Here is a 72,089-nt window from a genome sequence, read left to right as displayed (position 1 = left end):
GGAAATACCAATGAATCTGAAACTGTGACAATAACACATCAGTGTCCAAGGCAGTGACTCATAATTATTTGTTGTTATATGACAAAAGAGATATTTCAGTTGTTTTAATGACTATTTTGTTTTATTTTTTGGTAATATGAAAATATTGATTCTTATGAAGGGTAAGCTTATTGGAAATTCAACACTGGTTTATATTAAAATAGATATAAATATTTTTGTGCCTTGAATGTTGGAGAGAGAAATCTGTGAAGTACCAATATAAAAAGAATTTAAAAACATAAACAGAATATCTGTAATCATTCTTAATCAGCTATTAAAGTTCTATCAAGTAAAAAGCTCTTATATGATGTTTTGAATTATCACACTGCCGTAAGTCTTGGGGATAAATTGTTGCAGAGTTTCAGGCTTTTAAGACAGAGTCAAGTAACTGTTTTGGTCTCTATCACAAGATCTCTTTGGTTCTACAGTGGAGATGGATTATAGAAATGCAAGAAGGAAAGAAAGAAAATCAGTTCCTCAGTTTTCCTAAGAGTCCACCAATAAGATATCGGTCAATATGGGCTAGGATAGTGGTCTTTAATGAGTGGTCCAAGAGCTTTTGAGCAAGATGAGACACTTCAGTGGATCTGCTAGATCAAAACATTTTTCATAATAATGGCAGGATAGGATTTACCTTTTTCACTTTCATTATCTCACAAGTGTGCAGTAGAGTCTGCCAGAGGCTACATAACATGTGAGAGTCTAAAGGATTAAATGTAGAAGCTGAAACAAGAATGTAGTTATTTTCTGTTAAATCAGACCAAGAGACAGAGAAATATTTGAAACAGTACCATTCTTCTCACCTAGTTTTTTGTTTTGGTAAGAGGCATTATTTTCCATAAAATATACTAACTAGAAATGGGTTTATGGTTGATACTTGTATTTATTTATATATAGTTGTATAGTCCAATACAGTAAATGTCGATAGATATAACCAAATAACAAAAGCTACTTGGAGGTCCTCAATAATTTTTAAAAGTGTATAGGGGTCTTGTGACCAGAGTGTTTGAGAAGCACTGGACTAGGATTCTGGTAGCTGCTAGCATTACCCTCATAATTTTAACCTGTTAGGTTATTAGACTTTGTCTTATTTCCTGAGCTCAGCCTCTACATACAATTGCTCCATAATTCCTATTGATTCTAGTTCTAACTTCTTTTCATAAATATGTATTTTTTACTATTTCCACTCCCAGAGAATGGTTAGATCAGATACTTGGTTTTGACACTCTCAAATTTCATTTCCATCCTCCTCAATGGGAACATTGGGAGGCTAAATTCTAAATTTCCCACAATGGTGGAGATTAATTTGCCCAGCCAAATCCATTTTTCCTTTTATTACAGAAAGACGAGCTTACTTAAGGCGATGAGTGACCATGGGGTTCTCACCGGTTTAGTATGATAGTAACTGACCACTGTTTCATATGGTTATAGGATACTTGTTCTATATTCTCACACTTCACCTTTTCTTCACGCCAGTTGTAAATGGGAACAATCAACATTGGCAGCCAGATCTTGTAAGTAGCAGAACAGTCTATGATGTTGACCAGAGACCAAAAGCTCATCAGGGATTACTACATGTCATGGAAATAATGCTCTTTAGCAATTGCATTTTTGGGTTGTATTGTTTCAGTAACTCTATCTGTATCCTATTATAATAAATGTGCTTGAAGAATAAAGATACTTCAAATAGTTACTTAAAGTAGGTCTCAAAGTATAAATAGAAGTTATACCAAAACTGTTCAAACATGATGAAACCAAAAGGACTTTTCAAACTTATGTTAATGCAAAAAAGGAAAGTGAATAGAGCCAAGTCCAGTATTCAGGGTGTACCAAATGGCATATTAGCAGATTCAGTTGGAATGGAACTCTTATTCAGGATTAAGTCTGAACTATAAAAAGAAAGCTATAGATGCTTATAGAGCACATGGCCCCTTTTTTTCAAAAAGATTCTCTGACAACCTGACTCCCTAGCTGTCTTACTCTGCCTGTTGTTTTCTATATCACTTACCAACATCTGTGTATTATATGTTTATTGTCTCATTTGTTAAGTGTCTCTCCTTCACTAGAATAGAAACTCCAAGAGGGCAGAAAATTTAAGTCTATTGCTGGCTGATAATTCTTAGTGATTAACATAAGTGTCATACAAAGGTGCTCAATGAATATTTTATTGCATGAATAAATATTTTAATTTCTCATAGTACAGTATGCCTTTCTTTTTGTGTCACTGCCACGCTTCTGTTTGTCATTTTAGCACACGTGTGTTAGTGTGATTAGTTTAACAAGGCATATCACAGTCAATATATGGGAAAGCTTTAAAGGGCATGAACAACTCTTATTTTGTTCAACATTATACATATGCCCAGCACCTTATACAATAACCGGTATATATCAGAGGCTTAATTTGGATTTGTTGAGTGAATGAAAGGACTCTCTGGACTATCTGAGGGGAGAATAAGTAGATGATTTCCTTTCCACAGGTTCTGAAGGAATGTGACTTGTTAGATATTAGGTTTAAAGGCAGCCTTATTAATACAACAAAGACTTTGAAATAGGGAGAAGCTGAAAATATCAAATTATATTTTTTGTTCATTTAATTTCCCCTTTTAAAATATAAGTTGCTGAGTGGATCATTTATACACCAACTACGATTGGTGTAAACTGAGACATAGGCAGTTGTCTATTGTGAAGTGTATTCAGTGACTGATTTTTGACTGACAAAGTTTGATGTCAATTATTAACTGAACTATAATGGGGAAAATTGAAAATCCTTGAAATACCATTATTTTGTTATTTGTGTTGATAGATTTTTTTTTAAAGATTTTATTTATTTATTTATTTGAGAGAGAGAGAGAGAGAGAAACAGCATGAGAGGGGATAGGGTTAGAGGGAGAAGCAGGCTCCCTGCTGAGCCGGGAGCCCAATGTGGGACTCGATCCCAGGACTCCGGGATCATGACCTGAGCCAAAGGCAGTCACTTAACCAACTGAGCCACCCAGGCTCCCTGTGTTGATAGATTTAAAATTTCTTATTATATAGTTTCTTGAGATTATAAGAACAATAGACACTTCCATTTCTATTGCTTTAGATAAAAATTGGAGGGAAGTAGGATGTGTTGACAGAAAGTTGTGAAATAAAATTGAGTGATGGTAGATAACATGTTTTTCTTGTGTTGTATTGGCAGTTAGATGCTGTTGTTTATCAGCTGGAAGGTTTGACTCTAAATTGTAGTAATCCTGCTGACATCCTGATGTCCTGCCAAACCAAGATTAAGTTGGAAATGATTTAATTACCTTTACGTTTCCTGAATTCTTATTTGGTATGTTCATTATGGAGAAAGCATGTGAATATATTTCCAAGATGGCATATGCACTAGAAAGAATATAAATTTGTTGATCAGTTACTCCAACTGATCTTTAAATTTTTTACCATAAGTGGAATGAAAAGAACAGTTACAGTTTTATTAGGGATTGTTAATAAACATGACAGGCAAAAATTATAGAAATTTTGTTTCTCTTTTTTTTTTTAAGATTTTATTTATTTATTTGACAGAGAAAGAGATAGCAGGAGCAGGACCACAAGCAGGGGGAGTGGGAGAAGCAGGCTTCCTGCTGAGCGGGGAGCCTGATGCGGGGCTCGATCCCAGGACCCTGGGATCATGACCTGAGCCGAAGGCAGACGCTCAACGACTGAGCCACCAAGGCGCCCCTAGAAATTTTGTTTCTGAGTATAAATATGAAGGGCATTTTTATAGAATCTTGTACAATGTACAAGATAATACATGTATGTGGGAGATATGAGATATACTTCTTAGATCCTCCTTCAAGAACATTTTGTTCAAATGCAGTGGGTTGGCAGAGACTTAGATCTACATCATGATCTGAAGCTACCTTAACCCCACTCTATACAAAGAGAGTTCATCAGTTCACCATCATGACTTGATAATTACCTCTCTTTATCCTTTTTCTTTCACAGGTATTATAATCCCAACCAAACCACAGTCCTAGACTCTTAAGTGTGTACCTCTTGGACAATCCAACACATTTACTATAACTCTGATTTATTTTCTAATAAATAAACTTTATTTTTAAAGTAGTTTTAGGTTCATGGGGAAAAAAAGCAGAAGGTATAGTAATTTCCCATATATCCACTAACCTCACACTTACATAGCCTTTTCCATTGTCAGCATTCCTTACCAGAATGATATATTTGTTACAACTGATGAACCATTATTACCCAGAGTCCATAATTAGGATTTACTGTTGGTGTTGTACATTCTATGGGTTTGTGTAAATGGGTAATGACATGTATTCATCATTGTAGTACGTTTCATGGTAATTTCACTATCTGAAAAAACATTTGTACTCTGCTTTTTCATCCCTCCCTCCCCCTAACTCCTGGCAACTACTGATTTTTTTATGGTCTCCATGGTTTGCCTTTTATCATGAATGAACGTTGGATTTTGTCAAATGCTTTTTCTGCATCTGTTGATATCATGCTTTTTAATTTTTTAGTATGTTGATATGATGCATTACTTAAATTGGTTTTCAAATGTTGAAGCATTCTTACATACCTGGGATAAAGTCTGCTCGGTCATGGTGTGTAATTCTTTTTATACATTTCTGGGTTTGACATGCTAATACTTACTTTACTGAGGATTTCTACGTTCATGTTCATGAAAGATACTGGTTTGGAATTTTTTTTTTCCTTGTGATGTTTTTGTCTGGTTTTGATGTTAGGGTAATTCTGGTCTCATAGAATGAGTTAGGAAGATTTTCCTGTGCTCTATCTTCCAAATAAGATTGTAGAAATTGGTATAATTTCTTTCTTAAATGTTCGGCTAAATTCATCCGTGATCCCATCTGGGCCTGGTGCTTCAAATTATATATGTTTCTTATTAAATAGTGTCTTCTGTTTTTTTGTGTTTCTTTTTCTGTTCTCTTTGTTTTTCAGTTTTGGAGGTTTCTATTGAGATGTCATCAAATTCAGAAATTATTTTTTGGGGGGCGCCTGGGTGGCTCAGTCTTTAAGTGCCTGCCTTTGGCTCAGGTCATGATCCCGGGGTCCTGGGTTTGAGCCCCGCATTGGGCTTCTTGCTCAGCTGGGAGTCTGCTTCTCTTTCTCCCTTGGCTACCCTGTCTCTCTCTCTCTGTCAAATAAATAAATAAAATCTTTAAAAAAAAATAAAGAAATTATTTTTTCAGCCATGTTAAGTCTGCTTATAAGACCATCAAAAGCATTCTTCATTTATGTTACAGTGTTTTACAAATTCTAGTATTCATTTTATATTCTTTCTTAGGTTCCATCTGTCTGCTTATATTGCCTATCTGTTCTTGCATGTGGTCTACTTTATCCATTAAAACCCTTAGCATATAAATCATAGTTGTTTTAAACTTCCAGTCTGATAATTCCAGTATCTTTGCCTTATCAGAATTTGCTCTGTCTCTTCAAACTGTGTTTTTGCCTTTTAGTTTACCATGTAGTATTTTTCTTCATAGCCATGTATATTAGGTAAAAGGAACTGTTTGGAAATAGGCCTCTGATAATGTGTTCATAAAGTATAGGGGGGAAAGAAGCATTCTATAGTCCTATAATTAGGTCTCAAGCTTTTAATGACTTTTTGCCTCTGGTCTGTGAGCTTTACACATGCTAGTCAGTTTTTCTTGTTGTTGTTGTTTTCCTCCTCTTAGATGAGACAGTATAGCTAGATCGGACCAGAGTTGGATATTTCCCACTTCCATATGGAAGGCTAGATTTGAGTGCAGTTGGGCGTTTCCTTTTCCCCAGGTTTGTTGGGCTCTGAAAAGAAACAAACAAACAAAAAAACAGGTTAGATTGTGCTCCTGAGGACATACATTGTTATGAAGAACAGAATGCTCTGATATATTTCAAAATGTTTTTTTTTTTCCCCCACCCCCTGCCAGAAGTATGAGGGAATTTTGCTCCAATATTCACTGTGAGAACATGGTAGAGCTCCAGGAAGATAAAGTCATAAATGCATTGGTGCCCCTGATAACTGTGTGCCCTGGAGTTTTTATATCTCAGACATAACCATACTGCCCATTAGCAATTTGTCAATTACAATTCAAGTTCCTTACCTGGCACTGGTTCCTGGGCAGGTTTCACCTCTTGGGTTTGTGCTCCAGTAAGTTGTCATTCTTCAGGGGCACCTGGGTGGCTCAGTCAGTTAAGCAGCTGCCTTCAGCTCAGGTCACGATCCCAGGGTCCTGGGATCGAGTCCCGCATGAGGCTCCTTGCTCAGCAGGGAGCCTGCTTCTCTCCTGCCTGCCCCTCCTCCTGCTTGTGCTTGCTCTCTGCGTCAAATAAATAAAATCTTAAAAAAAAAAAAAAAAAGTTTTAATTCTCTATATTTGCGTGTAAGTCTCTCAAATTTGGGAGGAAACAATTTGTCCTGTAACCTTACTTCTCTTGCGGATCTTTGATAAGTTGTTAATCTTTTAATTTGGGTAGCTTTTTCCTTGTTAGGACAGAATGGTGACTCCCAGGTTTCTTGTATGAGGGACCAGAACTCAGAAGTCACGTAACTTGTTTTTTTCATTTTAAAATCTTTATTAGTGCTTAGTCATCTTTTTAAAAGTGTGGTTTCATTTCACTTAAGTGCAACTTTTGTTTTATTTTCATATTTACACATTTGTTTAACAGACCATTTTGATCTCCTTATATATCTGGGAATGGTACCAAATACTGTATTAAATTGCTAGGAACACATATACTTGTGTGGGAACTACTTACAAAAATTACAATACAAAGTAATAAGTGTATAAAATAGGTCAGCAGCATGCTGCTGAAACAAATGAGAGAAGGAATTAATCCTACGTGTAGTAGTCAGTTTCATATGAAGAAGGTATGTTGGGTAAAGGGTAGAAATTTGGGGTTCAGGGTGCCTGGGTGGCTCAGTTGGTTAAGCGACTGCCTTCGGCTCAGGTCATGATCCTGGAGTCCCAGGATCGAGTCCCGCATTGGGCTCCCTGCTGTCAACAGGGAGTCTGCTTCTACCTCTGACCCTCCCCCCTCTCATGTGCTCTCTCTCTCCTCTCATCCTCTCTGTCAAATAAATAAATAAAATCTTAAAAAAAAAAAAAAATTGGGGGTTCAAGTCAGAGGTTCTGGGAGCTATTCTTGGTTCTGCCATTGGCATAAAGGCAGTTAACTTCTACGGCATTCACTCTTTTTTTTTTTTTTTTTTTTTATGGCATTCACTCTTAAACTTTAAGGATGATGGATCCATTTGAACATTTGATGAAACTACCCTCAGAAAAATTATATGACCATACATATATGTTCAGTCGAAGGAATACTGCTATATAAAAATGTTTCTGCATCCACAAAGAGCAAATATTATAAGAGACAATAAATTTGCCCATTTAAAAAAAAATAAAATAAATAAATTTGCCCATTTAAAAATCACAGATAGGGCGCCTGGGTGGCTCAGTTGGTTGAGCGACTGCCTTCGGCTCAGGTCATGATCCTGGAGTCCCAGGATCGAGTCCCGCATCGGGCTCCCTGCTCCCTGGGGAGTCTGCTTCTCCCTCTGACCCTCCTCCCTCTCATGCTCTCTGTCTCTCATTCTCTCTCTCTCAAATAAATAAATAAAATCTTAAAAAAAAAATAAAAATCACAGATATTTTCCCACTATTACTCATTTTCATTTGTACTTAAAAATTTTTAAATGGACCCTGAAAAATTTATTCAGTCAATACACTATGGAGCATGCACTATATATCATCCATTGTACTACAAGCTGGAATAAAGTAATTAGCAAGCTGACATAAATACTTCCCTTCATGGAGAAGTAAAAAATGATAAATGATGGTAAGTATTTACCTTTTTGCACTATATTTTGCACCTTATGCAGTAAATTATCAACATATTGAACCCTGAAAAAGTATGTAGTTGGAGAAAATATGGGTACCATATATTATTTTTTGGAAAAAAACAAAACAAAACAAAACTTATTTAATATCATTTAGAATTTGGCCTAATATATCAGTCAGGAAAACAAAACAAAACAAAGCAAAACACACACCACTTATATTGGCAAAGATTATTTATTATGGAGGATTGTTTTAATAGATTTCAAATAACTGAAAATTTAAAAAGGCCAAACTGAGGTAACAGAACAAGAAGCAGCTACCATCTTCCTTTATGTGGCATTTTTGCCAGTCAGATCTGTGAATTCAACGTGTTTCTTTGAAATAAAGCAACATTACTAGGACACATCCTAGTATTACACATTTTCTTTTTACATTTCCAAGTATAAGACATGAAATTTCAATAGGGAGAGTCAAAACTTTTTAGTTTAGAATTGGGGTTTGAAATATGTCTTTTCTTCATTGGAAATTTCAAAAATGAATATGTTGGCTTTCCTTTGCCTATTTTCCATGCTACCATTAGATCTCTTTATCTCTTGTTTATGTCCATGCTACTTTTCTCATGTGTCACAATCCTGTCCTCTATATCTTTCACTTCCCTATGACCTCTTTAAATGTCATCCAAAAAGGTGCTAGAAAAGAAAACACTCCATGAGAACAAACTAAAGGACCATGGAAGAAGATGAATCAGGCAAGAGATTTGATGATAATTCCTCACCCTAAGGTAGAGAACATTCTCAATGTCTTTCTAGCAAGATTTCAGAATTTTCTTAGACTAGTGTCAGATGAGGAACTCCCATTCTTCCTCATCCCACGTTGAGGTATTTATTGTCACTATTTCATCCCACTCCACGAACACAGTGTTGGAGATCAGGGAGCAGTTCCTATCTTCTTACTTCAGAGTTATCTAGAACAAGAGGATACATCTTTATACCTGACATAGGAATGACCATGAGATCCTAGTCTTAGAGCATGTTGTCTTGATTGGACAGGTCTTTGGTTCGTCTCACTGAGGGGTATAATTGAGCATATTTCAAACAGAAAAAAAAAAAAAAAAGTAGTGAAAGGTCATGTGTAAGTAGAAGAGATTATACTGTATATTTATTACTTGTGACCTAATTCCTGTTCATTTCTATGGAAAGATTACATTTCCCCTCCTCATTGACATTAGGATAATCCTTGAACATTTTAGCAAATGGATTATGAGTGGAAGGGGCATTTTACTTCTAAGCAGAAGTTTTAATAGCCAACATGTAACCTGCCAATGTTCCCTTTCTCTTTGTTATGAAATTGATAATGATTACTACCCTGAGGTTGGCTATATATAATATAGTGAGAGCAAAATTGAAATTATACTTTTTGTTTTTGTTGTTGAAAGCCAATGAGATTTGGGGGTCATTTATTTTAACAACGCATCCGTCATTTTCTAACTGATATACTTCTCATATACTTTATATCTACTGCTTCTTTTGGTGCCAAACTATATCCAGGCAAACCATTGTCCTCAGCCCATGTACCCTATTTCTGTGGTCTCAATTTTTTGAGGTTTATAGTGTTCCTGCTATTTTGAAGAACTATCTATTGCTGGCTTTGTCTTAGATCTGACAAATAATACTTTATCATTTTCCTGAATGGTAGATTTCTAAGAAAAGTGTGGAAGGATGAATCTACTTCACTATTTTTGTTACCATTCTTTACTTCAGGGCAATGGCTTAGAGTTTGATGTGTATATTGAATATCCAAGATTCTTACCTATTAAAAACTAAAATAATGATCCTTTATCTGTAATTTAGAGATCCAGCTTTTTTTTTTTTTTAAAGATTTTATTTATTTATTTGACAGAGAGAGACACAGCAAGAGAGGGAACATAAGCAGGGGGAGTGGGAAAGGGAGAAGCAGACTTCCCGCTGGGTGGAGAGCCTGATGCGGGGCTCGATCCCAGGACCCTGGGATCATGACCTGAGCCGAAGGCAGACGCTTAACAACTGAGCCACCCAGGCGCCCCTGTTTTGTTTTGTTTTTGTGGAATAACTTAGAAGCCTATGAAACAGTCTGACTAAAAACTCCAGGTTTTTTTTTTTGGAACTTTGAAAATCTTTTGCAATGTCTCATGAACCATTGACTCAGTTTTCAAAGTGAACTGTTTATCTAATAACTCCAAAGCTTTTACATTTATTTCCATGTAAAAAACAAACAAACAATAGTTTGCATTGATATTAATTATGCTTTATTGATATTAATATTGCTTTATAAAATACTTCAACAAAATAAATTTGATGATATGATAGCACTAATAATTGAGAGGAACAAAACTGATTTTGGTATGCATACTGTTCAATTAATGGTAGTAGAAGAATGCTAGATACAGAAAAAATAGTCTATTATTCATAACAATTTATCTTTCCATACACATCAGTTTGTATCTTTTATGAAGAAAACAGAAAACCACAATTAAATTTGTTTAGGGGATGGACATGTGAAAGAGCTTTGAACAAGGCATGGAAGTATATATGTCACAATATTAAGAAGGCTTATCTCTGAGTGAAGCAGTTTTATGACCAAATTTTCCATTCTGCTTTTTCCTTTTTTCTGTTTCTGTTTTTCTGTGTTTCTGTGTTTTTCTACAAGTAGTATGTTATTCTTTGCCATCAGATTTTAATCATAACGGAATACTACAGTTGATCACTTTTGTATTTATGATCAAAGGAGGATTTTAATCTTACACCTGGATTTTTAGTCTAGGTGTACCTAGATTCTTTAGTCTAAGAAATTTTAAATTAAGGATGTTAAACCATCTCTAAATGCTTCTTTATTTGAGTTATCTTACAATAAAAACAAATGACTCCTTTCATTAAACATTTCAATTCATTCCATATCTGAAGTATTTCAGAGGTTAGTGACATAATAGACACATATAAATATTTTTAAAATAATTATAGTAATGTCTCTTGATGTTAAATGTCGATAAAAAGCTTGTTGAACAGTAAAGAGTTATTATGACATTGTTTAAGAAAGACAGAAGTATCAGGAATATTAGTAGATTTCATATATCAGCTAAAATATTCCTTTTAACATATGGTAGCTGTGGATTATTTTCACAGTCCACAGATCTGTGAATATGACAATAAACATATGCTTGAGATCTAAGCATCTCAAATAGAAATAGTCTTAATTTGAAATAAATAATTTCCAGCACTGATCAAAAATTGTTTTCCTTATCTATTCACAGGCCGTCTGTTACTAATATAATTACACTGTATATTTATAATGATTCTTGGCACTTATATTGAGGCAGGGGGGAGGGAATTTGGAAGGAGACTGTTAAACTAATAAAGGAAATGAGGAAAAGGCACACACCAAAAATGCCAAAATGCACACTGGAAAGGGAAACAAAAATTTCCATAACCATCATGTCTAAATTTATCAGCTTTATTAATTTCTGTTACTTCAAAATCTTTATTTCATGCATATAACTTATTAAAATTTATAGTTTTCCTTAAGTGTGTGTTTCTTCCATTGGACTATAAACTCCATGAGGATATTGCCTCTGGCTCTGTGTTATATTTTTGCCATTTAACTGATTGGTCCAAAATAGGTACTCTAATATTTGTCACATAGTTGGAAGAATACGTAAGTGAGTGAGTGGCTCTACTTGAGGGATGCTGGAAAATCTTCAAGAAGAAATTTGAGCTAGATCTAGAGAGTGAATGTGAAAGAGGACATTGCAATATATGAGCTACAACTGTATTGGAATGCCAGGAACACTAATATTTAAAAGGGACTAAGGTATAATATAAAATATTAGTGGCAGCAAAAACAAGACATGGGCAGGGCCACTGAGTGAAAAGATTGTATACTGTTAAGAGAAACAGAGAAAGAGCAGAGCAGCATAATTTCTTACTTCCATCTTCTTTGTAGAGTGGGTAAAAGAGAAGAAATCTTAAGATAAGGTATTCATAATAAAAATATAACAGCAATATCAGTTTCAACTTAGGTTATCTAAAAATACTTTTATTTGTGCCTGAATAGAGAATTTCTTGCTTCTCTTGGGAAGACACAAATGGTTACCTACCTTTATCCTTTATCCTCTGTTTTCTTTCTTTTTTCTTTTTTTAAAATTTGAGTATAGTTGACATACAGTGTTACATTAGTTTCAGGTATATAACATAGTCATTCAACAAGTTTATACATTATGTTATATTTACCACAAGTGTAGTTACCATCTGTCCCCACACAACACTATTACAATATCATTGATTATATTTCCTATGCTGTGCCTTTTATTCCCTGACTTATTCATTCCATAACTAGAAGCCTATATCTCCCACTCCCTTCACCCATGTTTCCCAAGTCCCCAAGCCCTTCTCCTCCCCTCAGTTTATTCTCTGCATTTATAGGTCTGATTCTGCATTTTCATTTGTTCATTCAGATTTTTTTTAAGATTCCACATATGAGTGAAATCATATGGCATTTGTCTTTCTCATTATGACTCATTTCACTTAGCCTAATACCTTCTGAGTCCATCCATGTTGTCTTCAACATCATGATATCATCCTTCTTTATGGCTGTATGATATTCCTCTGTGTGTGTGTGTGTGTGTGTGTGTGTGTGTGTGTGCATGCATTACCATGCATACCACATCTTCCTTATCAATTTGTCTACAGATAAACACTTTGGTTGCTTTCATATCTTGGCTATTGTGAATAATGCTGTAATAAACATAGAAGTGCATATATCTTTTTAAAGTAGTGTTTTTGTCTTCTTTGGGTAAATACCCAATAGTGGAATACTGGATCACAAAACAAGAATAAATAATACTAGATTTTGTATGTAACCAGAAAAGACCCCTAAGACTCAAAGCAATCTTGAGAAAGAAAAACAAAACTGGAAGTATCACAATTCCGCATTTTTAGTATATACTACAAAGTTGTAGTAATCAAAACAGTATGGTACTGGCAACAAAAGCAGATCAATAGAATAGAATAGAGCCCAGAAATAAATCCACATTTGATCTATGACAAAGGAGGCAAGAATATATAATGGGGGAAAGACAGTCTCTTTAAGAAATGTTTCTAGGGGGTGCCTGGGTGGCTCAGTTGGTTAAGTGACTGTCTTCGGCTCAGGTCATGTTCCCGGAATCCTGGGATCGAGTCCCCCATCGGGCTCCCAGCTCAGCAGGGAGCCTGCTTCTCCCTCTGGCCCTCTCCCCTTTCATGCTGTCTCTCTCTCTCTCTCTCTCTCTCTCTCTCTGTCTCTCAAATAAATAAATAAATAAATAAAATCTTTAAAAAAAAATGGTGCTGGGAAAATTGGGCAGCTACATGTAAAGGAATGAAATTAGACCATTTTTTAACACCACACACAAAAATATACACAAAATAGAATAAAGACCTAAACATGAGACATGAAACCATAAAAATCCTAGAAGAGTATGCAGGCAGTGCTTTCTTCCGCTCTCTTACTAACCTAGAATTTGTTTAGAGCACTAAAGTACTTGGTGGAAACTCATAGATAGTGGCAGAGATTTCCAAATACAGAAAAATGGCAAATGATTTAATGTACTTATTTTGATTTGAAGGAAAACACTGCTTTCAAAAACCATTAACTCCAGTGGTTGATAATATCTGGCAATTTCTAACAACATTATTTACCACTGTTAACATTAATGTTAACATTTAACCATATTTAACACCATTATTTAGTTTGAAAGCATATGGAGTTAATTATTTCTGGGATTCCTAAATGGTTCATTAAGAACAAGTTATTTAATGCAATTTATTATGTATGTATTTGCAAGGCAATGAGCAAGATGCTGAAGATTGTATAAAGATCCCAGCATCTCTTATTCAATATGGCCCAAACAATTCCCATTTCTCCCATTTTATGCCCACAACACTCCAGTATTAAATTAAAGCTTTATATTTCTACATTCTCAACAAATGGCACCAGAATTTATCCAGTTCAAGTCAGAATCCTGGGATTCATTCTTTATTTCTTTCTCTCTCTCTTTCTCTTCCTCTCCTCCCTTCTTTTAATGTTCTCATCTGTCAATCTCAATTATCAGTATTTCTTCACTGGGAAGCAATATATTTCGTATTATTCCTTTACTGTTAAATCAATAATTTAACAAATATTTATAACAAAATTTTTCATTGATTAAAGCTATGTTGAACCATAGTGAAACAGTGGTGAGGGATAACATCTAGTGCTTCTGGACTTTTACATTCTACAAAAAAATACACATCATCTGGACTTTTACATTCTACAAAAGAATACACATCATGAAATGAGTAAAGGAAAAGTTGTAAGTGCTATGCTAAATCTTATCTCAGCGATAGACATATCTGTCTTTATTTGTATTTATGATTTTAAAAATTCTTTTCAGTTCTCTACACTGAGAAAGTATGCATTTTATAATATATGATTTTACCTTGATGATAAATATAATACATAATTATACACATCTCAAATAAAGACACATAACTAAGAATTTGAAAGTAATCAGAAAAAATTAAGTATAACTTAGAAAATTACTAATTGTTACCTTCCCACTAAAAGTCTTATACTGATTTGAGATTTTATTTATGATCGGTTGACATTAATAGAGCCACAAAAAAACATAAACTCATGATTTGCAAGAAAGTTGTTAGCCTTGAAAGAGGAAGAGAGATGGCTTTCTGAAGTAATTTCATTAGGCACTTTTGTAATGACTCTAAAACCACACAATTAAAGCAAAACAAATATAATTTTTTTATGAAAGTTGTCTATTTGCTGGAAGGCACTCAATTTAAGGCCACAAGAGTTAAAGGAAATCTAAGAGGTTAGAGATTTTATTTTTCATATCAGTGTATAATCATTTCTATCTTGAAAGTTTATGCAATATTTATGTTTCACCTTTTTATCTTTTGCAAATAAAAACGCTCTAACTTATATATTTTCTATAAAACAAGCAACAAAAATTTATGCTGCATAAAGTGTGATATCATTTGATGTCATCTGAGATTGAAATTAAAATAAATTTAAGTGAATTAAATAGATCCAGTTTCTTTCACCTTGTAATATATACCCAAAAGCAATGTGTTGTTGATTACATCCCTGGGAAATTGGTTGGGAGATCAAGATTTGCCTCCAAGTGAATTATTCAGGAAAAACGTCCTTCAGTGAGTGAGCAAAGCAGGATTCGGCAGAAGCAGAAGTTCAACTGCAATGCAATTGCAACAAAATCTTCCAAACCTGTAAGGAGACCTGAAGCTAGACTGACCTTTCTAAGGTATCTGAGATGAAAAGAAGAAAGCCAAGTCTTTACATTCCCATGTTGACCAATCATTGAATGTGGGCTGTTTTCAGGAGGGAGAATAATACTTGGAGTGTTAGCTCTCTTCAGCGGAGCACATTGATTAGGAGGAGGACTCAGCAGTGAGCGATCAGCAGATGACACTCTCAACAGCAAGGAGAATGAAAGGTTTGTACCTGCTGGGGCCCTGGGTGACATATCACAGTATCCACTTCAAGGTAAAATGAGTAAGTGGTAAAAGTAACACTTCCGTGTTTACTGATTGCAATATGTCTCATTCAGTTTATCTGACCACGTTCATTAAAAGCAAATGTTAAAATAAATATTTTCTCAACATGATAAAACTTTTGAGCTTGACTTTTAACAAAAATGGTGAATTTTAATATTGTGAAATCTTGCTCTCAAGTCATCCTTTTGCAAAGTTTGTTTTTTGTTTTTTTAGGCATTTGGTTAAAATTCAATCAATCCTTGAAGAATTATATTGAGGATGATTGTAACCTCTTTACACATTTTTAAATTGCTAAATTTAAACCCAGTTGTTCCTTAATATACTGTCATGTACTGTGACATCTCTCATACTGGATACCCAGTCCTGGTTGGAGCTAATAAGCAGGTGGCCAACACCATGAAAGGGGCTACTGGACCCATCACTTAGGTATTTACTCATATCAGCCAAAAGAAGTGAAAGCCAAATGATGGAATCCTAACATTCTCCTCAGAGAACACTGAATGTTACCACTGTAGATAAAAGGGGGAAAAAATCAATTGTTCAAAGCCAGGAGTACAGCAGTGGCCTGAGATACAAGACAAACGCAATGATCTAGGGTACTCAGACATGACAAAAATATTATAGTGAAAGCAAATTAGGGATTGCCAAGAAAATTGGAGCAAATAGGATTGAAGTGACTACTGGTAATTTTCACTGATTTCACATTGATTATTATTCATTCTTATCTCTTGGCATATGCTCAAGATAAACACAAAGGTAAGATATATGGCAGTGGCTGTATTTAGGGAAATAAAAAATAATCTTAAGCTAGCTTTGATACAACATATGTGATAATGCCTGCCTACCAGATTTTGAGATTTTGATTTGTTCAGTTACCACCCCATGCCTTCTCACACATCTGGATAAACTTTGAAAAGAAAATAACCAGATAGAACAAGCTTCTCAAAATCTGTCTGAAGGTAAATATAGTGGGGGTAGGGAAAAACTATTTTGAGTTAGGAAACTACTGATAATAATAAGAAAACTGAAATATTTTGAAGGCAGAATTTTGGTCATGAAATATGAAACAAATAAAATCCAGTCTTCACCAAGGTATATCTCTTACGGACAAAATATTTGAGAAACCTAGATGTGGGTAATTAAGTCCCAGAATAAATGTCACTGGTTCAAAGCCAAGCCAAATAGCATCAATGACCTAATATTAACTAAAATATTTCACGTTACTGCTTTTTGTAGTACTGATGACAAATTTCTATATAAATGAAAGAAGATTATTACAAATGCTTTAGATTTAATATATAACTTTTAGAGTAGTTCATAAACAATATTTTACTTTTCTTAAAGATTTTATTTAAATAAATTTGTTTGACAGAGAGAGTCAGTGAGAGAGGGAACACAAGCACGGGGAGCTGGAGAGGGAGAAACAGGCTCCCCGATGAACAGAGAAGCCCATGTGGAGCTCCATCCCAGGACGCTGGGATCATGACCTGCGCTGAAGGCAGATGCTTAACGACTGAGCCACCCAAGCACCCCAGCAATATTTTACTTTTTGATAAACCTTCTATTGAAATACAGAGACAAGTATGTCCCTCCATTTGTCTCTCTTATAGACAATACATTAAGATTTCCTTACAGAGATTAATTCTATATTCTGGATAATTGGTATGCATTAATTTTGTTCCATATGTTCATCTTTAAAGGGAAGTCATATAGAGGCAGAGATTATGGCTATTTTTTGTGGGCATATGTTTCTTGTTTTATTTGCTTCTCAGCTCATATGTTTTATATGATCCTGACTTAAATCATCACAGGACTTAAGTTTACCCAATGAAAACACTTTGTTGTTTGGCTAGAGTGATTGGGCTGAGGTTGGGCATTTGATCCACACCAATGATGAGGTTCATATCAGGAGTTCTATAAGCATTAACAGGAGAAAGGTCCATTCTATTACTGGGAATGTTAAACTGTGAGTGTGTAAGCCTCGTGCATCAGAAGAAACTGCTTTAGGAAAATCGTATTGAGAGCTTCTTAGTAATGTTTCACAAGATGAGCCTAAAATTCCTTATGGTATTCTCCGTTGCTGAGCCAACATGCTCCTTTTTGATTTGGTTGGGTTATTTGAACTTGAAAAATTCCATAAAATTAATACTTTTCTATCCGATGATATACTACGGACAATAGAGAGAAAACAAGAAACAGATATAACTTAAAAAAAAAAAAAAAACTGTTTATATATGACTTAGAATCCATTTGTGCACAGAGCAGATAGTGATGAATCCTGGTAATCATATAAAATCACACACAGATAATTGAGTATTGATTTTACTTTGATTAATTTCTGTTTTCAGAGCTCATAGGGCCTGTTCAGCAAATATGATAGTCATACATTTTGCATTTTCTTTGGAGTGTCTTAAAGTCCTACAGGTCTTTAATTTTATGATGAAATTATACTACCTTTAAAATTACCACCAAAAAATATATTACTTTATGCCTAGAACTAAGTGGTAATTAACACTGAAAATTGGTTGGAAACAACACTTTATTTAATAAGATGTGTTGTAAAAGTTGTAAGATATTAACATTTCTGAACATATTAGCATTTGTATTTTTTAACTGAAGTAGAGTTGACACACTGATCATATGAGTTATATTAGTTTCAGGTGTACCGCCTAGTGAATCGAGAATTCTATATATTACACAGTTTTCATCACACAGCATGGTTACCATCTTTCACCATATAACATTATTACAACATTATTGACTATATTCCCTTTGCTATCTATACTTTTTATCCCCATGATTTATTTATTTTATAACTGGAAGTTTGTACTTCATAATCAATCCCCTTCACCTAGTTCACCCATTCCCCCACCTTCTCTGGCAACAACCAGTTTGTTCTCTGTATTTACAATTCTGTTTCTATTTTCTTGGTGGGTTTCTTTGGATTTTTAACATCATTTGCCCACATTATACATTCTAATCTGACTATATATACTCAAATAGGAAAATGATCGGAAATGCCTGCGTTATTCAAAGGGATGTGTAAAAAGGTAAATAAAAATGTTTTATTATTGTTGTTTCTGTTCAACACAGGAATATCATTTTCATCTTTGAATTCTAAAAAAAAAAACTTTTCGGAGAAAAAAACGCATCTTCCAGGATAACTTTACTGTCTGGAGTAAATCTTGTAAAATTATTTCAAACAATATTCTTATATATATGAACATATCTTTGTTTAATTTTTACACAGTAATTATATTTTGGCTGCCTATTGGAATGTATATTTTAAATTAGTTTCCTCATGGTTATTGTTGCACTGTATTCTGAAACTTCATCCAGTGTTGTAATAATATAGATAACATAGATAGATAAATAAATGTTAACATATATATATAGATAGATCACTTTTATCATTGTCTCTCCATAGACATAGACATATACTCCTGCCCTCTGTGAAAATATAAGATTTCCTCTTTTTCTAAATTTTAAATATGATCAGTAAAATATTTAGGAGTCTATTTCTTTCCTTGTCTTCTGGACCATTGTCATCTCATTGTCTTTGGTATTGATTTCACACCCTTCTCTTTCTGTTGTATATTTTCCTATCAGGCAAATGCTGCATCTCTTGGGAGTTTTTCATAAATTCCATCTCCATATGCCTTTGTGATATGCTCTCAGAATACTCCTCAGCTTTCTCTTCAAGCTCACAATGTGTTCCTTAACTGTGTCCATTATATAGTCAGCCTATCTATTGAGTTATTTCCCCATGATCATTTTGTACTTTTATGGTATTTTAATGCCTGCAGTATACTTTTGAATCACTCTGTTGATATTAGTTATACTTGCTGTAACATCCTGTGCAGCTTTTCTATTAACTCTATTTCCTGAAACTTCTCTATTTTTACTCTATTATGATGCTGGCTTTCTTCCAATATCTGGCAATTCTTGGTTTTATGCGTATTATGTAATTGAGTTTCCCCAGTTAATTTTTCTATTGGAGATGCACAGCTAGTCTGAGGTTGTGCTGGATGCATGTAACTGTTAGCTGCTTGCTGTGTAAATGGGGGAGAGTCATGGCATATAGCTGGGTGGAATACTTCAGTCTGTGTATAAGCATTGCCAGCAGCCCAGCCAGTTTTGGCACTCTAACTTAAGGTTCCATATCTTCTGTCCCAGTGGGAAGCAACCTCCCATTCCATCCTATTCCTGCTGCCTGGCTCCAGGAGCATGAGGAAGGGTATGCATAAATCAACTACTCTAAGCTTCTCATGCTATAATAATTCTCAAGTCAATGTGTGATTATGTGCTATGTAGCAGGTCCAGAAATATAGAAATGGCTGAAAGTAGGAATAAAACTAGAAGTCAAAGACATATAAATTAAGGGATTAGAATTTCACAAAGGAAGAAGGGTTACTACTGTCAACATTTTGGAGAAATCATCAAAAAAATAAAGTCCAGAAACCACTCGCTGGATTCCAATCTGGAGATATCATAGTGACTACTTCCACATTATATTAATTGGTGTGATGAGAGAAGTTGGATTAGAGTGGGTCAAGAAGATAATTATAAAGATTACTGAGGCTACCAAGTAAGTAAGTTTTGATGGTGTTTTCAAGAGTTTGGATAGGAATGAATGATTTAAGCATGGGGCTAGAGATTATGGCAAATATTTGTGTTCCTTATCTAGTATCCATTCTCACCTCCTTTCTTATAACAAAGCCCTGATTTTGTTCAAGGCAACTATGTTACACAAAATTTTAAGAATGACCTCACACCCTCAAATTGTATCATTTCCTTCCCTTTCAATGTGGATGGAACCTGTGAATATGATGAGATATCTCCCCCTTGATTATAATTATGTTACATGGAATAGTCAGCCTTCAAAAAGAGATTATCCAGATGGGTCTAAAATAATCATATGAGACCTATAGTAGTAAAGAATAATCTCAAGCTGGTAGCAGTAAAGTAAAAGAGCTTCCAAGCATTAAAAGAACTTGGTAGTCCATTGCTGGTTTTAAGATGGAGGGAGGCTTGTGAGAAGGAATGTGGGTTACCTTATGGAACTGAGTGACATTACCCATGGATAGCTAAAAAGAAATGGGGACCCAGACTTACAGTTGCAAGGACCTGGATTTTGCTGACAATCTGAATGAACTAGGAAGTGAATCTTCCACAGAACCTCCAGATACAAACCCAGCTTGCCCAATACACTGGGATGGCCTTGTGACCTCCTAAACAGAGAACCCAGAATTTTGACCTATAGAACTATGAGCTAATAAATGGATATTGTTTTAAGCTGCTAAATTTATAGTAATCTGTTATTCAGTATTAGAAACTAGTATATTAGTAATGTTGCCAGCTAAAATTTCTATCCTTCCCAGAATGTTTCAATTAGAAGTGGTTATGGGAAAATATTCTGATCATTTTTTGTGTATAAAAAGGTCTTGAAAAGTTTTTGCTTAATTAACATAGGCTCCATCACTTTCCTCATGCCTTTTCGTCATTGGCACATAAAAGATAGAGATGGGTTATATGGGAACCAATGCTATGACCATGAGGCAACAAACATGAGGGTAAAATCCAACATAATAGGGATAGTGACATTTTAAAAATATCATGGTAGATTAATAAAACATATTGCCAATCTTGGAATGACTACCTCTAGTCTCCTGATTATGTAAGAAATTCTACTCCTCTGCATTTAAGCTACTAAAAGTTGATATTTCAATGACTAGCATCAAACATAATCATCACTAATATAAGAGTAAAAAGGCATTTAAAAATTATATATTGTTAGTTTACTGGGGCCAGTAGAGGAGGGACATAAGCATCTTTATAGGCTAACATTAGAAAAAATTATATGACTGTATATAAAGAATGGAGCTAGAAAAGTTAATTTAAAAAGGAATATGTAGGTGAAATAAGTCAATCAGAGAAAGACAAATATCATATGATCTCACTGATATGTGGAATTTAAGAAACAAGGCAGAGGATCATAAGGAAAGAGATGAAAAAATGAAACAAGACGACACCAGAGAGGGAGACGAACCATAAGAGACTCTTAATCATAGGAAACAAACTGAGGGTTCCTGGAGGGGAGGGGGCTAGAGGGATGCGGTAACTGGGTGATGGACATTGGGGAGGGTATGTGTTGTAATGAGCACTGTGTATATTTTATAAGACTGATGAATCACAGACATGTACCGCTGAAACAAATAATACATTATATGTTAATTGAATTTTTAAAAAAAATTAAAAAGGGATATGTAGGAAAATACAATACAGGTTAAATCAAAAACAGAAGATGGAAGATTCATGCCCTGAGATTGAACAAAAATGGCATAACTAAGTTTTTAGTTAAATTTGTAGGTGTGAGATAAGGCTGGAGGTGGGAAGTGGGTGCCTAATCACTTCAATTATCAGATTAGGCATTTTGCTGAAAGTGATGAAGATTAGAATTCTATCATTACTTGATGAAATATGAAACAAGGATATTTAAGGAAAAGCAAAAATGATGTTAAATTACCTAAGGCTCATAAATGTTTGAGGGAATTTTTTTTTTTTTTTTTTAATATGGCAGTCTGTAGTAAAGTTGGGCTTTTTTGCCAGCAATACTGTATGGTCAAGAAATAGAAACAAAGATTGAGAATTGGAAGATTGCTCCACTATTGGGATTTTTTGGGAAAAACTCCACCAATAACGGACAAAGATCTGTGTGTTCTGGGTGAGTGACAGTTAAGTGCATTTCTTTCCAGTGCAGGAGAAATGTATCTAAGGCCAAGACAAGCAAAAGAAAATAGAGCAATCAAAGAATGTGTGTCTACAAACACCTGCATGTGTCTTATAAAAGGTGACTCATTTCCTCTTTTTTAAAAAACAGAGTTGGGGAAGGAAGAGGGACAGAGAAAGAGAATTCTTTTTGTAAGAGTGCTAATTCCATCATAAGGGTCCCACCCTCATTACCTAATCTAAACTTAATTACTTCCCAAAGGTTCCTCTTCTAAATACCATCACATTGGGGGCTAAAGCTTCAACATGTAAATTTTGGGGAGCCATAAACATTCAGCCCAAAACATAGTCCCTGTCAGTAATGGGGCATGCATACTTCCTGTGTGGTGTGACTTCACTGCTAAGCGAACTGCATGAACACCTACAGAAATTTACTCTTCAGAGTTCATCCTTCTGACACGTAATCAAGGGACAGAATGAGGGGGTAGAAAATTATGCCATTAGAGATCCCTCCTCATGGAAAGAATAATCAGGAGTGGAGAGAATCACCAATATTCCAGAGATTTAGATTTCTTAAATCATTGCTGTAATTATTAATCTTGTATGAATCAAGATTGTGGGCAACATTTTTAGGTAAGATGTTAACAGCTTAGTCAAGACAATTCCTCTTTGATTTATAGATATTTAAGGTTATCTCTTCAATACCAAGTACTGTTCCTTTGGGTATCCAACAGAGATGGCTTGAGGGCAATATATTTTGCTTAAAATATTATTCAGAACACTACCACATTTAAATTAACTACAAAATCCCTTTCTACCTGTAGTAAGTAGGCTGATGGCTCCCCAAAGATGTCCATGTCTCAATGCCACAAATTTGTGAATATGTATGTATGTGGCTCTGGTAGCGAAACCCCATAGAGATTTAAAACAACAGAAATTCTTTCTCTCACAGTTTTGGAGGCTAGAAGTCGAAAATCAAGGTATCAGTCTTGCTGCCTCAAAGACTCTGGGTAGAATTCTGCCTTGTCTCTTCCAAAGTCTAGTTGTGGCAGGAAATAAAAATCATGCATTTTCCCAGACATATTTCATATTTTATGCTGATATTTTATATTCAACATTATGATTTGCTAATTTTCCATATCACAAGTACCAAAACAAAAGAAACCAGGAAAATATTTTGTTACATAACATATTAATAAAAACAGGGGTTCCTGGGTAGCTCAGTTGGTTAAGTATCTGACTCTTGATTTTGGCCCAGGTCATGATCTCAGGGTTGTGAGATTGAGCCCCACTTCAGGCTCCCCCCTCAGTGGGCAGTCTGTGTAGGATGCTCTCTTTCCCTCTCCCTATGCCCCTACCCACCTCTCTCTCTCCCTTTCTTAAAAAAAAAAAAAAAAAAAAAAAAATATATATAATGACAAAGATTAATATTTTTCATTTGTCCTTTTTTGCTTAGAATGACACCAATAAATGATACTTCTCTGCCTGAGCTAAGCCCAGTTAAATTTTTATTACATAAAATGAAGTCATTATTAATTATGTCTTTTATACAAAGAGTATTCACACAGAAGACTTTTATCACATATTGATACATGAAGCTGGTGTCCTAGATGTAAATACACTACATATTTACACATAAACACACTCATACACACGTCATGGATACCATTATCAACAAAATAAAAATGTCAGAAATTATTAATACAGATGATTTTTGTCTTTATATATATATTTATTACATTTTTCAAACTGAACATAAATTACTATGGCCAGAAATTAAAAGTTACATTATCTTGCTTTACTTTCATTTTTATGTGAAAAGAATTTTATGGCAAAATTTACAAATAGATATAAATATTATTCAAAATATTTTTCCTTTTGTGCTTGCAGAAATTCCTTCATTATAGAGAATAACATTAAAAAGATACTTTTCTGTTTTTTTAAACAAATATCCATTTTTTATAATGTGTCACTGAAATAAAATTCAAATGTGTATGAAAAAAATAAGTCTGACAGGAACATTAAGTCTTTTTAATTTTTAAATTTTATTATGTCATGGGATATGGCTATATTTGTACTTAAAAAAAGCAATAAGAAAATACATGGGCTTTTGTTTTCTAAGTGAAGTTTTGATTTCATCAAAATGAAAAAATGGCAATACTTTTATTGCTGAATATCTTCGAAGTATGTTTATGTGATATATTATGCTTAGCTTTATTACTAAGATCCTAAAAATTTCCTACTTGTGTTTCCCAGATACATACTTTCATATCTAATCTATCTTTATCTACCACCTATTTATATCAATCTATGTACCATATGTCATCTACATGCACACACACACACACATTGAATATTTAATGCTGACCTACGAGTGAGAGATCAGTTCTCATGCACTGAACTGCTCACCTACAGTGAGGAAGTCAAATTCTCTTTTTGAATTTCAGCTGCAGTATTTGAAAAAGAAAGTGAGATGAGGATACTCATTTCTACAACAGTCAAATGAAGATATTACTATTCATTGTAAGAATTACAATTAAATGATGAATGTGAAGTAGCAAAATGCTTGACAAATAAAAAGTGTCCCAGTTTGACCTAAGATCATTTCCAGTTCTAAAATTCTACCGTTCAGTAACCAAGTTTCTTTTTATTTTTTTCTGTCTGTGTTTAATGGGAATACAGTGCAACACTTCTACAAATCATTCATTTGCGCTATTTCCCACCCCCTTTCAGGTCACTGAAGGTACAGCACTTAATCTAGCTGTTAACCATTTTAACCTGAGGGGTTGTTGAAAATAAATCCTCTTTAGAAGGCTTTCTCAGGTCCACTGATGATTTCAAAATAGCTTGAGTATCAATCTGATTAACTAAAACATTTTCTACTCAGACACCTATTACAAAACTGATGTCTGTATAATGCTTCTTTGACATTGTGAACCTCTGTCCCAACTCTACAAAATGAGTATTAAAAATTAATACATAAAGGCAGACTTTTCCCAAGGTTTTTTATTTTTCCTAAAAATTCTCGTTTCTAATTAGCATTAGGTTAACAAGAGTGTGACTTTTTTTTTTTGGAAATTACTACTTCAACTTTTTTAGGCCAGTGTGTGTGTGTGTAGCCCTTTCATATCTATCTATATCTATATATAATATTCTTAAACCAAAAAAAAAAAAAAAACCCTCAAAGAAAAAACTTTATGTCAGTCCTTTATCTTCAGCAATTGCAGAAGAAGTGAATCAAAATTGGAAATTTAAAATATAAAGTTATGGCACATTCAATTAGAAGACTCGAGTCTTAGATCATTCTGATAGTAATTAACTTATTCACTTTGAAAAGCCATTCAGTCTCTCTGGACTGCTCTTTCTTTATCAAATAATCAGTGATTTGGAGTGTGCTAGCTCTAAAACACTGTAAAATACATTTCTGATATATGTGACTATTTGTATAACCAATGAGGTGGACCTTTCTAAAGCAAGCAGTATGTTTATCTCTTCCATGCCCATATCAACCAATACTTAGAAATGACTCATCACAAGTAGATTTCTAATAAATATTAATACAGAAATGATGTATTGATGATTGTATTAATACACAATTTTCTTTTATTAGTTTGATGTAGTTTTGAATAGACATTTTCAACAATAGGAGACACAGCAATATATTCCAAATAATACACAAAGCACATGCAACCAAATTCTATTGTAAGATACTTTTAAAAATTAAATTTTTGAAGTTTATTTATTTATTTTTGTTTTTTTTTTTAAGATTTATTTATTTGTTTTTAGAGAGAGTGTGGGAGAAAGGGGCAGAGGAAGAGAGGGAGAGAGAATCTCGAGCAGACTCCCCGCTGAAAGCAGAGCCCAATGCAGGGCTCAGTCTCACCATCCTGAGATCATGACCTGAGCTGAAATCAAGAGTTAGATGCTCAACCGATTGAGCCAACCAGGCACCCCTAAAATTTTAGAAATTTAATACAATTAACTTTCCATTAGCTTATTCTCATCATGTAGGAATACATTCTCATATATAAGCCAAGACAGAACTTAGTTGCCAAAACAAAATGTGAGCTTGAAATCTCTATAGTATTCATCAATATCCACTCCAAATAATGTGTTTTTACTTATAATAGACCGCTAATAAAAATCCATTCCTTTAAAGCAAAAATAAAATGTGAATCTCCAAAGTTAAGTACCACAGATCTTCCATATGTCATTTTCTGAAGGCCCTTGGCATTGCATACTTTGGAAAACATATAAGGGGATAATTCTACTGAACAATTTGAAGCTAATGGCATCTCTTGTCACTGGTGGCAATGTGAGAGTACAGCTGACTTCATTTCAAAAGGTACTACACTGCTTTGAAGTAGTCCTTATTATAGAAAATCGAGAACATCCTTGAAATGGCTTCAAAATAGAAATTTTAGGGGAAATTACCACCTGATTCATTCCAAGATAAAAGAACGTGCCAATAATACAAATGTCAAATGCCAATTCATAAAATATGCCCCGAATCCTAATTGGCACTGAGTAATATAATTACTAACACATATGATTTATCTTATATTCGTATATAACATATTATATGTATTATATAAACTTAATATTACAATTGTCTTATGATGCTAACATTAGTCTTTTTATTTCTTTCATTAAAAAAAAAAAAAAAAAATGGACCTGAGTTGGAAAGTTGAATTGTCTGATCAAGATTTAAGTACTGCTGTTAAATTACATTGTCAGCCTTGTAATAAATTCTGATTAAGAATTTACACCTTTGTGAACAGATTAGCAGACCTAATTGATTTTGATCCGTTAACTTCAATTTGCAGCTTTAAAAAGGTGTAACCTCACCCTTTTATGGTTTGAAGATTTATGGTTTGAAGCTCTTGTGTTTGAATTAATGAATTTTACAACTGATCTCATTAAGAAGAATTTTGGTTAAGTACATATATTTCTCCAAGTGGAAACTCATTGCCTTAACTCCTGGGCATTGCATATATTTTCATAAATGTCCCCATTTATTAATCTCCAAACATATGAAGCCATAATTTTACATCTCATTTATTATCTGTCGACCATCAGTTCCTACTTCCATGTAATTATGAGGGGAACTTATCCTGTATTTTTATCTTCTTACCATCCTCCTGGACTTTGCCTGCAGTGATAGACATATGGTCAGGATGTTCTAACTCTGTTGTTAACATGCCATATTGCAGATAACAATCATTTATCATGGAAGCAGTTAGAGACTCTGAGAAAAGCCAGGCACAATAATTATAAATTATCACTTGTAATTATATTTTAAGGTTTGAAAAAACATGTTTTATAGAAATTCATTATGTGAAGATGATTTCCTGTTCAAAATAAATATGGAACCTGAGTGTAGGTTCTATTTCTTGGTTCTTATTCCATACATTTTATTAAATTTGGCATCAAATCCATCAAAAATATTTTAACCAGTTAATTAACAATGCAATCCTACATTATATAGTACTTAAACTCACTCAAAATATTTTTATATCATACAAGTAAACATTTTTTTTTGCTTACATAGACATCAATAAAATTTAATGGGGCAGCTAATTAGTTTCACATTCAATTGGTAGCAATGTTTTTAAGTGAGATTTTCTATTTTAATTGGCATTATGCAGGTTTTTTTAAATCACTTTATCATTGCCAATACCAACTTCACCTCCTCCAAAACCTTGACTTCAAGGAACCCAAACTGTAGTCAACACTTCTCAATCTTCCAGTTCTCTTTTCGCTTCCTCTTCTCCAAACATGTATTTCACTTCATCAGGATCTCTAGTTTTGACTGTCATTCCTTTTATGTGCTTATTTTCCTTCTTAACCAACTTTGATTACATGGTTCATCCTATTATCATCCTTTTGCATATACCCTCAAATCCCTGTCCTCTTTCCTCCCCCACATGTATGGGACAAGAGAAGGATTTTATGTTATTTGCCTTGGACACAAATGTAAAGATAACCAAAATCTTGTAATCACAATAAACAGTATTTTAAAGCAATATTTTAAAAGTAAAATTTACTATAAAACATCCACCATGAGCAAAACACCAAATTATAAATAAAGGCAGGATCAGTGTTTTTCTTTTTATCTCAGCTAGACACTATTTCTGATCCTGCCTGCCAAAGTCATGTATTTTCTCATAGTTAAGAAATTCCATACCTATAGAGTCTTTCTCTTTTCTATATGAGATGCTGGGTATAGTATTGGAAAGAAGAGAAACTGGAGTTTATATAACTCCAATATAAATAAATATAAATATTTAATATAATATAAATATATAAATATAAATAAATATAAATAAACTCCAATATTTCAAGGACTTTCTTTGCTGTTTCAAGGACTTTCTTTGCTGTATATTATTATCCCTGCCCCACCCCACCCCCCGCCCCCAGCTTTGGTAAATTTACATAAGTACTTTAGGATCTTAGTTAACTTGTCTGTAAAATGGGGATATCAATAAGGAATAATCAGTTTTAATGGAATAAGTGTAGAGTATGGCAAACTGCTTTCCAAAATTCATCCTTTCCATTCCTAGTTAGAATATGTTTTTTGAAGAGGCTTAAATATGACATGCTTCTTTTGAACTTTGTACATGCTGTACCAAAGTGATACTCCTTCCCTTCTTTCTCATGCCTCATCTCTTCAAAACTCAGCCAGGTTGTCACTTCCTGAGAAAATTGTTTTCAAACCCCTAAGTTAGATCACATTCCACATTGTAAGTATTCATATCAGCATGCACCCTGTAGCATTTGTCAAAGTTGAAATGATTCATTTAGGCAATCAATTGCTTAATGCCTGTCTCTTATACTAAATTGTATACTAAGTTGTTTCTTCCCCCCCCCCCCACCTCCTGTAGGTGTCTTATTCCCAACATAGAGCACAGTGTCTGGTAGCTGGTAGGCACTCGAAGCAAACAAACAAAAAAATCAATTTTTAAATGAGTAATATTTGAAGGAATGGTATCAGCCTTGTTATTAATTGATTTTCTTTCCTTCAACATTCTAAGAAAAAATCTAGGAAGACAAAGACAAAAAAAATTCTAATCAAGTAATTTATTCTAATATTTTACAGGATATATAGCAGGGTAAGATTCATGCTAGGAATTTCAGGATATTTTACAATTACAGAGCTTATTATTATATTAGGTTAATACGTCAGCAATAAATTCTTACGGTAATCTGTTACACTTAAAATAGATTCTATATAATTCAGGATTGATTTCTGTAATCTTAAAACACTCTAAATGGAAAGCTACATTCTTAAAATTACAAAAAGAAACTTTCTAAAAAAATGCCAACAAAACATATAATAGCGAATCATTAAACTTATTTGCATATTATGTGAAATATTACAGTTACACAGAAATAAAAATATAACTACTAGGAACCAGGATACAAATTATTGTTGTTTGTCTAGAAAATCACTCAACTATGTGACTTTGGAGAGATTCAGAGTTCTTACCTGTATAGTTTTACAAAACACATGGTTTATGGAAAAAATAAATTAAAAAGCTCATGTGATAAGTGACATTTTTAAACTGCAAAACATAATACAAATATGTATGCTTACTTACAAAGTTATTACGTACAAGGTGATTTTCTAATCTAAAGGAGTATTTGGAATTTATCAAATACACTTTATTTGTTTGTTTTTTATAAAATACCCTTTTGATGCTGTACTAAATAATGTGCCTAATACTGCGATTAGGCAATTTTTGTTATCACTGAACTCACTTAATAACTCATGACATTTTTAGCATGTCTTTTAGGAAATTACTCTTCTTTCTCTTTAAAGCATCAACTGGTCCTTTAGTAAATCAGGGGGCATGGTTTGCTGTCCCCAGAGATTACAACATGCTACAGAAAGTCTATCAATATTCAGCTCAGGTGTTTGCAATACAGTATATGCTTCTCATCTTTAGTCATGATGTCATGCTTCAGAGGACAGCATGATAAGAATGTAATTACTCTATGACAGCCAACAGTCCTGCTAAGAAAATCTTAGCCCTAGAAAAACATAAAAATCTTAACTCAAAGATGTGATCAAGTTAAGCATTCTTCATACCCACCTGAAACATAAAACATAAATGCTGAGGTTACTCAGCTGTGAAGTAACAGTGCTGTTGCAAAGTGATCACTGAGCTATCTTCCTGTGTCCCTGTGAAATGCATTTTGCCAAATCTAGTGGATTCGATAACAAAGCAAAGATATGGTATCTTGGACAAAGTGTTTACATATGAAACCAACTATATCGATATGGGTTTGATGGAAGCAACAATAACTATTTTGTATAAGCTTAGCCTTAATAAAGTCATCATAAGAAGTGTTAATATAAAGTAAAAACTCCTAAAATGCATTTTAAAGTATTTGTGAATATGGAAACAGTTATAAATCATCTATAAAAATATTTTATAGAGATTAGACAATACTATAATTATCACATAAAAAATCTTTCAAAAGTTTTCAGTGGATGCATTTAACTATTATGGATTTTACTCTATATAAATGAACACTTTCCTAGAATAATCTTTCTATATAGCGTAATTCATAAAAACACTGCAAACATTTTGTAAATTTGCATCATCATTAATTTTGTGTACTATATTTGCTTTTTTAATTTTCTAATTTTGTGTACTCATGGAAAGAGCAGAGCTCAGGTTCTTTGCAGTGTTCTTTAAGAGCCTAGTTGACATTCTTATTTATATCCAAAATTATATTTGTGAAAATAGTAAAATCAACTGAATTTTCATTCTATATGTACAGACAACTGAGTTATTTAAAATCAAAGAGATTTAGAGGGGCACCTGGGTTGCTCAGTTGTTAAGCCTTTGCCTTTGGCTCAGGTCATGATCCCAGGGTCCTGGGGTCGAGCCCCACATCAAGCCCTGCATCCAGCCACGCATCGGGCTCCCTGCTTGGCGGGAAGCCTGCTTCTCTCTCACTCTCCCTGCTTGTGTTCCCTCTCTTGCTGTGTCTCTCTCTGTCAAATAAATAAATAAAATCTTCAAAAGAAAAAGAGAGAGAGATTTAGAGCCAGAATTTACCATAAAGAGTACTTAGTTAACCACCTTTTCTACAGATGATATACTGAGGAATAGAGCAGTTTGAGTTTCTACAAGGGGTCACCCTACTGGTTATTGATAGACCAATATCTAAAGGCCATTGTCCTGAAAGCTGATACCCTCCACAAAGATGAATTTAATGAAAAAGTTATCTTGAAACCTTCCTAAACCTAAGCCAATAGATTTAATCTACATGATTATTTTAAATTTTGGAAAGAATAATTATTATTAGGAAGATATTTTATCACTATAAACTTATATTTAGTCATCTGTTAATGTATGGTAGTCATTCCTTTAGACTAGAATGGGGGAAATTTCTTCTTATGACAGGAAAAGGAAACCTTCAATAGTAATCCAAAAGAATCTATTTAGGTATTTAGGTAAAGCAATTCCAGGGAGACACTTTTTTCTATACAACATACAATTCATGACATACATTTCATATACAGTGGTATATAACATATTCAATTCCATATTTTTTAATTAACTTACCATTCAATTATAATCACATTGCGTAAATACAAATAGGAATATGTTTATAGCAAAAGGAAAGAAAAAACATAAGACTCATGGGCTTACAATGCAATTTTAACTTGTTAAACCAGTCAAGCTTACTATAAAATGTAAAGTCAAGCCTTAGAAAAGCTGTAGTAATAAAAATAGAAGTTACATTCTGAACATAAATTTAAAAGTACAGGTAATAATTAATATCTCCATATCCTGAACTTCATTTGCTCATTTTTGACCCCAAATATCAACCTGCCAAAATTTGTCCCTCTGGCTGGCTGATTTTTGTCAGGGATTGGGTGAAATAATAAAAAATGTATATTGGATGAAATAATAAAAAATGTATACTGAATACTAGTTATAGTTGTCATGTAGCTTTGCTGATCTTGAGCATTCACATGGAAAGGATCAGCTTTCCTAGCAGACTGACTGAATAAAATGTGATTCTTTACTTTTTTATGAATTATTCAAATTATTTTTAATTAAAGAATGAAATGAACAAAATGCATATTTTCTAAGTGCATACAAGAATTAGGCAAGATAGAAGTAACATTAAATTACAGTTTTAATATTCAAGATCATTTTAATAGTTTAAAAATTTTCAACCATCGAAATGAAATTTAACATGTTTAAAATTCTATAATCATGATTTTACTCAATTCCTAGTATAGTATACTTAATAGTTGGCTTTTTTACAGTTCTACCTATCAGCCATTTAGTTGAAAATGAATGGAAATATCCTGCTATCAAAATTTGCTAACTTCGGAGTGCCTGGTGGCTCAGTCGGTTAAGTGTCTGCTTTCAGCTCAGGTCAGGATACCGGGATTGAGCCCCGGTTGGGCTACGGGCTCAGCAAGGAGCCTGCTTTTCTCACCCTCTGCCTGTTCCTCCCACTCCTGATCTTTCTCATGCACTCTCTCTCACAAATAAATAAAATCTTTTTTTTAAAAATTGCTAACTTCTTTTTTATTTTAACTTTTATTTTATTTTTTAAAAGACTTTATTTATTCATTTAGAGAGAGTGCAAGTGGGGGGAGGGGCAGAGGAAGAGGGAGAGAAAGAATCTCAAGCAGACTCCCAGCTGAGCTCAGAGCCTGTTACGGGACTTGATCTCATGACCTTGAGATCATTACCTGAGCCAAAATCAAGAGTTAGACACTTAACAGACTGAGCCACCCAAGTGGCTCAGCACCCCAAAAGTTGCTAACTTCTTGAATGTTACATTATAAGAGTAACAGAATTTTTCTGGAATAATTTATTTCACCTTTGGAATATTAGGTTGAGTCTAGGATAGCAAATTTTAAGAATAAGCACTAACCATAAAACATTCAATGATGAATGAGAAATCCAATTGCTAACATTATGTTTCTTATTGTTCATATAAGATGATAAAATTAAATATTTATAGTAATTCAGTTGTTTTGGAAATGTATTTTTCTATGTGACTTCAAAGAGCAAAATAAAAACTTTTATTTAAGATAAAACGAATCATCTGACAGACAAGGATGTTTTGGTACACATGCCACATGACTTTGTAACAACTTATGCTGTCCAACTTTAAATAAATGGCCCATTGTAATATGGCATCCCACTTACAGATATCAGCATTAAGAGACTGAGTGACAGTGTGTCCAGTGATGATGGAGAAGGAATTCATACATTGTGTTAATGTGATTGTATGATCATGTGGAAGTTTACTACAGAATTTCAGTTTTGATATTTATTACATTTATTATAATGTTGATATAAGTTGTATATCAACAAAATATATTATGTTAAACAGCAATTATCTTTGAAAATTATGACACATAATAATAAACACCTATGAATAAACTACACAGGTTATAGAATAGAACATTATCAATTGCTATAGATTAAATGTTTTTACCTCCAAAGTGCATATGTTGAAATTTAATCCCCAGTGTGATGGTATCTGGAGGTGGGGTATTTGGGACTTGCTTAGATCATAAGGAGGGAATCCTCGTGAATGGGAAGAGTGCCCTTGTTATAAAAGAGATTCTAGAGAGTTCATGTGCCCCCTTCTGTCATGAGAGGTTATGGTGTGAAGACAGCAATACAGATGAAGCATATACTCCTTTTCTACTAGAAATAAACTTGATCTTAATTTTTGTACTTTCTTTCTTCTCCCATTTGCACTTTGTACCACTTTAGACTGATAGCACTAACTGGGCATCAACCCTAAACATCCACTGTTGTGACTAGCTCCGTTTAAGTCCCAGAAGATAATTTCCACATCTCGTAGGTCCTTGAGGGAAAAAAAAAAAAAAAAAACCTGCTTTGAATGCCACGTGCTACCACTCAAATAGAATAGAGACTTTACTTCCCAGGATGAGGAGAACTTGAATGATGGAAACACTTAGGTAAGAGAAACACAGTTTAATTAATCATCAAACAGCATGATAGCATAGGTTCTCCTACAAGGAAGTGTCGTTTTCCACAGTGCTTTTCTTTTTTTTTGTTCTCTTTGAGTCACTTGGTTCAGTAGAGTGTAGGCATTAGTGTTGTATTCACAACAGATGCACATTTTGCAGGAATAAACAATAAATGTCCATCTTTTTTGCAGATACAGAAAGACACACACACGGAGAAAAGGATAAATGCAGAAGTACCATGAATAACATTTGATACTGATTACTTACAGTATTGAAGGGATCTAAATATTGTTTTCAGAGACATCATTTTGATGTAAATCAGCATCTCCCCCAGTATTTTCTCTAGCTCAATAGCTCTCTTTTGAGTTTCTGGAAATCAGAGTAACTATATCTCACACTTTCATTCTCCAGTTCTCGTAATCCCTATTTCTTATTTTCCATCTTCTTATATCTCTAAGCTGAATTCTGCATAATTTCTTTAGTTATATTTTTCAGTGTAGTAATTCTTCAGTTTTTGCGTCATATGCTATGAAATATATGTATTACGTTAATATCAGTTTTTATCAACTAATATTTAATATATGTATTTTTCATTTCTAAAAGCACTTGTTGGTACTTTTAAAATCTGATTTCTTCCTTTTGATGATGTTTTACTCCCTGCTTATTTTTATCCTTTTATTTAAAAAATAGCATATGGGGATATTTTATATCTGTATATGACAAATCCAAGAATTATTTTTATTGAGGACTCTTATTTTTTGTTTCTTCTCTGGCTTTTACTCATAGTGCACTCTTTCCTCATTTGTTGCTAACTTTTTTAAAGATAAATTTTTTCTTTGAATTTCATCTGTGGAACCCTGAAGATATATATGAGTAATGCTTTTTTTTTCCATTTTATTTTTATTGAGATATAATGAATATATAGTATTGTATAAGTTTTAAGGTGAACAGCAGAATGATTTTATTTACATGTATTGTGAAATGATTACCAAAGTAAGTTTAGTTAACATCCAATTATCTCATATAGACACAAAAAAGAAAAAGAAAAAAAATGTTTTTTTCCTCGTGATGAGAACTTTTAGGATGTACTCTCTTAGCAACTTTTAAATAAACCATGTAAACTGTAGCCATCGCGTTGTACATTAAATCCCTAAATACTTATTTATCTTATAAGTGGAAGTTTGTACTTTGGAGCACCTTCATCCAATTCCCCCTGCCCCTACGCACTACCTCCCTCCTATGACCACAAATCTGATCTCTTTTTTCTGAGGTTTTTTTTTTTTTTTTAATTCCACATATAAGTGAGATTATACATTATTAGTCTTTCTCTGACTTATTTTACATAACATAATGCCCTCAAGGTCCATCCATGGTGTCGCAAATAGTAGGTAATGCTTTTCACTAAAGAAATTTTAGCTTGTTTCTATCAACCCTAAGGTAGAACTATCAATCTAGTACCACATTAAATTAATTTCTTAGTTTGCGGGCGCCTGGGTGGCTCAGTTGGTTAAGCGACTGCCTTCGGCTCAGGTCGTGATCCTGGAGTCCCTGGATCGAGTCCCGCATCGGGCTCCCTGCTTGGCAGGGAGTCTGCTTCTCCCTCTGACCCTCCCGACCCTCCCCCCTCTCATGCTCTCTCTCTCTCAGTCTCTCTCTCAAATAAATAAATAAAATCTTAAAAAAAAAATAAAATAAATAAAATAAAATAAAAAAATTAATTTCTTAGTTTGCAATTTTCACACTTTTACAAAGTTGTATAAATTTGAACTCTACATCTATGTGATAGCAAGCTCACTCTTGGTTGCGATTTATCAGAAGAGACTTTTTTCCTTCCTGCATTTTCAGTGTGTTAAGGTGGTTTCCTATTATTTTCTACAAGGTGGCAGAATGTCATGAGATTTGCCATCTTGCAATGTATAAAAATTTGAAAATATTGATTATGAATAAATGCTTCATAATTCCCTATAAAAATAATCTGCATTTACAGTTTAACAACTTTAAACTACTGTGATACCAACTAGATAGCATACTTCAGACAGAAACTTACATTTTAACAGTGGTTGCTGCTATTAATAATGAGTTACTTTCACCCTATATAACAAACACATTAATAGTAGTACAAAATCTGCTTTGAGGGTTTTCAATTTTTATGTTAATATATGAAAATTTACTGGCTCATCAAAAACACTCAAAGAGGGTTTTGAACAAATTAAAATTGGGGAAATAATTTATTTTTCTATTACTATATATCATAGCCAAAAGTTAGTGTTTTCTAATTTTAATTATCTTTAAATTCTTATTAAATTATAAATTTCTTTCTCATTGGATACACAGGCATACTTTTCTATTTAATGCTGCTGAGGATATAAGGTACCTAGAAAAGCAATCCACCATTTGCAATTTATTAAAGGTGGTGGCAGAAGCAAAACTAATATGTGTGTGTGTGTGTGTGTGTGTGTATAAATGCCACAATAGAAAAATATATGATGGTAAATAATACATAATGAGAGGGGTTTTGTTGTTGTTATTGTTCTTCTTTTTATTTAGTTGGAAGAGGTTGGCATTTGGAATGGCATTTAGAGGACAAACATGAATTTTGAAAGCGTTGAGAGGTTTGGCAGAGAAGAAAGAAGAGATGGAGGTGGACAGGACATAGTTCTAGGGGGAAACAGAAAAGGTTTGCAACTTGATGTTAGAATGGTCTTTGTTGATAAATCCCAGTTCGCTTATGACTTCAACTTGGTTTTTAATGTATATTTTATTTGTCCCTTTCTTGCTAACAATAAGGAGAGAAATAGGAGGAAAGAACACCTATAATTTCTTAGAAAATAGCTAGAAACAAAAAGAATTTTTTTTAAAACCCACCATAGTTTACTAATGAGTACAAGATATTTGTATAATAAGTTACTACATCAGAATAAATGAGGATTAACTCTGGATTTATATAATCATGCACCTATTATTTTGGTTAAAAATTGCAAATATGGAGTTAGAGGTATGGGAGGTAATTATTTGAACCTTCCTTCTGGTTTTAGTGTTCCACAGAAATTATGAGTTTTGATTTTTTATTTTCTATATTCAGAGGAGATATTATGGATTGCATATAGCTAATGATTGGTGTTATCTATATACAGAACTCACTGCATTTACTCCTGTTGATTTGCGAACCCCCAGAATATTTCATTACAAATAGCTTATATTCAATCATTGTTCAGTTGCCTGAATTATCTTTCCTATCTTAACGGGGTTTTTTTCTGTATTGTAACTTATTATCAGTGTATTCATTGAGGTTGTCTATGACCATCTGTTCAATATCAGTAGTTCTGAACAAATTTTTACATAAATTTCAATAAAGTAGACATTTCTTTAAAGATAATCATATTGATATAAAGAGGTACTATCACTTTCTGATTACTGGGAATGAATTTTGGAGTTTAAGAAATTTGATTCTAACCCAGCCTTTATCACTAATAAGTTTGTGATCTTATTCTCCCCATACTCTAAGCATTGGTTTCCTTTTTAATTAAAAGGTAATGCTAATGCTACTTCATGGAGAAGTTGTGAGGATTTTATGATTATTACTCGGAAAATACTTAGCATAGTGCTTCGCCAAGAAGGAGCTGCTCCCTATGTAACAATTTTAATTTTTTAGGTATTCTGTATTTGAAGTGCCTGTTTTGCTATGTATTCAAAGGAATGATGTTATCCAAATACCAAAGGACCCTTTTATAACTAATATCATGATATAAAACCAGAGGGCAGCATTGCATTAAGGTAAAAAGAGAGTTTCTGCACTTGTGGCCATATCATTAAATATGTTGACGTGAGTAACTGGGCATTGGGGTTTGAAGTTGTACTGTGGGATGATGGCAATCACTGAAGTAGGTGCAAGGGATCAAAAACAAGTGACTGCAGAGCTGAATCCTGTTGTCCCTGTGAATCCAGAAGACCTTCCCAGAGCAAAAGGTAGCTGGCAACTTTTTTTTCCGTGCATTCCAAGTTGTCTAGTCTCTTTCAGATTGGCAGTATCAACTCCACATCTGGACAGTTCACATATAACCAGTGATGCATCCTCCCTCCTGAGGAGCTGCCATTCCCTCTGAGCCTCTTTGCATGTTTCCTGACTCAGTGCTTATTTGCCTTTTAGAAGGCATCTTTGAATTGGCTTTTGCAACACAAAAGTGAAACTTTGTGGGAGTCCTGCTGAGCCTTGCTTAGTGAGAAGCAGGAAGTAGGAAGGGTACTTTTTGTATCCTTAACTAAATGGCATGGTCTTAAACAAAGCTACTAAACCTTGCTACTCTGAGTTGTTACTGCAAGGGAGATAAAGACAGGACCTATCTGTGCATCCCATGGCTAGCACTCTAGCCTGCAAAGGCTCTTTGCTTTACAGGACTGAAGATGAATTCAAGTGGACCATGCCTAGTCCTGCTTATTCTTTTGTTAAGCAATGAGAGTCAGATGCCTGCGATTAATTATTATTTACCAGGTGGTAAAATAAACATACGGATAAATGGTAAACATGTCTTTTTTTAACAAAAATAGTACTGTTATTTTTGCAAATGCGATTGCAAAAAAACATTTTGCAAATGTTTTTTACATTTGCAATCGAAAAAAGGTACTTTAGATCATTTTGGATCATAAATCATAACACATCTCCTAAGCCATACTGAACTGTAACTTTGAGGTTGAGAGATCCCTGGAGAATCCCAGGTTCTTTTCAGGGGGCTTACTAGGCAGTTTGGACATTTTAGGCATGATCATTGTTTGTCGTAGGGAGTCTCTTGCACAATAACTGATGTGGAACAGCTTTTCTTGGCAATTTGTATATCTTCTTGGGTAAAATTCCTACTCATATCCTTTGCCCAATTTTTAATGAGCTCCTCTTTTTGATGTTGAGTTTCAGGAACATTGAAAATATATATATTCTAGATATTAAGCCCTTCTCAGATATACGATTTACAGACTTTTTTTTTTTTTTTTTTTTTTCCATGCTGTAGGTTGTCTTTTTACTTTCTGGAAATGTCCTCTGATGAATTTTTTTTAAAATGACGATTTCTAATTTACCTATGTTTTCTGTTGTTTCTTGTGCTTTTGGAGTCATATTTAAAAATCCATTACAAATCTAAAGTCATGAAGATTTACCTTTATGTTTTCTTCTAAAAGTTTTACGGTTTTAACACATATTTAAGTGTTTGAATCTTTTTGAGTTAGTTTTTGTATATGGAGTGAGGTAGGGTGTGAAAAATCAATCTATGTGAAAAATCATCATATCAGCACCATTTGGTGATACATTCCCCACTTAATGGACTTCACACTCTTGTGAAAGATCAATTGGCTAGAGAGGTATAGTTTATTTCTGGACTCTCAGTTTCATTCCAAGGATCTATGTATTATTTCTATGCCAATAGGACAGACACTGTTGTTATTACCGTAGCACTGTAGTAACTTTGGAAATTCGATTGAGGGTGTTCTAAATACATTCTTTTGCAATGTTGTTTTGGCAATTCAGGGCCCTATTCTCAGGTTTCTGAGTGAGTGAGTGAGTGTGTGTATGTGTCCAATCATGAAAGGGTATTGGAATTTATTAAATAACTTCTTTGCAATGATTGAGATGATTTGTTTTCTTTTTTTTCCTTTTTTCCCTACTTTTCCTTCCTCCCCCCCACATGAATGTGTAATACTTGATTGATTTTCTTAGGCTAAATCAACGTTTCATTGCTGTGAAATGGTCATATGGTCACATGCCATTGGATTCAGCTTGTTAGTATTTTGTAAAGGATTTTTGCAACAACACTTATAAGAGATGCCGATCTGGAATTTTTTCTTGTGATTATTTATCTGGTATTAGAGTAATGCTGAACTCATAGACTGAGTTAGGAAGTGATTTATTCTCTTCTTTTTTTCACATAAATTTGAGGATTGGTATTAATCTATTTTAATGTTTAGTAATCTTCACCAGCGATACCATCTGGATTTTTCTTTTGGGGGGAAATTTTTGATTACTGATTTAATGTTACTACTTTCTATAGGTATATTGAAATTTCTATTTATTCTATTATTTCTATTTACTCTTAAGTCAGATTAAGTAACTTATATGTTACTAGAAATTGTCCATTTTATCTAGATGATCTAATATGTTGGAGTACAATCGTTTATTTATTTTCTTATTGTCCTTTTTCTTTTCATAAGGTCAGTAGTAATATCCTCACCTTCACTTTTAGTTATTTGTGTCTTCCCTCTTTTTTCCTTTGTCATTCTAGCTAAATGTCTTTTTCAATTTCCTTGATCTTGTTTTGTGATCCTCCCTAATGTTTTTCTATTCTCTATTTTATTTGTTGACACTAGTCTTTCATCCCATCTACTAATTTTGAGTTTAGTTTGCTGTTCTGTTTCTGGTTATTCAAGGTGTAAAATTAGGTTTTTGATTGAGATCTTTCCTCTTTTTTAATGTAGATATTTGCAGGTATAAATTTCCATCTGCTAACTACTTTTGTGCATCTCATAACTACTGGTATGTTGTGTTACATTTTTATTTCTCTATAAGTATTTTCTAATTTCTCTCATGATTTCTTTTTTGATCTTTGGTTGTTCAGGAGTATACTATTTCCACACGTTTGTGAATTTTCCAGTTTCCTTTTGTTACTGACTTGTAGCTTCATTGCATTTACTGTCTCCAGAAAAGACACTTTTTATAATTTCAAACTTTTCAAATTTACTGAAACTTGTTTTGGGGCTGAATGTGATCTAGCTTGGAAAATGTTCCATGTGTTCTTCAAATTTTTGTTTTTATTTTTGCCTTTTGTTATGGCTAGCAATTTTTTCTTAATTGCCAGACATGATATACCTGGTAAAGAGATGTGCTCTAAATACGCCTTTATTAATATGGTGAAGTGTGGGGCAAGGAGAATTGTTCTAAATGCTATGATCAGGTCTCAGTCTTTTCGTGAGCTTGTGCCTTGAACTATAAACTTAGCAAGTGTTTCTCAGATTTTTTTTTTCTCTCTCCTCTTGTGAGGCATGATGACTAGAAACTGCTGTTCAGTTAGGCTCTGATAATACTCTAGGAGTTTAGGCTCTGACTAACTAGTGTCCCCGGAGGGAAGACCTTGTCAAAAAGAACAGAGTGCTCTGAAATAGCCCCACACGGTTTCTTTCCCCTTCCCCTGCTGAAAGCAAAAAGGGATTTTTTTTTCGTCCAGTATTTACTGTGGGAAACTGGTGAGGTTCCCGGGGGTAAGTCTCACACTATTATGGAGACTCCCATATGACTAGAGCACCCTGAAGTTTTTAACCCTCAGAGTTGTCCAACACTGAGCCTCCAGCAATTTTTCAATTACAGTTCAGGTTTTCCTACCCCAGTCTGGTTCCTGAGGTGGTTTCTGCTGAAGAGTCTCTGCTCCGTAAACTGAGAGTCCCTGTAATCACCTGTCTGTCTCTCCAATATTGGGAGAATGGGTTGCTCTGTATTTGCCCCTCTCTTACGGATCCAAGAAGAGCTGTTGATGTTTCAGTCTGTTCAGCTTTTGCTTGCTGTTAAGACAGAGTAGCAACTTCTAAGCTCCTTATTTGTGTAACTGATTCTGCCTGTTTTTGATATTTGTTTGGGAGACAAAAACTGGGAGCTATTTATGGAACCACTTTGCTCTTGCTTCATTTTTAAAACTACTTTTACAGGATATAGAATTCTATGTTGTTATGTTCCCCCCCACACACCATTTACCCAGTATTTAAATACTTTTTTTTTTTTTTTTTACATATTCTAGCTTCTTCTTCAATTTCTTGATGATAATTCTGTGCTTATTCTTATCATGATTCTCTTGTATGTAATACATACTCCCTACTCCCAGCCCCATTTGCTTTTAACTTTTGAGCATTATTGGTAGTTTTCATCAAGATGAGTGATCAGTCTGCATATGATTTTCTTTGTACTTACTGAGCAGGGTATTTGTGGGCAACCTCAGTCAAATGTGATCATACTGTTTTGGTTTTTATTTTGAGGTTGATTTTGTCAAACATTTCTCTCTCTTAATCTCTCTCTCTCCAGCCCCCGTCTCTCTGTCTCTCTCTGTGTCTGTCTGTCTCTCTCTCTCTACATATATATATATATAGTTCTATATTAATAATGTATATTCTGTTTCATTTTGTCTTTTCTAGTCTTCAGGAAATCCAATTATACTCCAATTATTCCTCAGTTAGACCACTTGATAGTATCTCACCAGTCACTAAGACTTGTTTACTTTTTTCAATTTTGCTTTCTCTCAATGCTTCACTTTGGATAATTATATTTTAAGTATGCTTATTCTTTTTCAGTTGTGTTCTGCCAATTGTATCCAATGCTTTTTTGAAAAATGTCAGATATTGAATTATTTAACTCTAGGATTTTCATTTAGTTCTTTTTCATAGTTAGTTTGCCATACCTTCTAAAATGCTCCATCTCTTCAAACACTATTGTCAACTTTTTTCACTAGATTCATTAAATATGTGTTCTGTTAATTTTAAAGAATTTGTCTATGCATTATAATCTCTGTACTATTGTTGGTTCTGTTCACACTGACTGATATTTCTTCTTTATACTATGAATCATATTTTTCACATATGCCTTTTGAAATTTTGGACTGTATTCTCAAGTGCTCCCTTCTCAATGTAGTCTTCCCCAGTGATTATTACCTGACATTTGAAAGTAGGTTTATTTATTTTGTTTCTTAATCTAACAATGTTTGCTGCATGCCACTAGGATAATTTCTTATTCATTCACTGCTGAAACCATAGCAACTAGAACCATATTAGAAGCAAAGAAGATACCAGTAAATCTTTGTTCAGTAAGTGAATCTATTTATTCATGAATAACATTTAATATAACTTGAAATTATTTCCAGTGAATACTTACCTCAGTAAATGTTCATTTAGTGTCTTCAAATAAAGTCAAAGCTACAGAACTTTCCATAATAAAGCTCCTCCCATTCTTAGTGGGACAAGCTTAATTTTACCATATTTAAGAAAGAATATTAGCATGAGTAGTTGTCAGCAACTTCTAAATGTTTTCTAAGCCAAATAACTAAGTAGGAGTCCTCAGAGAGCATTTTCAGTATCAAAATTACTTAAGGGAGTTAAAGAGTGACAAATGGATCATGAAAGATTCTCATGGGGAGCCATACCGGAGTAAGTCTTAGTCTTTGTACTTCAAGTTCCTTAGACACTGAAGAGTGTGAACATAAACTATGTAAGTGTTTGATAAACATGACTAATAATTATGAATTAGGTTCACATATGTACTATGTGTATATTAAGACAGTGTTTAACAAAAACATTTAAAATTAAGCTTATATTTAAGGAACTACTGTGAAAGAAAATACAGGTAGGACTAACAGGAAATGGAAAAGTCTGAGAGAAGAAATTTCTCCTTTTAACAGTGAAGAACTAAAGTGGTGGTTTTCTTAGTTGAAAAAAAATCATTTTAGCAACAAATGAAAAGTGGGAATAGGTATGTTTTTATATGATAATTAGAAAATTCATTTTAAACAAACAATAAAATGATTCATTTGAAAATTATCTAAAATTATAGAGCCATCCTAAAGTAGAATTTGCATTTTTTTTAATTGAGAGTTATTTACATCTAATTTATTACTAATGTACTTTACCCAAATTTGTAGTTCTATACATTTACTGCACATTTTGGGTTTTGAATATCTTCTCACTAGACTCAGTCATCAGATTTTGACTTAGTCATCATATTATATTATCCAGCTTCAGTCCCACTGAATAATTTCCCTCAGTTGCTATAGTATGAGGATAACATTTCCTCTCTTTTCACAAATTCTTGTATTCCAGAGCACACTTTACCTATATATGCATATTTTTAACAAAGTGTTTGCTAATGTATTTGAAATTTGAGTATATTTAATTGAAATGTGAAAGGATTTTAAAATTTCTATTAAATATGCAGCTAAAAATGATATATCTTTGATTTATTTCTTACTTCAAAGCAAATTTTTATAGAGGAATTTGTTATGTATTTTGGTATGCATTATTATTAATGCATATTATTTAATATTCTCTAAAAAGATACCTGCTTGTAAGCAATGTATGAGAGTATCCTTTTCCAATTCCAAAATATGAATATCATCCTTCATTTTAATGCCTTTACACAAAAAGCTCTTTTGATACATGTATCTCATTAATATGCCATTTATATATATCCAGCATTTATCAATGTATGATAGAAAATAATCATTCAAATAAAAAACGTTAAAATTGTAAAATATTAAGCTAATAAAGGGTAATAACTTAGCCTGTGAATGCATTATGGAAAATGTATATATTGTGTATGAAATAATCACACCAAAATGTCAGAATGCAAAATAAATCTTTGATTGATTCTATTTTGTGTTTCTTTTTTTTTTCCAGTAAATTCAATATAATCAATTCACTATAATTCAGTACTCTTTATATTGTGGGTGGAGACTTATACTACTTTGTGAACTGTTGTTACTGGTCCATGATAAGGTCAATACATAAACTGAGAGTAAATATTTTGAAAATTATATAGCCATATAATGTATATAACTTATGACACAGTAATTCCAGTTTATAAGCATCTACTCCAGGGATGTATACAAGAAGTTTCATAGCAGCAATAACTGTTCTAACTTCAAACTAAAACCAGTTGAAGTGAACAATTTCCAGAGAATAAATAAATAAATTTTGGTGTATTCACATCATTGAATTCTATTCCACAGTGAAAATTAATGAGGTAAAGCAATACAATTACTATGCATGAATTTCAGGAACATAATGGTGAATGAAAAAACAAGCAGATGAAAATATCAACAGTATGATTTCATTCATATAAAGTTTGAAAACATAGAAAACTGAAGAATTCTTTAAGAATATATATTTGTTAAAATTATCAAGAAAAGCATGGGATGCTTAAATAAAAATTTCAAGATATTGGTTGCTTTTGACATGAGAAAGGAACATGGAATTATAAGAGCTCTTTGGTTTATAAATATCTTTTTTTTTCTCTATTAAGTCCTTTTATAGGTGATTTCCAATTAAAAAAAAAACACATATTTTAAACAAAACTCAGTTAGTGAGTAGTTGGTAATCTAGATCACTGCTCCCCAAAGTTTATTCAGAAAATATATGACCCAGTCATATTCTTAAAATTGGGTTGATTTTAATAGGTTCTGGATGGGGTCTAATATTCTGAATTTCTAATGAATTTCCCAAGTGAAGTCCATGCTTTCAGTTTGCAGTTAATACCTTGAGTGGCAAGACTCTAGATCTCATTTAAAAAGAGTGTGTGAGAGAGAGAGACAAAGAGACAGAGAGAGAGATTAAGAAATTTGCAAATACAAGAAATCAAGCAAAGATACAAATATGGTTACAAATATGTAGCTTCAATTAAATATTAGATCATTATTTGTATCAAATTCAGTGCAACACAATTATGGGGTTTTGAATTAGAACAAAATAGGTTCATATATTAATCCCAAATTTTTAGTTGTGAAAATGTTATAACATTACTTTAAACTACCTTGCCTCAACTATATGATGGGGAAGATAACACCTACCTTTTAGAAGAGTTATGAAGATTAAATGATAATTTTCCATAAAGCATTTAACATAATTCCTGTCACTTGGTAATACAGTTTGACAAATTACATTAATTATATTAAGTATTTGTAATACTATGTTTATGTTTACTTTTAACATTATTTTATACTTTTTTTTTAAAGATTTTTTTTTTTTTTTAAAGATTTTATTTATTTATCTGAGAGAGAGAATGGGAGACAGAGAGCGTGAGAGGGGGAGGATCAGCGGGAGAAGCAGACTCCCCGCCGAGCAGGGAGCCCGATGTGGGACTTGATCCTGGGACTCCAGGATCATGACCCGAGCCGAAGGCAGTTGCTTAACCAACTGAGCCACCCAGGCGCCCTAAAGATTTATTTATTTGACGGAGAGAGACACAGTGAGAGAGGGAACACAAGCAGGGGGAGTGGGAGAGGGAGAAGCAGGCTTCCCACCGAGCAGGGAGCCCAATGCGGGACTTGATCCCAGGACCCTGGGATCATGACCTGAGCTGAGGGCAGACGCTCAACGACTGAGCCACCCAGGCGCCCCAAAATTATTTTATACTTTATAAAATAATAATTCTCTTCATCTATTTTATATTTTATACTTATTTTATAAGAAAATAAGACAATTCAGTTATGTTGAACAAGCTTATTTTTCAGTCCTACATGTTAGAATCTCCCCAAGAGTTTTAAGAATTGATTATCAATTTCTATTTTGTCTGATAATAAAATCTCCATCAAATACTCAACAAAAGAAATAGAAAACTATGTTTATAATAATTATATAAATGAATTTCCTCAAACCTTCCCAAAGCTTCCAAGTGGTTTATGTAGAATACAGCCCATCCTCAATTGCAACCTTCTGATATGCACAGATTTCAGTTACCATGATTTAGTTAAATAACACTGGTCCCCCAATAACATGGTTCAAATTCCATTTACCATGGTATGTTGTCAGTAATTATACAAGGTACAAAGTTTGCTGTTCCAATCTATGAGTGAATCACTAACTACATAAATAATAGATATGCATCATGATCAGGAACAAATCACTTCTTTCAAAGTCTGTCAACGATTGCTCTGTGTATAAGCTGTTAATTCAGTTCATGCACAAAGAAAATGTGAGGGTTTCCTGATTTCTTATCTCATAATGTAAATCCATCCTCATCATATTAAAAATGGATAATTCAGGGGCGCCTAGGTGGCTCAGTCAGTTAAGCAGCAGACTGGTGATTTCCAGCTCAGGTCATGATCTCAGGGTCCTGGAATCCAGCCGCATAAGGCTTGGTGCTCAGCATGGAGTCAGCTTGAGGATTCTCTCTCTCCTTCTCCCTTTGCCCCTCTCCCTGGTTGCATTCTCTCTCTCAATTAAATAAAAAAATCTTAAAAAAGAATTCAGGTGGTAATTGACAAAGTGAAGGTACAGCAAAGAAATGAAAAGTGGTAACACTAGAAGAGAAATTAGAATTAAAACATAAATGGAGTTATAAAGAGAATACCTGTCTTTGGAAATGTTGATATAGCTGCTTTTCTAGAGACTCTAGAGGAACATAGTGAAAGTGAACTTACTAACATACATGAGAAAAATGATTTAACAAAAAAAGATGAATTTGTTCTAGAGAAAGTAACACCAGAAAAACATTTCACTTTAAAGTAACTGTCAGAGATATTTCACAACATTTAAAGTGCAAAGGATTAAATGTGGGTTCCAAACTTGGAAAGGAGTAAGACAATCTGCTAAGTCATTGAAAAGATGGACACTCCATGTTAAAAGTTATATGATAAAAAGAAGGCCAGCATTGCTCAAACTATTCTAGATAAGAATTTTTTTAAAGAATAAAAATACTTTAATGTTTTGAATAACAGTGCATCAAATAAATATGAGCTCTATTTTTTTTAAAAGATTTTATTTGTTTATTTGAGAGAGAGACAGAGAGGGTATGAGCAGGGGGTAGGAGCAGAAGGAGTGGGAGAAGCAGACTCCCCTCGGAGCGGGGAACATGATGCAGGGCAATATGAGTTCTATTCTTTCATTTCCCTTCACATTTATAGCAGATATTAAAAAGATATTTTGATATTTTGACAGTTTTTAATGGATTATGAAACAGTTATAATTTTCACATTGATTAATATCATTTTCCATAATTTTAGCTTTCAAAGTCGTTTTTACAGTCCCGCACTACTGTGCAAAACAACTACCTTGAAGATTATCTTTAGCACCAAATTTTTTGTTTCTACTTCTTTTTTTTTTTTTTTTTAAAGATTTTATTTATTTATTCATGAGAGACAGAGAGAGAGAGAGGCAGAAGGAGAAGCAGGCTCCCAAGGAGCAGAGAGCCCGATGCGGGACTCGATCCCAGGACCCCGGGATCATGACCTGAGCCGAAGGCAGACGCCCAACCATCTGAGCCACCCAGGCGCCCTGTTTCTACTTCTGTAAGCTTTATTATATATAAATATTTTAATTGATTATTACATCACATACTTAGATATATTTTCAAATATCAAGTAATGCAATGGTTATGTTTCTAAATTTCTGATTTTGTTTATTTTTGCTCATGCTCATTTATTTTGTTCTAACCATTAATTCTACCATGGGGCTAATTCTAAGAGAATTTATACTTTTTTCTAGTATAATTTGTATAGCATAAATAATGTCCACAGATGTTTAATTAGCTGCTGCGGAATTATATACTTACTAAAAAATATTAGGGATTTGCTTACAAATACCTTAGAACATTCAAATAACAAGTTAAAGAGAACTTGAAATAACTTGAAAAATTTATAAAATCCAAACAAAAAATCAAAGCTACAAAAAATGAACATATGTTTAACACATATTGAACTTCTCTAATTGTAAGCATTTGTTAATCTAAATTGTTTTAAAGGAAGATGCTGAATTTGTAAGAAATTTGCTTAGAAATTGTTGTATGGACATTTCAGACAATAATAAAACATAACTTGAGACTTCAAGTAATCAATTAGCAATAATCGCGCCTCGGATAAACCTCATTGGCTACGATACTGCCACTGCGCAAAGCTTGAGACTTCAAGTAATCAGACATGCATGATCATAAGAATAAGAATTGCCCTAACATTCCACATTCTGTTAGTTGCCCTGTTGGGGACCACCAGTAAGTGTTTCATAGCAAAATAATAATAATAATAATAATAATAATAATAATAATAATATAAATTTCATTTCTATTTTAGATAATTCTTATACTTTTTATTTCCATTCGTAAGTGTACTTTATAAAATTATATAACAGCTATATTGAGACATAATTCATATACCATACAAGTCACCCATTTAAAGTTTTACCATTGAATGGTTTTTCAGAATTATACATTACAATTTTAGAACATGTTCATTACTCTGTAAAGAAAACATGTATCCATTAGCAATCACTCCTCATTTACTGCCACCGCCCCGAGGCATAGGTAATCACTAATCTTTCTATCTCTAAGAATTTTCCTATTCTGGATATTTCATATAAAATGAATTAAATAATATGTGGTGTTTCGTGGCTGGCTTCTTTCACTTAGAATAATGTTTCCAAAGTTTATTAATGTTGCAGCATGTATCAGTACTTCATTCCTTTATATTGCTGAAAAACATCCAAATGTATCAAATATACCAATGTTGATCAATTCATCAGTTAATAGATTTTAAGTATTTTCTACTTTGAAACTATTATGAATAATCTTATAAACATTAATGTAGCAGTTATTGTCTTCCTTACTCTTGGATATATACCTACAATAGAATTGCTGGGACATATGGTAACTACATTTTTAAACTTTGGAGGAAATGCCACACTATTTTCCAAGGGAGAACCTCTACTTTATGTGTAGCAGTATATAAAGGTTCCGATTTCTCCACATCCTCACAAACATTTGGAAATAGCTGGGGTTTTTGTTTGTTTGTTTGTTTTTGTTTGTTTTGTTTTGTTTTTATTATAGCCATCCCAGTGGGTATGAACCAGGAGCTCATTGTGTTCATGATGTATTTTCCCATATTGACTAACAATGTTGACCATCTTCTAATATGTTTATAGGTCACTTGTATATTATTTTTGAAGAAATGTCTATTCAGATAATTTGCTCAATTTTTATTTGGGTTATTTGTCTTTTTACTATTGAATTTTAAGTTTTGTTCCTATATTTCAAATATAATCTCCTTATCAGATATATGAGTTGTAAATATTTTATCCCATTTTGTGAGTTGACTTTTAACTTTTTTTGATAGTACCTTTTGAATTACAATTCTTTTGTAACCTGTGCTTTGGAATTATATTTAAGAAACCATTGCCTAATCCAAGGTCACAAAAATGTACCTATATTTTCTTCTAAGAGTTTTATAGCTTAGGCGCTTATATTTAAGACTATGACTCATTTTTATTTAGATTTTGTGTATGGTATTTATTTAATGTGGATATCCAGTTGTCCTGGCATCATCTGTTGAAAGAGTTATTAATCCCCTACACCCCCCCCCCCTATACCCCCCCCCCCCCCATGTAATGGTCTTGCCACCCTTGCCAAAAGTCAATTAACAGTAAATAAAGAAGTTTACTTCTGGATAATCAATTTTATTCTACTAATCCATATGACGATACTTAAACTGGTATCACATTGTATTTATTGTAGCTTGGACTGAATTTTGAAGTTGGAAGTGAAAGTATCCTAACTTTGTTCTTTTTTTATAAAATTGCTTTAGCTAATCAGTGGCACATTAATTTCCATATTAATTTTAGGATTAGCTTCTCGTGTTTGAAAAGAAGCCAAGTGACATTTTTATATGGATTGAGTTAAGTATGCAGATCAATTTGGGGAGTATTATCTTCTTAATGTTATAAGTCTTCTGATCCTTTAACACGGGGTGTCCCTCCATTTCTTTGGATCTTTAATTTCTTTCAACGACATTTTATAAATTTCAGAGTATAAGTTTTGCATTTCTTTTCTTAAATATTTCCTAAGTGTTTTATTCTTTTTGATGCTACAGTAAATGGAATTGTTTTGTTAATTTAATTTTTAGATTTTCGTTGCTAGCATAAAAATAAAATTCAGTATTGTCTATTTATCTTGTGCTCTGCCATCTTACAGAACTAGTTCATTTGTTCTAATATTTCTACATGGCCTCATTCAGATTTTCTATGTATAAACTCATATCATCTGCAAATAGAGATAGTTTTACCTTTTCCTTTCCAATCTAGATGCTTTTAATTTTTTTTTTTTCTTGGCTAATTTCTCTGCCTAGAACCTCCAGTAAAATGTTGAATGGAAGGATCTGGAATGTACATTCTTGTCTTGTTTCTGCTCATAAGGGGAGAGCATTCAATCCTTGACCATTTAGTATGTTAGCTGTAGACTTTTCTTAGATGCCCTTTATTAGTTGGAGAAATTTCCTTCTACTCTCAGCTTGTTGAGTCCTTGTATCATGAAAAGGTGTTAGATGTGTTAAATGTTTTTTTCAGTGTCCAGTTAGATGACCATATGGTTTTATCTTTTACTCTACTGATGTGGTGTATTATATTAACTGATATTCAGATTTTAAGTCAATGTTGCATTACTGGAATAAATCCTTTTTGGCCTTGATGTATAACACTTTTAATACTATTGCTGGATTTGGCTTACTAGTATTTTGTGGAGGATTTTGTATCTATATTAATAACAAATACTGTTCTTTAGTTTTATTTTTTCTGAGGTCTCTATGTTGTATTGGTATCAGGATGACCTCACAGAATGAGTAAGGGAATTTTTTTTTTCTTTATATTTTAAAAGAGTTTGTGAGAAAAAAAAAATGTTATTAATTCTTCTTTAAATGTTTGGTAGAATTCATGAGCAAAGTCTCCTGGACCTGAGATTTCCTTTGTGGGAGTTTTTTAATTAATCATTTAGTCTCTTTTATTGTTCTGTGTCTACTCAGATATTCTATTTCTTCTTGAGTAATTTTTGGTAGCTTGTATCTTTCTAGGAACGTGTCCATTTTGTCTAAGTTATATAACTTGTTAATATAGAGTCATTCATAGTATTCCCTTAAAATATTTTTTTTTCTCCCTTAAGATTGTTAACAATACAGCTTTTATTCCAGATTTTGGCAATTTCAATATTTTATCTTTTTTTGGGGTATCCTACTGTTGATGCTGTGCATTTGATGGAGCAGTCACCTTGTCTGGACTTTATGGACTGATAAGGATGGAGAGAGACTTTTCCTGCAGGTGAGCATGAGGGTACCAGTTGGTTGGGTGTGGCAGTTTCAGCTCCTGCAAGGCCCGGCTGTGTAGTCTCCATGCAGTTCTGTTAGCCCAGGTCAGTGTTGCTTGAAGATTGCAGGGATCTTCAGGGACAAAGGCTGCAGGTATCTGGTAAGTGCTCTTGGAGTTTTGGTGGCAAAGGCTGCTGGGGACCACTTGATGTCTTTTTCTCCCATGGGGGATAACATGGCCAAGGGGATCCCTGTTGCCACCACATCCAACTTGTGGGCACCCCACAGTGGTGGCAGAACAGATGTCCGATGTGCAATTACCTTCAGAGCAGCCATGGAGCCAGAGCCTGGAATGTGGTCTCTTGTGCAGTGAGAACCACTGTGGGTCTGGGACACTGTCATCAGTGATGATTCCTGTGCCTCAGGCATGGACTGACGTGGCAAGTCATAGAGCCAGGATCTGGGGCACAGGCACACATGGACAGACAGCAGCCCTGGGGTCCAAGGCACTGGCTACTCTCCACGCAAGGCTCCATTGCCTGAGATTCAGGAGCGCCCGCAGCAGGTGGGACTAGGGTCTGGAGTGTGTTCGGAGCGGCCTCGGAGCCGGGATCTGAAGCGCAGGCCAGTCACGGCTCCTGGTTAGGGGTGTGTACGGTGCTGAAGGAAGCGATCAGCTCTGGTTCCAGGGTAGTTCAACAGTACCTCCTTCTGGGACAGCGCAGGGATGGCAGCGTCTCCCTCTCCAAAGGCGGTGCCGTCGTGGTGGCTGTTGGGTCCCTCTCCAAAGGCTGTGCCGTCCTGGTGAACAGCGGCCGGTTTCTTTTGCAGAGCAGGCTCCCGGGGTCTGTGCGGAAAAACACTGTGGAGTCCTCCGTTGTGATAGCTGCGGTGAGACTGCAGCTCTCGTGGGGACTGTGGAGGTCCTCGGCAGCAAAGTCTTCCAGCGTCCTCCATAGTGCAGGCCCCTGGGAACCATGATGACCCTGCTATGTGACTACTGCTGACCTTAATCCTTCTGTCTTTGTAGCTGTTTCTAGACATCCCGAATAAACCTCTCTTTCCCGTGATGTTCTGTGTGGTTATTTTCCCTCTTTTTTTGGTTTTATCACCACTGTGTTGCTGTAGGTTCTTAATTGGACTCTTGAGCCGTCCCAGTGGCTATTTTTGTTCATGGATTATCTGTCTAATTTTGAGTGGGGGGCAGTGGAGGGGAGATTGAGATCTCTTACTGTACCATCTTACTAATGTCACTGCTCTGAACATTTTTTAAATGGCCCCCTTTGAAGACTTTGTTTAATCTGATATTCTGGCAGACTCTCAGGCAATTTCTCCTTCTTGCTTTGTCCCCCCCCGCATGTGTGGGTTATGCTTTCCTGCTTCATTACATGCCATTTTGCTTAAAACTATAGACTTCAGATAATATATAGTAGCAACTTTGGAAGATTTCCCCTGGTCTTGTTGTTTGCTTGTTATTTCCTGAATGACTTGGCTGAACTATTTCAGCGAAGTCTACTTCCCTTGTAGTACTAAAGCTCTGACATTGCTTCTCAAGACATCACATCCTTGGGCGTGTGCACAATCACGCTGGAATGACATTGATTTTTGCTTGGCTCTACTTGACCCATGTACTTTTTCTGATCTTCCTGTTAAACTATTCGCCTCTGCTGGTGTCACACCCAGCTGCAATGTTTCCTTAATTGCTGCCTGATTGCTCTATTGTTTCTGATAATCCCACGAGGTACAGAATATTCTATCTGATTTAGGTAAGTTCAGGCCCCTTTGCAGTAATTTTTTGAGGTTAGCCTTTGAGGTTTTTTTCTCACCCCAAGTGGGCTTCTCTTACCTGTCTGTTTTCCTGGTTGTCTCTTGTAAATTAGCTGGCCTATGATTCAGTTTGTGGTTCTCATGGTACTGCCCGAATCTCTAATTGCTTACCACCAGAATCTCTACTGTTTTGAAGAGTGCCCACAGTTTTGAACTTTCCCACACTCTATTTCAAATAAGATCAGTTCTTTTGGGGAAAATTTGGAGCGCTCTGTAGTTATGGTCCACTGCTACCAGCCAGAATCTTGGAGACACTTAGCTGGAACAACAGAAACAATTGTTGCAGGTAATTACTCCAAAGTACCAAATTGATAGGATTTGATGACAGATTATTTGCATTTCATCAGTAAATAATGCGCCATTCCTCATAGAACATGCATTTGGTGTGTGGGGGGGGATGGAAACAGGCAATTAAAAACCATACAAATATATATCTTACAATATTTTTAATTCTATAGTATTTTATGTGGAGATATGTGAAGGGAAATAAAATGTGGTTCATTGTCAGTTTGTGATTGGTCTGGAGTAGAGGTAGTTGTGCATTAGCATTAGGGAAAGATTGCCTCAAAAGATGCCATTTGATCAAAGATATTCATAAACCATGTGGAGATGTGAGGGAATGTGCTCTCAGCAAAAGAAGATGCAGATGTAAAAATCCTGAACAGGAAAATTGATGGAAGAGTTTAGACTGTTCTAAGAACAGCAAAACATTCATTATCATTTGAAAAGAGTATGTGAGGAGAAGTTGTTTAGACTAGACAGCTAAAGGGGATGCTAAGAAGTCTGGGTGTTATGGAAAATGTCATGAAGAAGCCACTGGCAGGTTATAAGCAGGGGTTGATGCTCTCTGATTTACAGATATGGCATAGACATATTTAGATTGTTAAAGATCTCTTTGAATTTTAAGAGAAATACAACACTGATGAAGTGCAAGTCAAGTAACAAAGAAAACAACACTTGCTTAAAGGACATTGTAAGAAAAAAATAGTATTCCCAGCAGGCAAACTCTTGCAGAAATTGTTACTAGAAGTAGAGAATACTGTATTCTGTTTTTCCAAGCTTTGCTACCAGAAGACTTTCTTATTTCCTACTTTTTCCTACATTCCTCCTCCCCTTATTTTTGAGCATTCTGAATTGCTGTCACTTCTGGCAATCGTTTCAGTCTTTATTTGTTGCAATTTCTCTTTATATTATTGACAATATCCCAAAAAGTTACTGGCTCTTTTCCCCGACATCTTTCTCACTCCCCACCATTGCCCTCCCAGTCCTCATTCCCTACCATTAAAGCCTCCCCAGTTTTGTATATTGAAAGACATTTGGCAATGTCTTGAATATACATAGCAAGAGATTTAAATTACTACCACTCTGAAGCTTATTTTTTAATGCCACACACAGTGCTTTCCAGAAGTTTTATGAACAATGAGTCCCAGCAAATGTCAGAGGTCATAGTATAAAAACAGAAACAAACAGATAGTCAAACTAAAACACACAATTGTAGAGCTTCACATTTTAAAGAGAAAATATACTCCTAACATGAAAGTTCAACCTCGGTCTTATCCTGTGGCTGAGTTTTGATGCTTAATTAAATGGACTTTTGTTCAGGTCAGCCAATATTAAAATAGTGAAACTAATTAATGTATGCTATATGTGGATCAGATTATTTGTTCTTTTTATTTTATCAACTTACTCATTAAAGAAATAAAAGATAAAATATAAAATCCACATAGTAGAACTGGAATTCCAAAAGCATAGCCTTCTATTAATTATGAACAGCTTGCCTTTCCTTACTGTCTACCGTATTCTAAAATCAACATATTAAGGTCAGAAAATGAAATTTTAAAAGGCAAGCCACAACTATGGAAAGAGCCAAGATGTCCATCAACAAATGAATGGATAAAGAAGATGAGGTATAGATATATACAATGGAATATTATGCAGCCATCAAAAAGAATGAAATCTTGCCATTTGCAACGATGTAGATGGAACTGGAGGGTATTATGCTGAGTGAAATAAGTCATTCAGAGAAAGACATGTGTCGTATGACCTCACTGAATTGAGGAATCCTTAATCTCAGGAAACAAACTGAGGGTTGCTGGAGTGGTGGGGGTGGGAGGGAGGGTTGGCTAGGTGATGGACATTGGGGAGGGTATGTGCTAAGGTGAGTGCTGTGAATTGTGTAAGACTGTTGAATCACAGACCTGTACCTCTGAAACAAATAATACATTATATGTTAAAAAAAAAAGAAGAAGGAGAAGAAGATAGCAGAAGGGAAAGAATGAAGGGGGGGAAATAGGAGGGGGAGATGAACCATGAGAGACTATGGACTCTGAGAAACAGACTGAGGGTTCTAGAGGGGCAGGGGTGGCGGGATGGGTTAGCCTCGTGATGGGTATCAAAGAGGGCACATACTGCATGGAGCACAGGGTGTTACACGCAAACAATGAGTCATGGAACACTACATCAAAAATTAATGATGTAATGTATGGTGATTGAAGAGAAGCTAACAGAAATCTGAAAGAGCCTCTCAGGTTATTGTTTGGCATTAATTCACGAAGTTAAATACCGAGAAGACATAATAAATAAACCTTCCCAATTTGTTATTGAATTGAGCAGCTAGATTTATGTTTGTATGGTGCCCACTATTAGAAGAACTGCACATGTGTTAGCCCATCAAATATTCTCAACAACCTATGAAATATGTTGTTTTTATAACCCAAATTTTGCAGAGGAGGAAACTGAGGTGAAGTATTCCGTGTCACACAGTTAGGAAAGTAAATGCTGAGTTTGAAGCCAGTTAGTCAGCTGCCAAAGTCCTTGCTTTAAATCATTGTCTTGATTGGAACGATATTGGGCATGCTTTGCACTTCCTGTGAAGACAATTGCTCTCAACTTTTTTCATATCCCTTCATAAAACTACTTTATTACATAAAAAGGTTCATAGCAAAATGTTAAGTATATAAAATTTAAATTGTGGATTATGGGTACTCTTTGCAGACACATAGGCCTTATAATTGCTTCAAATTATCTAATGAAACTTTTTTCATTTTTATGATTATTTTATTAAGCCAATACTTTTTTCTTTATAAAAATGGATTTGCATGGTTTCATAAGAATTATCTAGGTCCAAGATGAAGACTTCTGGAGTTATTAGGACTTAAGGGAGAACAAATGAAAATAAGGTGTTATCTTTCCATCCACCAGAAAAGGGCTGGGTAGAGGAAAAAGGAAGCATGTACTTCCTTATTTGAGAAAATGACTTCAAATATGCCTGAATACTTTCTGCTTTCCTAGAAATTACTGGTCTCTATCTCCCTGCTATATTGGTATTTTGAAGTTATACATTGTATCATTAGGTAGAAGCTATAGGCTACGTATCCAGCATTCAAATGCTCTCTCTTCCACAAGAATAATATGAATGGGAGGCACTCAGGTTATTACATAATCTTATGTCCAGAATTTAATGGTGCAAGTGTGGTAAATCAGACATATGTTTTGATCTTTCAACCATAACTTTTGTAAACTACCTTACTTCATGGCAGGGATAAATGTTAACAGTGGCCATACCATTTTGCAGCTATTTTTGCCTACAGTTATATGCACAGGGCTGAGATATGTTTGGACATTTGTAATAGACATTTGCCCATTAGTACTTTTTTTCTAACTACACCTCCCATTAATTTTTTTCAATTTTTTATTGTGGTAAAATACATTTAAAATGCGTTATCTTAACCATTTTTAAGTGTACATTTTAGTGGTTTTAATACATAACATTGTGCATCCATTACCACCATTCATCCCCCTTCTCACCAGTTCCTGGCAACCACCATTCTATTTTCTTTTTTTTTTAAGATTTTATTTATTTATTTGACAGAGACACAGCGAGAGATGGAACACAGGCAGGGGGAGTGGGAGAGGGAGAAGCAGGCTTCCCACTGAGCAAGGAGCCCAATGCGGGGCTCGATCCCAGGACCCTGGGATCATGACCTGAGCCGAAGGCAGACGCTTAACGACTGAGCCACCCAGGCGCCCCACCATTCTATTTTCTGTCTCTGATTTTGACTACCTTAAGTACCTCATATAAGTAGAGTCATACAGGGTATGTCTTTTTATGACTGCCTTATTTCACATAGCATAACGTTCTCAAGTTTCATCCATGTGGTAATGTGTGTCACAATTTTCTTTCCCTTCTTAAGCCAAATAACATTCCATGGTATGTATATACCAGATTTTGCTTATTCATTCATCCATCAATGGACACTTAAGTTGCTTCTACATTTTAGTTACTGTGATAATGCTGCTATGAATATATTACACAAATATCTCTTTGAGATTCTGCTTTCAGTTCTTTTGGGTATATGCTCAGAAGTGGAATTGCCGGGTTATACAGCAATTCTATTATTAAGTTTTTTAGGAAGTGTCATACAGATTTTTAGAGTGGCTGTACCATTTTATAATCCTACCACCAGTGCACAAAGGTTGCAATTTCTCTACATTCTTGCCAATACTAGTTATTTTATACTTTTTTGGATAGTAACCACTATAATGGGTATGAGGTGGTATGTCATTTACAGTTTTGTTTGCATTTCCCTAATGATTAGTGATGTTGAGCATCTTTTATGTGTTTATCGGTCATTTGTATATTTTCTTTGGAGAAATGTTTACTCAAGTCCTTCACTCAATTTTGAATCAGGTTGTTTAAGTGTTTTTGTTGTTGTTGTTGTTTTATTTGTTTTTGAATTTCAGGAGTTCCTTATGTATTCTGGATATTAATCTTTTATCAGATACATGGTTTGCAGATATTTCCCCCCATTCTGCGGGTTGCCATTTTACTCTGTTGATGTTGTCTTTTGATGTACAAATTTGTTTTTAATTTTCATGAAGTCCAATTTATCTATATATTTTTTTCTTGCCTATACCTTTGTATCATATCCAGAAATGATTGCTAAATTCAGTATTGTAACGATTTTGTCTTAAGTTCAATTCTAAGAGCTTTATAGTTGTAAGTCTTACATTTAGGTCTATGATCCACTTTGAGTTAATTTTTGTATATAGTGTTAGGTAAGGTTCCAAATTCATTGTTTTGCATGTGGATACTCAGTTTCCCCAGCACTATATGTTGAAAATACTATCCTTTCTCCATTGAATGGTCTTGGCATCCTTGCCAAAGATCATTTGAAGTTGTATGAGAGGGTTTAATTTTTGGACTTCTCTATCGTATTCCATTGGCTTAAATGCCTCTCTTTATGCCAGTACTACCCTGCTTTGATTACTGTAATTTTTGTGCCAAGTTTTGAAATCAGAAAGTGTGACTCCTCTAGATTTTTTTCTTTATCAATATTATTTTGGTTATTCAGATTTCTCTGAAATTCCATATGCCTTTTAGGACAGGGTTTCTATTTTTGTAAAGAAGGTCATTGACGGGGCGCCTGGGTGGCTCAGTCGTTAAGCGTCTGCCTTTGGCTCCGGTCATGATCCCAGGGTCATGGGATCGAGCCCCGCATCGGGCTCCCTGCTCAGCGGGAAGCCTGCTTCTCCCTCTCCCACTCCTCCTGCTTGTGTTCCCTCTCTCGCTGTCTCTCTATCTGTCAGATAAATAAATAAAATCTTAAAAAAAAAAAAAAAAAAGAAGGTCATTGACATTTGGTAGTGATGGCATTGAATTTGTAGATTATTTTGGGTGGATTATTTTGGGTAGATAGACAGATTATATATAATCTATTGGTATTTAATTTGTGGCTCAATATATTTGGTCTGTCCTGGAAAATGTTTCAAGCACACTTGAAAAGAATGTGCATACTGCTGTAGTTTTATATAGTGTTTTGTATATATCTGTTAGATCTAGTTGTTTTTTGTCTTTTTAAGTCCCCTGTTTCCTTATGTGTCTTCTGTCTGGTTGTTCTATCCCTACTGTCAAGAATGGAGTATTGACATTTCCAACTATTATTGTAGAATTGTCCATTTCTTCCTTCAATTCTATCAGTTTTTTGCTTCATATATTTTGATCATATGTCAATATTTAAAATTGTTATATCTTCTTGCTCTATTGAAACTTTTATAACTGTGAAATGTCATTCTGTCTGTCTTTTAAACTTTTTTGATTTCCAGACTATTTTGTCTGATATTAGTATAGATAGCCACCCCAGTTATCTGTTGGTTACTATTGCATGGAACTTTTTCCATCCTTTCACTTTTTTTTTTTTTTTTTTTTAATTTAAATTTTAAGAAGTTAACATACAGTGAAGTATTGGTTTCTGGAGTAGAATTCAGTGGTTCATCACTTACATACAACACCCAGTGCTCATAACAAGTGCCCTCCTTAATACCCATCACCCATCTAGCCCATCCCTAACAACTTCCCCCCATCAACCCTCAGTTTGTTCTCTCGTTAAGAGACTCTTACGGCTTGTTTCCCTCTTTCTTTCTTTCTTTTTTTTTTTTTTTCTTTTTCCTCCTTTCTATATGTTCATCCATTTTCTTTCTTAAACTTTGCATGAGTGAAATCATATGGTATTTGTCTTTCTCTGACTGACTTATTTCATTTACATAGTACCCTCTAGCTCTATTCGTGTTGTTGCAAATGGCAAGATTTCATTCTGTTTGATAGCTAAGTAATATGACATTGTATATATATCACCTCTTCTTTATCCATTCATCAGCTGATGGACTTTTGGGCTCTCTGCATCATTTGGCTAATATTGATAATGCTGCTATAAGCATCAGGATGCATGTATTCCTTTGAGTCTGTATTTTTGTATCCTTTGGGTAAATACCTAGTACTGCAATTGCTGGATCATAGGGTAGTTCTCTTTTGAGGAACTTCCATACTGTTCTCCATAATAGCTGCAGTAATTTACATTCCCACAAAAAATGCAAGATGGTTCCCCTTTCTCCAGATCCTCACCAACACCTGTTGCTTCTTGTGTTGTTAATTTTAGCCATCCTGACAGGTGTGAGATGGTATCTCACTGTAGTTTTGATTTGTATTTCCTGATGATGAATGATATTGAGTATCTTTTCATGTGTTTGTTAAACATCTGGATGTCTTTTTTGGAAGAGTGTCTATCCATGTCTTCTGCCTATTTCTTAACTGGGTTATTTGTTTTTTGGTGTTGAGTTTGATGAGTTCTTTGTAGATTTTGGGTATTAACCTTTTGTTAGATACGTGATTTGCAAATATCTTCTCCCATTACATAGGCAGCCTTTTATTTTTATTGATTGTTTCCTTCACCATGCAGAAGCTTTTTTATCTTGACGAAGGTGCCAATGTTTCATTTTGTTTTTGTTTCCCTTGCCTGTGGTGACTTGTCTAGTAAGAAGTTGCTACAGCCGGAGTCAAAGAGGTTTCTACCTGTGTTCTCCTCTAGGATTTTTATGGTTTCCTGTCTCACATTAAGGTCTTTCACCCATTTTGAATTTATTTTTGTATATGGTGTAAGAAAGTGATCTACTTTCATTCTTTTGCATGTTACTATCCAGTTTTACCAACTTTTGAAAGAAATTGAAGAGTACACAAAGAAATGGAAAAGCATTCCATACTCATGGATTGGAAGAACAAACATTGTTAAAATGTCTGTACTACCCAAAGCAATCTACAACATTTCATGCAATCTCCATCAAAATACCACCAGCATTTTTCAAAGAGCTAGGCAAACAATCCTAAAATTTGTATGAAATCACAAAAGACCCTGAATAGCTAAAGCAATTCTGAAAAAGAAAAACAAAACTGGAGGCATTACGATTCTGGACGTCAAACTATATTACAAAGCTGCAGTCATCAAGACAGTCTGGTACTGGCACAAAACAGACACATAGATCAATGGAAGAGAATAGAGAACCCAGAAATGGACACACAACTATATTGTCAACTAATCTTCAACAAAATAAGAAAGAATATCCAATGGAAAAAAAAAAACAGTCCATCCTTTCATTTTCAATCTATTTGTGTCTTTGGATCTAAAGTGAATCTTTTCTAGGCAGCATATAGTTGGATCATTTTTATATTCACTCTGCCAATCAGTTTTTTTATTAGAGAGTTCAATCCGTTTACTTGTTTTCTTTAAGATTTCATTTATTTATTTGAGAAAGGGAGAGAGAGCATGAGTGGGGAGAGGGGCAGAGGGAGAGGGAAAGGGACAAGCAGACTCCCTGCTGAGGGCAAAGCACAACATGGGGCAAAATCCCAGGACCCCGAGATCATGACCTGAGCCAAAGTCAGAGGCTTAACTGACTGAGCCACTCAGGCGACCCAATCCATTTACATTTAAGGTAATTGCTGATAAGGAGGAACTTCTGTCATTTTGCTCATTGTTTTCCACATGCCTTATAGCCTTGTTGTCCCTCATTTTCTGCATTATGGTCTTTATGTGTAGTTAGGTTTTTGAACTAAAATGCTTAAATTCCTTTCTCATTTCCCTTTCTGTATATTCCATAGCTATTTTCTTTGTGATTAACATGGGGATTACATTTACCATTATAAAGTTATAATACTCTAATTTAAATTTATACCATTTATACCAATAATATACAACGACTTTGCTCTTTTACATCTCTATCCCTACCCCTTTTAGTTGTTGATGTCAAGAAATTACATCTTTATACATTGTGTGCCCCAAAACATAAACAATCATTTTAAATGCATCAGTCTCTTAAATTAAGTAGAAAACAAAATGTGGAGTTACAAAACAAAGTTACATAATATTATCTCTTACACCAATAATTTTTTTTTTTAATGTTTTAGTCTCTTAAATCATGTAGAAAACAAAACCATTGTTATAATAATATAAGCCATGATTGTTAATTTTATGTGTCAAAGTGACTGGCCTAATGGATGCCCAGTCGTCTGTGAGGATGTTTGGGAATGAGACTAACATTTGATTCAGTAGATTGACTAAAGAGATCTACCCTTACCAATATGGTAAGTATTATCCGATCTGTAGGGGGCCCTAATGAAATAAAAAGTTAAAGGAAGGGTGAAATCTTTCTCTCTTTTTGAGCTGGTACATCCAACTTCTCCTGCCCTTCATTGGAATTTGTAGTTCTCAGGCCTCTGGACTCTGAGACTGACACCAGGGCCCCTGGCTCTCATGTCTTAGGGCTCAGACTGAATTATACCACTGGCTTTCCTGGTTCTCCAGCTTGCAGATGGTAAATTGTGGAACTTCTTGACCTCCAATAACAGTGCAAACCAATTCCTGTAATACATATCTCTTTATGTAACTATATTGAATATCTATCTGTATCTATATATCCGTATCTGTCTCTCCTATTGGCTCTGTTTCTTTGGAGAACTCTGACTAATACACAAGCTTTAATGATTATCCAGTTGAGATCTTTTCTTTATTTCTTCATACAGCTTTGAGTTACTCTCAAGTGTCCTTTGATTTCACTCTACACGGGTGAAATTGATCATATCTTCCTATTTCTTTTTATGCCTTTTATTTTTCTTGAAAACTGTGCATATGAATCAAATAATGTGGTAACTAGGAATCAGATTCCTTCACCTCCCCAAAGTTTGTGTGTGTGTGTGTGTGTGTGTGTGTGTGTGATTGGTTTTTGCTCATTTGTTTGTTTTATTATTATTGTAGTCTGTCTCTGTGCCAAAGATCAGCCTTTGGTATAAATCTAAGCTGTTTTCAGGCCTTTCATGAGCCTGTGCCTGGAATGTGTACTCACTTTCCTTCTAATTTTCCCTCTGTGAGAAGTTGCTTTTTAATGTTCTAGTCTTTATTGTCTGGCTCCTAAAAGGGGGAGAAAAAAAAAAAAAGGAAAAAATGAAGGTAGGAAAACAAAACAAAACAGTACCAGATCTTCAAATCCCCCGCAAGTCACTTAGCCAAGGGGGAGGGGCTTGTAAAAAATGGGAGGAGGTCCAACAATGGCCATCCACCCATTTGTGCCTGTATGATCAAAAGCAGCAATCAGCTATCAGAGCACAGATCTTTGGTTTTTAGAGGAAAGGTTCTTTTTGCTCACCTCTGGCTCCTCAAATATGTATATAGGCTGTTCTAGGAACACTTACACAGCTACCTACCAGGGAGCTTGGAGTCAGGAATGGGTAGCTGCTACTGTGTAAGACCTGAAACTGACTGAAATTTACTGTGGGAGCCTTCTCCTGGAAGACTAGAGCCTTCAATAGACTCTAGAGTTACAAAATATTTACTCAGATTCTGACAGTTCCAGTGTTGTGTAGGTGGGGAAATAGATTCCTGGCGCTTCCTACCCAGCCATCTTTCCATAGTTCTCTTCTCATTAATTTTGTTTACTGTCCTGGTGTGACTGTTACAGAAGAGGACATCTGACTTAGGTCAAGCCAGTCAACTACTCCATACCCATAGCCACACTGAGATTCATGGTAAGTAGGTGATCTAGGTGAATAAAGCAAGGCCACCCATAGAAATTGTTACTATATAAATTGGGAAAGAAGCACAGGTTCCCTTAAGATAATTAGCTTAGAACATTATGTTTCTCTAGAAACATTAGTAGCCATATACAACATGACACAGAGCAGCCTCCTGATATATAGTGACTTCCATCATTTAACCTTTAGATCCTATCTTGACTGAAGCTCTATATGCCTCCATTAACTTCCCATTTAAAAACAATCAATTTATTTTTATTTTGTTTAGCAATTTTGAGAATTGTTTCTTTCCTATGAAATGGAAATAGATCTAATTATTACTGGCAGGTACCTGACACTTTTAGAGCATTTAGGAAGTGAGGACAGGGACAGCTTGAGATAAGACCACCTCTGGAGGCTGGAGCTGAGAGCAAGCCAGTTTTTGTAAAAAAAAAAAAAAAGGTGGTAACTGCCTGCTTCCATTTGTTTTCCAAGCTGAGATGCAGAATTGCTTTCCCCATTACCCAATTTTTCAACACACCTCAGAATTCCACCAGTCAGAAATATTTATTTTCTTTTTAACTTATGATACTTCCCTTTAGATTATGAATTCTAATAGTTATGAATTTGAATATGAGTTTGGAGAAAGTACTTAAGACGGCTAAGGAAGAGGTGGAAAGACATTTTGAAAGATTATTTTACACTCTACATATACAATATGCTCTCTCAGCCATGCCAAGTATCAAATAATGGTGCTGTGTACAGTTAAAATATCCTCATTTTTATATTGTTCTTGTAATACCAAGAGGGCCATAGCAACATAGAAAGGGATTTCCAGTAATAATTGTATATTTTTATGCTATAGAGATTCCAAGATTTTCCAGAAGTACTCAAAAATTTAATCATAAAAGAATAGTTGAAGAGATGCATTCTGAATTATAGCTGCTACCTGATATCTGTAAAGGAAGAATTGTTTTGTATTCTTCCTTCATATAAGCTACAGCTAATGAGAAACTTGATGAGGCCTTGCAATCCACCTGACTGTGGATCACACACAGAGAAACGGATGTTAACAATAAAACAGCAAAGCTTTAAAATTTAGTATTAAATCCTTAATTAGAGGAATTGTTCTCATATTTTTCCTTAGTATCTGTTTGTAAAATTCTATGTAATGACTGAAAGGTGAATAGGAATGTATTAATTATACAAAGGGGGGGTGCCTGAGTGGCTCAGTCAGTTGAGCATCCGACTCTTGATTTCAGTTCAGTTCATGATCTCAGGGTCCTGGGATTGAGACCTGCAATCGAGCCCTGCGAGGGGTTCCCTACTCAGTAGGGAGTCTACTTGTCTCCCTCTTCCTCTGCCCCTCCCCCCACTCATGCTCACTCTCTCTCTCAAATAAATAAATAAATTTTTAAAAAAATACAAACTGATTCTTGTAGTATTGGTATTATAATTCAAATTATCTGATTGATCTCCCTAATGGAGGAAAAACAACCTGGTTATTCTAGCAACATTGTGTTCAAAAAATAAGAATGTACACACCTATAGATCTTTTAATATCTTCAATATTGTGACAAGGAAATAGGTTTCTTTGGAAAATATGATTATGTATTTCTCACTCTCAATTAAAGAGCTTAAACACTGCCAGGTTCTGGCAAAATATAGCATAATAGTAAATAACAGGAATTCAATTTATTTTATTTCTTTTTTTATCTTTTTAAATAAACCAGGGCACATTTTTTATTTGACTGGCAATATATTGGCTTATATATTGTTCTCACATCAGCATATTCCAAATATGTGTTCTGATATTCTGCTCATGTTGAAACATCGAATTTTGGCAAAACAGTGCTCTCAATTCTATAACATCTGTCGAAGAGAAATTAAGTAGTTACTGACAACATTAGGAGAGATATAATCTTAGGACTGAGTTGAGCTGAGGAAGAGTATGTGTGTGGGCTGAGTTGCCAGGTGTTGGAGTAGTTGATTAATGCAACAAGGCAAAAATGAAGAACTTTTGTCTTTAATCACTTATTGCAATGGTAAGGATAAAGCTGGAAAAAATCAGCAACTCTCCTGTTCTTTTCCTCCAAAGAACAGTACACCAGTGGAGGGTCAGGTAGATCAGCACACACGTGGGTGCCATCTCATTATTGAGGAAGCCCAAAAGAAAAGGCTTCTGACAGTTTTAGGGGCCTTGGGTTTGGAGAAAAGACAGGCGAGTAGGGCTAGGAGTAGAAAAATGGTGGGTAGTGAATCAAATGGCAAACAATATCTTTAATGTTTTTCTTTCTCTCTCTCCCCATAAAGAGGTCTCAGCAGAGGCACCTGTAAAGACCTCTGGCCAAGGCCTAAGATAAAGGAAACTAAGAATGAAGGTGCCTGGACTGAGAGTGCAAATATTGGCAAAGTGTGACCAGCCAGTTCCTGTCCTTTACTACAGCTCCCCTCAGAGAATGGAATGCCCTGGCTGTGTTCCAAATCTGGGTTGGGGAGGGCAGTCTTTTCCCATGAGACTTACCAGGGAAAGCCTTTGTCATATATATATATATACATATATATTCATATGGCATATATATGTATATGACAATATTTAAGTTCTACTCTCAGCAAATTTCAACAGTATATCAACTGTAGTCACCATCAACCATAATGTATAACATTATGATAAGATCCTCACTTATTCATCTTGTAGCTGAAAATTTGTATGCTTTGACTAACCTCTCCCTGTTTCCCCTACCCTGCAGCCCCTGGCAACCACTTTTCTACTCTCTGTATCTACAAGTTTGACCTTATTTTTCAGATTCAACTGACATATAAACGATACCATGCAGTATTTTTCATTCCCTATCTAGCATATTTCACTTAGTTTGTTTCCATATCTTGGCTATTGTGCAAAAGGCTGCAATAAATGTGGGACTGCAAATCTCTTCATTGTCTTGTTTTTATTTCTTTTGATACATACCAAGAAGATTGATTATTGGATCATACAGTAGTTCAATTTTTAAAATTTTTGAGGACTCTCAATATGTTTTCCATAGAGGCCAAACCACTTTATATTCTCTTTAGCAGTGCACAAGGACTCCACATCCTTGCAAACATTTAATTTTTCTTATCTTTTTGGTAATAGGCATTCTAACATGTGCAGGACGATGTATCATTGTGGTTGTGATTTCCATCTCCTTGATGATGAGTGATGTTGAGCAACTTTTCATGTTACTGCTGGCCATTTGTATGTCTTCTTTGGAAAAATGTCTATTCAATAGTTCCTTTGCACATTTTTTAATCAAATTGGTTTTTGTTTGTTTTTTGCTATTGAGTCATTTGAGTTCATTATACATTTTGAATATTTGTGTCACATGTATGGTTTGCAAATACTTTCTCCCATTCCATAAGTTGTCTTTTCATTTTGTTGATGGTTTCCTTTGCTTTGCAGAAGCTTTATAGTATAATGTAGTCCCACTTACTAATTCTTGCTTTTGTTGCCTTAGGTTTGGTGTCAAATCCAAAAAATTGCCAAGACCTATTTCAAAGAGCTTACCTGATATGTTTTCTTCTGGGAATTTTATGGTTTCAGGTCTTACATTCAAGTCTTTAATCCATTTTGAGTTCATTGTTGTATATAATGTAAGATAGTGGTTCAGCTTCATGCTTTTGGCTATGGCTATCTATTTTACCCAACACTATTTCTTTAAGAGACTATCTTTTTTTATTGTAAATCTTTGGTTCCTTTGTCATAAATTAATTGACCATACATACAGGGGTTTATTCCTGGGCTACATACTACTCATTGCGTATTCCCCTCACTCTCAGCCAAAACCTCAGCTAGATAGTTTTCCTGGTAAGGTAAACAAATGCTTTCTTCCTTCAAGATTTGAATCATTAGAAAGCTCTTTCCACTGTTTAAGATGATTATGCAGGGGGTACTAAGAGATGTCCTAGTGAGTTCCTTGGGATCTACACATAGACCTCCTTGATCCCATTGAGTAACAATAAACAAATATCCTCTTGTCAAGCAGAATATATCACACTGGCTAGTCTAGTGCTTTCTTCTATTGTCTATTTCTTTAGTACCATTAAGAGAACAAAATGACAAAGGGTAGTTTCAGTTTTCATATTTTTGAAATTATGGCTGTGTTTCCTGGTGGAAGCATTCCTCTCTTGGGCTCTATATCTCCACACATACTGAACCCAGGATCATGGGAAAGGAAGTGACAATTTCTTCTCTATTGTATGCAATAATGAGAGGTATTTTTCACATCTTTACATAGGTCCTGAACCTTTTATTACTGGCTATGGGGACAAAGTCTCATATGTTGGCTGCTGGTTTCAGGTTTATATCACCTGCTATAGAAATGCATCCCTATCTCACAAAATGATATTTCCATGATTTATTCTTTGGTAACTCATACAACAGTTTTATGGAGCTAACCAATTCTGGGTGATAGAACTAGTGGTACTGCCTGATTTCATGGGATTTATTTTATAGTGTAGAATGTGAATTACTACTGTGTAGAGAAGTGATATTGTGTAAGATGCCATACAATGGACATTCTACAAGTTCTTCCATAATGGTGCTGGGCAAGGAAAACAAATCTATACCTGGAATATGTTCCTATTCTTCTGGGAGACATTGTGCCCCCCAGCCTATAATGAAAAGTATAGACTTTAATAAATCTGCTACTTGCTTGCAGATCTCCCAGGGTATTATGCCACTTTACGGCTGAAGGTTGGCCTTTAGTATCAGCATAGAGTCTCAGTAGTGACAGTAGCCAAAGTAGCCTTGGTGAGGTAAATTCCATGTTTTTGAATCCGTGCTTAGTACCATCTCTGCCACCATGAACACTTTGTAAATGAGTCTTTTAAGCAAGAAAAGGGATGGCTGAGAAAAGCTACTAACATCTGAAGGATTGTATCCAACAGTTTATTATATCCCCCATTAGAGTGATACTTTCTAGTGGGAATTTGTGAGAGATATAAATACCTTCACACTCTGACCCCTTCTAAGAGATCCATCCATGTGTATTTCCTTTGTCACTGTTGTTCTATTGTTGTTCTTTCTGAGTGCCGATTAGGAGTCAACTAGTTATCCGTGGCCTATGAATCCATAGATTTGAACCTCAGGCCCCAGTTCTCTTTCCAGAGTGGACATCTATATATACTCCCAAGCTTTCTGCCTACTAAGAAAACTTAATCTCATTGAAAGATACTGGAAAATAGTGTACAAATCCTCATGGAGTAAAGATTATTCAGTAATTAGAGTAAAATTCATTGTTTAAATAATTACTTAAGCAAGCAATAAATACATATGATCTACCTAACATCCAAATTAAGAAATTTGTAAAAGAACAGCCAGAGAAACACAAATATTGAGGAGATATAAAGTGAAAAGTAAAGGAATTTAAATATGGGATATTTCAAAAAAAAATAAAAAATAAATATGGGATATTTCATATAGGAAATATTTACAAATAATATATTTTCTATAAAATGAAAGTGAATCAATTCAGAAAAATCTATAGATCTGATGAGAGAACTCAGTGATTAGGCTTGGTAAAAAATAAATACACAGGAACATAAAAGGCACCAACACAAAAGCACTCACCTAGGGAGACAAAGTTCCTTCATACACCAAAAATGTAGCACGCTGCTTAAATGCATGACTTTTGGGGTTGGAAAGCCTGGATTCATTCTCAGTACTACCACTGTATAGTATATGTTACTTCCTTATAAAAGAAGAGATGATAAAAGTAGCACAAATTTCCAAATATTTGTGATGAAATACATGGAACAATCATTTTAAAATTACATGTAGTAAGTCCTTACTTACTATAAATTTGCTAAGAAAAAAGACAACATGAAGAAACAGAAATATTTAAAAATATATCCTGAGGCATTCATGTCAATATTGTAATATGTCAATTATTTTTAAATTTATATGTGTTTAACACAATTTCACTCAAAATCATCTTTTTTTACTTAGTTTCATTCAAAGTTAGACAAGTAAAGGGCTTATTTCTTTCTTCGGAAAGCAAAATTATAATTCTATCTTACACAATTAAATAAATTAATCCCTAGATACATAATATTAAAGAGCTTAAAATCTTATACATCTGAATATATACTATACACTGTAAAATATTTGATACTGTAAAGTATAACTTAAAAATATATCCAAAGTTAAATTTCATAAAATATGAATAGATTTTACTACATAAAATTAAGATCCTTACTGGGACGCCTGGGTGGCTCAGTCATTAAGCGTCTGCCTTCAGCTCAGGTCATGATCCCAGGGTCCCGGGATCGAGTCCCACATCGGGCTCCCTGCTAGGTGGGGAGCCTGCTTCTCCCTCTCCCTCTGCTGCTCCCCCCGCTTGTGCTCTCTCTCTCTCTGACAAATAAATAAATAAAAATCTTTAAAAATTTAAGATACTTACTTATATTAAAAAACTAAAATCCCATAAAAAATACTATGGAAAAATATTTGAATCATATAAATCACTTAAACTTATAAAGTAATTAACCTAGAACCAGCATTTTACAACTGTGAAAAGGGTGGCAGAACAAATAAAACAGGACAAACAATATAAAACAGGCAACTCAGAAGAGAAAAAATATGACTAAAAACTTATGCAAAATTGTTGATTTCATTAATAGGCAAATAAATGTAAATAAATATAAGTGAAAATTTAGCTAGTATTTATTGACAATTAATTGATAAAGATTTAAAATATTAAATTTCAAATCTTTAAGATACACATATTTGGGGCGCCTGGGTGGCTCAGTCGTTAAGCGTCTGCCTTCGGCTCAGGTCATGATCCCACGGTCCTGGGATCGAGCCCTGCATCGGGCTCCCTGCTCGGCGGGAAGCCTGCTTCTCCCTCTCCCTCTTCTCCTGCTTCTGTTCCCTCTCTCGCTGTGTCTCTCTCTGTCAAATAAATAAAATCTTAAAAAAAAAAAAAAGATACACATATTCATATGTTAGGCTTATAAATTGGCAGGTTTCCAAAGGGAATCTTGTCATTAGAGTCAAAGTCTTAAAAACGTGTTACAAAGAAATTTCATATCTAGGAATTTACTCTAAGGAGATTATAAAGGATATGAACACAGATTTAGCTAATAGAATATTCAGTGCATCGTTTTTAAAATATTACAAAACAGGAATCACCAATAGCTGTAAAGGTCATACAATTTAGATAAGGAAAGATTTCTATAGGAAAGTATGTAAAAAGATGAATACATATTCAATACCCACATTCATGTATATCATTTGTATTTACTATGAAATTCAAATTCTTTTGTGTGTATAATCTGATTACAAAGATATGCATATATATCCAGAGATATATATATACACAGAAATACAAAGATATATGTATATACACAAATGTATGCACACAAAGATAATTATAAATATATATGACGTCCACATATGAGTGAAATCATATGGTATTTGTCTTTCTCTGACTTATTTTGCTTAGCATAGTACTCTAGCTCCAAGAAACAAAACAAATGATCATAGGAGAAAAAAAGAGAGAGGCAAACCAAGAAACAGACTCTTAACTATTAGAGAATAAACTGATGGTTACCAGAGGGAAGGTGGGTGGGGGATGAGTGAAATAGGTGGCAGGGATTAAGGAGGGCACTTGTGAGGAGCACCACGTAATGTATGGAAGTGTTGAATCACTGAATTTTACACCTGAAACTAATAATACACTGTATGTTAAATAACTAGAATTTAAATAAAAACTTGAAGAAAAAAACAAAATGTTTAATATTTTAATGCATTCAGTATTACAGATTTAAGTTTTACTCAGTGGATATAGAATATGTGAGAATGATCATGGAGAGAACTAGTGTTGTCAGGGTAGATGAGACAGAGAACTGACAGTTACATCATTGTTTCCTTGTGACATTCCTTGGTAACCTTCTATAAAAAGAACAAATAAACTATTACCTTCTTTTCAT

General features: G+C 34.4%; 1 non-coding gene across 1 annotated transcript; it reads right to left on the bottom strand.

Annotated features, from left to right (window-relative positions):
* Positions 1 to 48,646: 48,646 nt before the first annotated feature.
* On the bottom strand, positions 48,647 to 48,790 carry LOC116630379. The gene has a single exon (XR_004298962.1). It is a non-coding gene; the product is annotated as a U4 spliceosomal RNA (small nuclear RNA).
* Between the last annotated feature and the right edge of the window lie 23,299 nt (positions 48,791 to 72,089).

Source organism: Phoca vitulina, unplaced genomic scaffold (genome assembly GCF_004348235.1).
Source record: "Phoca vitulina isolate PV1807 unplaced genomic scaffold, GSC_HSeal_1.0 scaffold3, whole genome shotgun sequence".
Taxonomy (NCBI): Eukaryota; Metazoa; Chordata; class Mammalia; order Carnivora; family Phocidae; genus Phoca; species Phoca vitulina.
This window is presented reverse-complemented; position numbering and strand designations above follow the sequence as displayed.